Source organism: Ambystoma mexicanum, chromosome 1p, assembly GCF_040938575.1.
Source record: "Ambystoma mexicanum isolate Mex_15411 chromosome 1p, UKY_AmexF1_1, whole genome shotgun sequence".
NCBI classification, from domain to species: Eukaryota; Metazoa; Chordata; class Amphibia; order Caudata; family Ambystomatidae; genus Ambystoma; species Ambystoma mexicanum.
Window position 1 is genome coordinate 767554896 of NC_090921.1, and position 72089 is coordinate 767626984.

Here is a 72089-nt window from a genome sequence, read left to right on the forward strand (position 1 = left end):
TTGAATCACGAGAACGGTAACTATCTCTTCTCCCATCGAAGCCTGGGTATTGAGAATTTGGGTGACCCTCCACACTTGGCCTCACCTCTCCTGGATTGAGCTGTCTGGGCTACTGAAAGCAGGGAAAGAAAGGAGGGTTGTCCTGCAGGTTGGGGTTTTGTGGGTATCGGGGAAAGAAACTCAACCCGGCATTTGGGGGATTACTGCCCTCCTGGGGAAAGTTGGGGGGAAGTTTCCTGGGGCAGTACCTACCTGGTTGGATCCCCCCCTTGGGCAGAGGGAGTCCATACATACCCCAGGATGGGTCTTTTACCCCTTTATCGGGGACTGATGTAATCAGGGGAGTCAGGGGTCACATTTGTGGGATTACCTCCCTGACTACCACCTGTCTGGGATTGGCCTGAGGGCCTTCTGGGTCTTTGATTTGACACACGTATATTTTTAGGGCCCCCATCTCCAGATCTAGAATGGGGACAACCTTCACCTCTGCCACCTTAGCAGCAGCAGGGGTGTTGGCTGGTTTGTGGTTTTTGTTTGTGTTTTTGTGTTCTGCCCGTTTTTTGTACCTCATAAATGCGGGTCGCCTGCTCTATGACCCAGTCCAGTGATCTTTTCTCATGAAAGTCAGTCACCAGCTGGGTCATTATGTATTTTGGGATTACATGAAAGAAGGTGGTGATGAACTCCCGACTATCTGTGTGCACCCTCCTTGTTGTCTGTGCAAAGGCGCGTTTGAGCTCCTGCACAAATTCTTGTGGGGCCTGATCTTCCCCGCACTGCAGATTGTAGGCCGCCTTGCGGGCCTCTTGGGGATTTCTGTGTGCAGAAAAGTGTTTCAAGCTGGCCGCCCTGTAGGTGGACCATCTTGAGTGGTTCTGGTTCTCCAGTCCCGCAGAGAAACTGGAGTATTCAGGGGAGAATGTCCATTTACTGTATGCAATTCTGGCTGTCCTTCATATGAAAAGTATCCATCATTTGTTCATATAATTCTAGGTGTTCCCAGACAGAATACTTGGCATTTTTATGATATGGAGTTATCACACTTCTAATGGCCTTGATCTACCTAATGGGATCTTTTTGCATAGCTCTCTTAATTTTGTTTGCCTTCTTGGTCTAGTCACCCAAGTCCACTCGTCCTCAGACTCAGAGGCGCTGGTACTGGAGGTGGCTTCTTGGTCCTCTAGGCACTCCCTGATTCTGCGAGTTGAGAAGGGCTTGCGGAATGTGGGGGCCTAGTTTCCCTATTCCTGTGGTGCTCAGAAGAGTCTTCTGACTCTCCCCTGCTCCCAGGATTGGCGGAGTATCCCCCCTACTGCCATAACTGGGTATAGGTCTTTAGGATGCTCTTTTTGGGCTTTATTTCCTTGAGTTTCCCACCAAATTTCACAAACTGGTCCCTTGGAAGTTGGTATTTTAGTGGATCTAATTCCCTGACCCTCCCCTCATAGGAGTCTTCCTGGTCAGAGATATCCGCCCTAATATTTTGGTATCTGTGCAGGGACGCCCATCCATCAATTTCTGGGGCGCTGATCTGTCAGTCCCATCTTACCAAACCTATTGAATTCTGCCAGCCCCATGGCTGCCGGCTCATGTGAGCCAGTAGACATGAAGTTGGCAGTGTTCATGGTGTTGAATGGGTTTGAGTCCCTGAGTACAGAGGTCCTGATGCTATGATCAGGGTTTGCCCTGTCCCTCCAGTTAGAATTTAGTCTATCACCCTCTTTCTCTAATCTTTCTACCTTTTCTTTTTAAGCCCCTATTTCCTGGTGATAAGCAAAAATCTGGGCCTTTTGTTCATCTATCAAGGTCTTACTGGTCTCAATGATTCGCTCTTGCACTGCTACTTGTTGGTGGAGTCCATCAATCTTTTCACAGAGGGCCTCATTGTCCTTCTGCACTTCCTGCATGTTTTGGGAGCACTGAGACATTGGGCCTCATTCCGAGTTTGGAGGTAAGTACCGGTCATTACCGGCATGGTGCAAATAGCGTGTCAGAGCTGGCAATAGACCACTAAAAGCGGCCTATTACGACTTTGTGGGCACAAGCTTTGCGCCTTGCCGGTAATGCACCTAGCGCCATGCCGCAAAAGGGCCCCAAAAAGCCCTTACCGGCATCAAGCGCACCATACATAACACTACCGCCATAGAGTAAAGCGGCAATAGCGGTGACCGTAAATAGCGGTGACCGTAATCAGCGGTCACCGCTATTTACAGTCACCTAAAATAATGGAACGTGAAACAGCATCATCGCACAGGAACGGTTAGGAGCACGGCGGCCATCTTTAAAAACACAATCCATTGCCATCCTCACCGCACAGGACCCGGAGCCATTTACTGATTACAGACATCGACCATCAACATCAGCATCATGCCGAAAGCACCAAAAAAGGGAGCTGCCCGCCTCAGGAAGGAGCGCTTCAGCCCGGATGAGTTCCAGATGATGGTGGATACTCTCCACGAGCATTCAGACACAGTTTTCAGCGGTGACATGCGGGGTGTGGCGGTAATGAAAAAGAAAGAGATCTAGGCCATGTAGCACAGAAGGTGAGCGCTATGGGCAACACCCCCTGCACCACCAAGGACTGCTGAAAACAGTGGGACGACCTGCGGCTGAGAGTGCGGAGCATCCTCTCGGCCAACAGAAGCCAGGCCCTGGAGACAGGAGGAGGGCCAGGTTCCCCCATGAAATTCATGCCATGGGAGGAGACATGTGCGGCCAAGATAGGCCCAGAAGCCATTGAAGGGGTTGGCGACATGGAGTGCGGGGCAACATAATCCGTCGATGGAGGTGAGTGTCCAAAGTCAATACTTCCAATGCATTTGTTATGAAAGTCACTGCCAAGGGCTGGGCAAGGTGTCACGTCATGGTTGGCCAAACCCCCCACCCCCTTTAAATCATGCCGAAACAAGTGAGACCCAGGCTAATGCCAAGTGCAAGGCTGTAACCTATATGGCACATACCACACGAAGAGGCCCATTCCGTGAGGCACACAGGGCAGTTGATGTAAACAGTGTGCATGTGAGCCAGCACAGTACCCGGCCAACATGAGTGACCCAGACATATGCATGCATTTACCATCCAAGCATAGATCAATGTGCCGCTCACCACCCAAATGGCGACAACCCACTAGAATCCCATTGTGATATTGTAGGCATGTCCAAATGCTGACTCTCAAATCATCGCTCATGCCGTCTCTCGCTTCCACCCCCACAGGCAGCGAGCATGACAGCGAGGACCAGGCAAGCAACCGGCGCAGTACCTCCAGGGGCCAAGTCAGGGCCCGCCGTCTACCTGCAAGCAGGAAGACACCACAAGCCACACCACCGGCTCCAGCAAGGCCCATGGAGGGTGAACAACCCCCACCCCCACCCCTGCCCCACCCTGCACTGATGCAGGACACATGCCCCACGCCGCACTCTGAGGAGTCCAGTGTGGCTGGGGAGAATGCAGCCACGGGCCCCCTCGATGTGTCCGACCGCCCCTCATCTATATGCGGAGCAACTGAAGAGGACACTGATGAGATTGTCCACACCCCTGACGCCCAAACCAACCCCCAGGTGTCATACAGTGACTCCAGTGAGAGTGATACACCAGGGTTTACAGGGCAAGGAGCTACACTGGAACATGCCAGTCCTGTATCCACTTCCCTTACCAAAGCACTGGAAAGACATGCAAGCCCAATTCCCAGCGGGCCAACCACATCTGCCACATCAGCCATTGATGCAGAGCGCTCTCAGCAGCTCACAGGCCTCCTAAATGACTTCATCCGAGACAATCGGGAGGCCAGGGAGGAGTGGTAGAATGAATTTAGGGCACTGGGCGAGGTCATCACAGTCAGCACAAACCGGCTCTGTGAGGTCCTTGGCCGGATTGCAGATGCCCTGGAGGCAGCACCTCCTACACGACACCCCCAGCAGGATGACACACCGTCTCAATGCTCCTCCACCCAGACCAGCCCGCTCCGTCGCCCACAATGTGCATTGCACCGCCAGGACATGGCTTCCCCCCGGCTCTGGGAGCGCACAGTGACAATGCTGGCATACACATGTGGCCTACGTGGTCCTTATGGCACTGGTGTGGGGTTGTTGTGGGGTGAGGGGGAAGGGGGTGAGGGTGTGTTTGGGAGTTGTGGGGGGAACGCAAGGGGGTGAGGGTGTGTTTGGGAGTTGTGGGGGGAGGTAGAGGAGGGAGGGTGGTGGAGGGTTTGGTTTTCACGTTTGAACCTACTAATTCAATACACCGGTTGTTCATCAAAAAAACAAGAGTGGACATTCATCATTGCGCATGTGTAATTTAATGTTTCACAGTGCATAGTGTACATGTATCTCCACACCCAGTGCCCGATGTCCTGACATCCTCACACCCTCTGCTGACTTGTGTGTCAGAAATATTGTCCAATCAATGATTGCTGCACGGCACGTCCCTCCTGTGCAACGGCACCGTGATGCTGTCCTGCCACTTCTTCCTCCTCCTCCCCTTCATCATCATCAGGTGGTAGCAGCTCCATGTCAGGGGGCAGGGGTACATTCCGACGGATGCACATATTGTGCAGCAGTACACATGTCATGGTGATCTTGACCACCTTTCATGGCTGTAGATAAGTGCCCAAACCGAATGGCTGAGGCAACGAAATCTTGCCTTCAACAGGCCAAAGGTCTGCTCAATCACCACACGTGTACGGGTATGAGAACGATTGTAGTCCTCCTTGTGCCTGTTCTGTGGGTTTCGGACAGGGGTCATGAGCCACGGCTTCAAGGGATAGCCACCATCACCTGCATGAGAGGGGAATGAAGGTAAGTGTTTGTACATTCATGGCAGACAACTGTACTAGTCTTACATGGCAGCAGGTAATTTCTGACCATACACACATGTCCCTGGATGCATTGCCCCCATTTCTGACCCCGCTATGTGTCCTGTGCAATTGGATGATGGAGTGGTAGCATCCTCAGGATGGGTTATGGTGTGCACTCACATCTTGTTGCATGTGCATCGTATATGCATGCAGCAGTGTTGGAGTGAAATCATTGATGTGTTGTGTTCTGTGAGATTTGGTAGTAGGGAGTGTTGGCTGTTGTCAGTAGCATATTCGTACCATGCTGTGGTATCCCTGTTAGGCTCAGTTCAATGCACTCCCAGGGATGACTCTCCAGTGTTTTGATATGCTAGAGGCAGCGACATAGTGCACATGCAGTGCATAGTGCTAGATGCCCTTATGGTGTGTGAGGGCCGCTGATGAGTGGTGCATGTGTTGTGGGATGTGGCCTGGTCACCTGATAGTCATGTAGTGTTAGGTGTCGGCCTTACTTCATCACTGTGGGATTTGGTAGTCATGTGCCGTTTCACTGGCTCTGGGGCACAGTGTTCGGTGAGGTGCACATCGTGCACTGGCATCAACATTTCCACCCAGGTGGAGTATGCAGGCACCCACCTCACAACCCTGATGCACTGCCATGGCCCAGTGAAGCAACTCACCAAGCAGCCAGGCACGTCGTCCAGCATGTCGCTCCATAATGCGTGGTAGCGTGGAGTTCCGCAGGACCAAAGAGTCATGAGTTGATCCTGGATATCGGGCACAGCAATGTGTGATGATCTTGCTCACATTGCATACCATCTGCACGTTGATGGAGTGGTATTGCTTGCGGTTGCGATACGCCACCTCCATGGCATGCGGGACCACCAACTCTACGTGGGTGCAGTCAAGGGCACCTTTACAATTTGGCATGCCTGCCAGTGCATGGAAGGCAACTTTTGTATCGAATATCTCTTGGGGAGTCCGTGGTAGGGATAGATAGTCCCTTGTGTGCTTGAGGAGGGCATCCAGCACTTGGTTTAGTGTCCAGGAAAATAAGGGTTGTGATATGCCATGCATGTGCCCCACTGTGTGCTGGTAGGTGCCTGTGGCAAGGAAGTGGAGCACAGACACTACCTTCAGTAGAGGGGGGATGGCAGTGCGTATTTCTATGAGGCTCACTATGTCGTCGTGTATCAGGTCCACTATGGTGGTGATGGTGTCACAGTCAAGCCGGTACAGGGTGTGGATCTGCTCTGGTGTTAGGTTGAAGGGGGTGGCTCTGATGCGAGGGATTGGGGGCTGCCGGCGTGGTAACGGTGGCTGCACTGGTGGGGCATGCTGGACCTGTCTCACCCTCCTTCTCCTCCTGTGTAACCTCTGTGGTGGGGGCTGTGGTTCTTGTTGTTGCTGTTGTTGTTTCTGCTTTGCAGGCAGGGCCTCCAGCTCCAGTAATGCTACTACTATTGGTTTCATCTTGGTTTGGGAGGGAGTGTGGTGTGTGGGTGTGCTCCTTTTGTGCTGTGCCAGACTCCATTGCCTCCTCCTGTGCTGATTGTGTGCACCTGTGGCTCTTGGAAACACTGCTCGGGGTTCTTAACACCTTCTCGGAGATTCCGGTAATTACTCCATGCAGGTATGGTACTTTTCGGGCTTCAGGAGGCCGTTATTGCATGTCCGCATTACTTGGGATCAGCTCCGGTTTACGGCATGCCGCTAATATCGGCATGGTGTGTCGTGCGCGCGACCCTAGACCGCTATTTACGGCATCGTACTTTACGGTGCCGTAAATAGCGGTCTGGTTGGTTAGAATAGCCCATAGGGGTAAGCGATGCCGGTAATCCTTTACCGGCATTGTTTTTCCCTTACCTCCAACCTCAGAATGACCCCCACTCTCTGTTGTAAGTGATTCATATCCTGGGTTTGTGTGTCTTAGGCTTGGGTGTTCTCTTTCAGCGCACCTTCTACCCGTCTGGTGTGCTCTAGTAGCTTTCCATGCTCGGTTCTTAACTTGCTTATTTCCTGGCCCAGGGGGTCTTTCTCTTGATTTAGGGTACCCCTCTGCTCCGCCAGGTCATCTTTTTTTTTTTGATAGTGTGGGATTTCTGGCGCTCCAAATCAAGTTCCTCTTGAGCGTAGAGGTCTTTCACAATTAATTTATTATTTTCATCTTTCAATTTGTCTATCTGGTCTTGCAGGTTAACCATCTGCTCTGCGCAGGCTCTATTAAACTGTAATTGTTGAGCCAGCATGTGTTGGCTCTCTTGGAGAGAGCCAACCTTTTCCTAACACTCCTCTTTTAGTGCCTGTAATTGGGTGTCTTGCTCTATATTCTCTTGCTGTAGGAGAGCCAGATCCTCTTTTAATTTTGTGACATAATGTCTAGATTCTGCCTCCAATTCTTGGCTCTTCTGTAGCCTTTGTTCTGCTGAGTCTAGATCATTCTGGATTTTCTCTAGTGATTCAGTTTGATTCTGTGCCAGAACTATGTTTTCAGCATGCTTTTCCCGTATCACTCCTATGTGGAGGTATAGGTAGGCCGCAATTCTGGCAATTTTGCTTTGCTCCTCTTTAACTTTTGGGGCCATGTACGATTCGCTGAGAGCTTGGTGTAATGGGCCATTGTCCTGCCATGTATCCAGGTTCATGGCAGTGACCTGTTGTGTGATTTCCTCTAGCCAGACATGTTCAGCAGGTAATCAGGAATGAGGAATAAGAAACAGAATTCGAATCCAACCTTCCCTCCCCAAACAAGAGAGGAAAACGGATTTGAACCGTGCAATGTTAAATTGACACTCGGAAATGGCTGAATAAAACAATGAATGTGTGCAAAAATCCTTAAATAAGTACAATTCTCTATGGGAGCAACACTGGAAAGTTTCAAGCAATCATGAGCAATAGATTAAGCAAATGCATACAATTGCAAAATGAATGGAAGGTTTAAAACAATTGATAGTAAAAATAACACTTGTAAAACTTTGCAAAAGTGCTCATTCCCTCCTGAAATTAACCAAACATGTTTTTAATACAAAGGGGTGGAATATGGTAAATCTGGATGCTAGGTACAATAGGAATGTGAAATGAGGTCTCTAGCTGTTAAATTGAGTGTGTTATGCAAGATCTAGTGAGGTGCGTTATTGGAAAATAAAGGTGCGAAAAAGGAACAGAAATCAATTTTTACAAGGACAGTTGTACTCTACGCTAGGGCATTCAGGCTAGGCTACCAGCTTGAGACACAGTAAGCTCCAGAGTTGATCTGTGGAATCAACCCTAGCAACTCTGCGCCCGCCCGGGCGGACCCAGTCTGATTACCCGAGGGAGGATTAAGGGCTTAGGATTTCACAAGACAAAATTATTAAAGATATTGGCGCTAGCACAAGGAATCAAACTGGGTTTCAAGAATGATTGTGACAATATTACAGTTATCAGGATGAGTATTGGAAGACTTAGAGATTGGGATGGAACAAAGCATGCAAGGTTTACAATTTTTCTATGGTTTCTATTGATACTCACAGTCCAATTTTAGTTTGGATGTTGGACAGTCAGCACTCCGGATCACCACACAGATCTGGTCTAACACAGGGCAGCCGGACAAACTCAGCGGGGCAGAGTCAGCTGGGCAGGGACTGGATACCAAAAGATAGTTCTTCTGGACTGGCTGTTCTGGTCACTGGATACTATAGGGCATCAGGATAGCAGGATAGTGAGTGGCAGCAAGCCAGGTGATGCTTCCCCAAAACACCACAGCTTCCCTTTGGTTATTCGGATAATTTTAGAATTGAGGCCTAGCTGAAGCAGGATCAGAACTTGCTTGGCCTTGTGGTTGGGATCTGGAGTTTAGATGGATAGATGGAAGATGAAGACAGTAACAGACAGGAACAGGACGCCGGCGTAGGAATCAGGAATCGGTGTGTGTCCTAACATTCTACCAAGTTTTCAAACCCAGCCCACAATTCCACTTTTACGCTGGGAAAATTTCACATTTTTACCAATTTTGACAGCTGAGATATAAGTCTTTTTAAAGTTCTTTCTGCAATAGTCTTAAGACAAATGGGAGTCATTGTCTGTCATTTTTTCTTCCCAGCTAACACCAACTGGCAGTTTCTTTCAAGCAGGATGGTGGCTTCTCTCTTAATTGAAGGTTTTATTGCCCTTCACACTGGTCAGGGGAGAGTCCCAGGACTGCCATCGTCCTAGCCTGGAGCAAAGACGAATGTCTGATGAGAATTTGAAATCCCTTTGTCCTGGTCCATTCAAAGTCTTTCATGCTGGCAATTAGTGCTTTCCTGTGCCAGGAGTTTATGGTGTGCCTCTCTTCCTGAAGGAATTTACAGGGCTGTAACTTGAAGAGCAGGTTTTTTTTAAAGCTTGGCAACTTAGCCTATGAGTTTTAGCCTTCATTCTCTCATTTTAAATCTTGACTTAAACAAAATCTGTGGAATCAAAACAGCTCATAGGTGTACTTTTACCAGCAACAAATACTTTACATTGCTAAGTAAGCAGGCCTTCACCCAACAATTTAATTTTAAATAGGCCAATTTTTCTTCAATCAGCAAAAGCACATTTTACCACATGTGTTAACAACTAATAACATTTCTTTCTTTTTGAATTCGACTTGGCAGCCCCATCTGCCTTTGCAAACACTGCCTTTGCAACCAAAGTCATTTTCCTGGAAGCATGAGTTTTATCAGCACAATGATACATGAAACTAACCAGGCTGAGGACAGTTTTAAGTTCTTTGAAGACAGCTGATGTTTGATACATTGTAGAAAAATATGCGCGCTTTTCCGTGCGAGTGAAAGCAGAGTCTTTGGTTGATTTTTCAAAGTTGCTTTTGACTGGAGCTGTCATTCAAATTAGGCCCCGTTCCTCTGAGACATAATGAATGATCCTTGAAATGGCAGGGCTTTTTCAATCACAGTAGTTTCATGAGAAATCGATTAATTTGCACTTTTAAGGTTGAAAAGAGTGTCATTTTTAAATGGGAATTTTGAGATTTCCAGCAAGGCAATGCTGCCTCTTTCACTTAATTTGTAGAAATATATTGCACAACACACTGGCACACTCCTGCGGTGCGTACTCTATTCCTCCCTGCTTGAAATGTATATGGCAGGGTAGTGCAGCCATCATTTTGGTGGTTGTAAAAACGCAATTTTGAGATCCTGGCACGCACAGGAGTTAGCGCAGCCATTTTGCTGTTTCTTGCACCAATGCAGCAAGTGATGTGGTAAGGCACATCTGAGTGGGTCAATATATCCCACAACAGAGAAAGGCAATGGTAAAAAGTAAACCATCATTATTTCAGGAAGACTTGGAGAAAGCGCCAAATATTTTATGGAATTCCAGTCCATATGACGTGGCTCTATTGAAAGGAATAGGAGCAGTTCAAATCAAGCTTAAACTAGGAGCAATTTTGCCTCGAGCAAAGCAATATCCTATGTCTAGAGAATTGGATGAAGGTATATTTGAGGCTATTTACATTTTAATAAATCAGCAAATATTTCTGCCATCAGAGTCCCCATGTAACACGGCTGTGTATCAGTGAAGAAATCAACTCGGATGGGTCATGGAGATTTATTCAGGATCTTGGTCCCCTAAACAATATTGTTGAAGCAGAGTTTCCTTTAGTTCCACATCCTGCTGCCATATTATGCAACATCCAATCTAAGGCCAAGTATTTTACAGTTGTATATTTAAAAAACTTGTTATTCTCAATTCCCCTTCAATAGGACTCACAAGATTTGACTTCATTTTTGTATAGAAATATGAGCCTGAATCATACTTGCTTGCCTCAGGGGTACTGTGAGTCCCACTCAATCTTTGACAGGGTCCTCCAAATGGACGTAGGTAATGTACAGCTTGAGAGTGCAATCATTCAGTATGTAGATGACATATTAGTGTACAGGGAGACGGAAAGATGCAGAGAAGATTCAGTTTGACTCATGACCATACTAACAGAAAGAGGATACAAGGTAGATAAGGAAAAGCTACAATATTGTCAGGAAGAGCTCCTGTATATAGGACAAATAACCTCTCAAGAAGGGAGAAAAGTGACAATTGAAAGAGCAGAAGCAGATATGACTAACATTAAGAATTTTACGTAGTTTGCCATTTAAATGGAAAAGTTATGACAGCAGTCCTTACACAAAAAAACACATTAGGACATGGACACAAACCATTGGTTTACTATAGTGGGATTTTAAATCCAGTAATGAAAGGGCATTACCCTTGTGAACAAGCGTAAGCTGCTGCTGCATTTGCTATTGAAAAAGCCTCAAGTATTACAATGGGGTATTCAGTGACAGTATTTGTTGAGCACGCATTATTTGCTATTTTAAAGGAACCCAAAAGTACATTAACTACACAAAGAGCATCAGGATATGAGGTAATTATTTTGAACCCTGAGATCAAAATTATTAGATGCAGAATAGTGAACCCAGCAACATTCATAGCAGATACAGTAGGAAAGGATGACTACACAACGTATACTGAGTTTTATGATGACTTTGCAGTGTTAGAGAACATGCTCTCGGAAGGGGAAATTCTCTTTCTTGACAGTTCTTCAAAAATTGGCCAAACAACTGGCAAACCGCATACTGGATCAGCAATAGTGAAGCTGAACCATGAGGTTGATTTTGCAATAGTAACAAGTGCAAGATTTCCTTTGCATTTTTCAGCACAGGCTGCGGAATTAGTGGTGCTTATTGCAGCACTTCAGAGATATGAGGATGAGGAAGTGATGGTGTACTCTGACTCCACCTATGTGACATCAACTGTGCACGCAGGTTTGTTATGCTGGAAAAGGAGGGGCTTCCTTCGTGCTGATACCACACCAGTTTAACATGCGTCCCTACTTGGCATGCTTATTGAGGCACTAAGACTCCGATTGGCTATCGTAGTCGTGAAATGCGCAACCCACACTAAAACAACAGACATGATTTCTCACGGTAACGAAGTCGCTGATTTAGAAGCCAAAAAGGCAGCATATTTCCCAAATATTTCTGATTTTGAAGTAAAGAGTGTTAGACAGATGTTAGGACATTGTATGCTGATAAAGGAGGGTTTTAACCTGTTGTCTGTTGTTCAGTTAATTGAGTTACAAGGTCAAGCCCCACAAGAAGAGCAAGATGTATGGAGAAAGCAGGGGTGTTTTTTATCCCTCACTGAGGCATTATGGAGGCAGAATAGCACTAGAAAGCCAGTTATGACTCTACCTTTTCGAAGATGGGCGGAAAGCAGCAAGGGTTACTAAGCCCGTTTTGGCTTCATAATGAGTGACAGAGGGCAACCAGCATTATATCAACCTGTGGAAAATATGTGGGGCTAATCCGCACAGCTTGTCCTATGCTCACCGGACGACATACACATATACCTGCGTACTCTGGATGGACACAGCTTACAGGCGCAGTCCCCAGGTAATATTTAGTTGGGAAATGACAGTCAGGAGTACACCATGTCATCTCAGAAGGGGGTGGGCCAAACCTTCACCCTGCCATGGCCAGCCTAATTAAATAACAAATGCTCCATGGATCGGCCATATCCTTTTGTTTAGCTCTGTAGCTGGTGGACACATTCACATACTAATCAGAGTTTAATTCAAACAGTCTCACATGGGGCCTGCCTGCAGAGGCTAACAAAACAGACAGGAAACTCCAACATCCTTCCATATGCACTGTGTCAACCTGAAGCCAGTTCACACCCTTAGTATCGATTGACAATGAAATGCCATGGCTGGGACTTCGTGTATTGAAGTAGTCATCCCTGCAAAGAGACCGCATTCAGAAGGTAGGAGCATGTGGATTGATGGTGCCAGAAAGACTGGTCTCGCCGCAGCTTCAAGGGAGACATGCTGCTTTAATCAGGAACACAGAGCGCTCCATTGACCAAAGACCCTTTGATCCACAGCAGACAGGAGGAGGGGTCATGCTTAGCATTACCTGTTTTCACCCCTTTACTTTTTCTGTTGCAAATCACTCTGGTTATGACCTCATGCATACAGGAGATTGTTGGTGGGGACCCAGTATTGATACATTAAGGTAGGATTAGCCTAGACCAATCCCTGTGGTCCATTTGGCTTTAAAAGAGGACAGAGCCCCTCTTTTGGGCAGATCATCTGAAGACTTTGCAAGGAGTAACAAGAACTCAGCATTGGACCCTGGCTGAAGATACAGTCTGCCTTACATCTTCCGCCAGTGAAGGAAGGCCAGGACCTCCAAGAGGTAAGCACGATCCCTCCCCATAACGTTTCCCAGGGAACAGAGGGAGATACAGAATCCAGAAGACCCTCTAGCAGCTCCGGAACCGGTACCCAGCCAGCACACAGCGTGCCCTTCTAGGCTCTGCAGCAAGATTCCCAGGTGGGAAGTGCCATAGAGTCTCTGAACCAAGGACAAGGCAGATGCCTGCAACACTCTCCACAGCTTTGGGCCGTCCGCCTTAAAGGACGACACAAGCCCAGTAAAGTAGCTAGGAGGAGTGCATCTACTGAAGTCCACCTTAAAGGACCTTTTTGAGCCAGTCGAGACCCTCGAGCTTCATTACTGACTGTTGTTACACCGCAGTCGCTAAAGTCACCTGAGACGCCTCGACCAGTGCTCCAGAACCGCCGACCAGCACTGAGATGACTCCTGTCCCTGAGCCGCCATATAGGCCAGCTTGTAGCCGTCCATCCAACTTCACTCGCCGACCTGCCTGCCGCCTGATACCCACAGCTGTCTCCCATCTTGAACTCTGTCACAGAAGCTGCAAGCGCCCAGAAACCGACTTGACCCTGTTGAGCACCAAGAACTTCTACAGCACAAGGTTCTGTCCCCCTGGCCCTTTTCCGAAAGGCCCCTAGTGACATTCTATGACCCATTGCTCCCTTTTTGTTGAAACCAAGTATCCTTGAACTATTGCGATTAATTTACCATACCGAATACCCTCCTGTCAGTATCCAGAGTGCATCCCTTTTCCCTCTTTGAAACTGTCTGTCCTCTGCATTCCTTTAGGGTGGGATGTATTTTGTAGTGTGCTAGAACTGTTGTGATAATAATAACGTTGATATTTGTATACATCCTTGACTGGACAGTCCCTTTTATCATTGGGAATTAATTGTATTTTTGCTGTGTTGCAACTAACCAACGATCCACGACCTTGAGAAGATAAGCCTGTTGTTCCGTCCACGTTACCAGAATTGGACAAGGAGGTTTAAAATGTGCTTGTGTTTCCACTCTGTTCGGATCCCTTCTGGTGCACGAGAGGTGTGGAGCTGATTGATGGTTTAGAACCCGATATTCACCCCTGGACCACTGGTGTCCCGGAGGTTGATTCATCACGCAGATATAGACAACGCGTTGGAGGGCAGTTTGTAGAGAGCTGTGGTGGAAACAAAGGAGAGAAAAGAAGCAGGAAGGAGGAGGAGAAGCAGCAGCAGGCAGGAGTACAGCAGAACAGGAATGCAGAGAGAGGGCACCTGGGCTTCCTAGCCTCACAGCTGTGGGCTCCCCAGAGGAAAGGCCTCAGGCGCTGGGCCTCCTTGGACCCTGGACTTGCCTCCCAGTGTGAAGGGCATCATATCCATTGTCGTGGGAAGCACACTATTTGTTTTTTATTATATTTATTTACAGGGAAGAACAATGCTCATCATGAACACTATATCATCATGAACATTATAGCAAACCTCAGGGACAACAAGTGTATCATATCCGTTGGCCAACAAGGAAAGTAGCACAATAATCCTTTGAATGGGAAGGCCCATATCTCCCCTAGGGAGCGCGCATGAGGAAGTACGGGGTGGGAGATCCCTCAGTAAGTGGAAGGGGGCATCCGAATCCGCAGAATGATTTGGGGCCACCATAATTCCAGATCAGGAAGCATTGAACCAGACACTATCCTTCTGGCGTGGATTGGAAAGAGTGGTTATGGAGCTTTAGCCCCTTGAAGAGGACCTGTGGCAAAGAAGCAGCTGGGCACTATATCCTTTAAGACTGTGAGTTAAGGGACGGATTGTTTCAGTAGCACGGTGGTAAAACGTGTTGCAAATTGTGCATTTTAAAGAGCATTAAACTCATCAAGCTGGGTCACTTTGCCTAAAAGAAATCGGCCGCATTAGCATGTTGCACCTGCACTCCCGCCATTGTCCTATTGCCAGTCTGAGCTTGGCACCACATGCCTGAGCCAAAGAGAGGAGGAACTACTGGCACCCGAATGACGCAGCTAGTTCCGAAGTAAGCCCGCAGGTGCACTGAGTCCTTCACATTGCTCAGAAATCGTCACAATTCTGGCGGTTATTCCCAAATTACAGGCCATCTGACCTTCTCGAACGCCCTACTGGAACTTTTATAAAAGCGACTTGTTTACTATCCATCTTTTCCTTACTTATGGTTATTTTTTCTCAGAATGCTATGATTTTGTATTGTTTTTCCCTGTCTCAAATGTATTCGGGGAAGTGTCTGTGAGACAGGTTTAGCACAACTCTGGCCCGCCCCTCCACCCTTCCTTTGGAGGTTCCTCAATGAACCCTTGTTTCATGGGATCCAAAATGACAATTATTCTGGTGTACCCTTCAAAGGCATTTTGAATCAAGTTACGGAGCCCTCTGTACACTTCTGACTGAGAGCTGCAGAGGGATCTCACTGGCGTTTCCAAACAAGACTCGAATTTGGAGCCGAAAGTGGGAAGTGCTTGTGAACTTGCCAAACATAAACTGCCAATTTCTTAACTTCGAGGGGTAGCAATTTGTTTAGTGTTCTGTTTGCATGGGGTTTTATCATAAAGCAACACAACACAAAATGAAACAAAATACAATGCCAAAGAAATCTCTGTTCAAAGACCATGCATTCAAGGCAATCGTCCAGCAGTAGGGGGAATCCACTCTGACGTCGCTGGGGTGCAGGGACTCTTAACGGTCCTCCCTTGGTAGACCCCCACTGCTAGCTCTCTGCTGCAAGACAGTGCCCAGGCCTGCTACTTGTGTGGGGGGTCTGGACGCACGCCATCCCAACCAAAGCACAAATACCTCTGCATTCCAATCAACCATCTCCAAGCAAGCCACCAAAGGATCACATGTGTGGCCAGTGACCGCTGTGCTAACGTTTGCCTTTATAACTCAGACAGGTATATGCGCCTTGCCTTGCAACACTTTCCGGTACGCTTTTGCCTGGTGTGTTACCTATGATCCTGCTCTTTCACCTTACCTGCTTGGTGCCGCCCCAGCAGCACTTCTGGAATCAAAAGTCATTGCTCCTCCTTGAGTGCTTTGCCAAAATATGTGCCTGTATCTGCCCCGTGAATCTGGCTTCGTATCCATCCTCGGCTCCTGAAATATCCTGACTCCGATCCTATATGTGTTTGCAATAGTCTAAACACAACAATGCGTTCTGCATTAGAAAGCGTATTCAGTACAACCTGTTTTAACAAGAGCGCTGCAAGAAACATTGACCCCCTCGCCCACAAAAGCTTGGGTAAACTTCATGGAAGCCATTACACTTTCCTGAAAAAATAATCTGTAAGTGAAATGTTCCTCCTGTAATACAATGAAGAAGGGGGGCTCCGGGGGGAACGCGAAGCGTTTCCCCCGGGGAGGTTTTTGGCGCTGCACACGGCCAGCGAGTGTCCGTGAAGGGCAGAGCGCCTCCCCAGGGTATTTAAGGGGCCAGGGAAGGGTCGGGAGGCAGGCGACAGTTGGACTTGGTGATTGTGAAGTCCTGTCGCCTGCTCCCGAGCCTTCCCTGGTGGTTAGCGGGGCCTACAGGTGCGTGTTAGTGGGGTAGGAAGAGGAGGGTTGGTAGTGTGGTCGGGTAGGTAGTGTTAGTATATATAAGAAAAAAAAATAATAATAATAATATTTCATTGGTAATAAGCAGGGGAACGTTAGAAGGGGTGCCGTAGATAAGACACCCCCCTTTTTTGTCCTACCGGCGGGTCCCGCGTTGTCTAGGCTTCGGCGTTGGGTAGCTTTGGGGTTGGCGTCGCTAGGTCTCCGGGGGTTGCTGTGGGGGAGTTTCTGGTCAGGTGCTTCCGTCCCTCGTGGTGGCCGCGGAGTGATGGGAGGACCCGGTGTTGGTGCCGCTTCGTTTTCGGGTCTTCTTCCCGGGGCGCTGGTGCGGGGTGAGGAGGGGGTGGCAGTGGTCTGAGCCCGTGTGTTTCCGGGCTCTCTTGGCCGTGCGCGTGGTGACGGGCTGCTGCAGGTAGTGGGCAGTGCTGTCCCCTTAAAGGGACCGCTCCCTTTTTGCTGCCAGGGAGCCCAGGGCACTGCGGTGTGGCGGGTTGGCCACCAGGGGGCGGGCGGCAGAATAAAGAAGGGGGGCTGGGGTGCTTATAAAATAAATAAATAAATAAATAATAAATAAAAAAATAAAATAGAAAGAAATAGATAAAGGAAGAATAAAGGAGCAGTAGGGGTGGGTTTTGGGGTTCTCAGCTCTAGAGGTAATTGGGACGGGGCCCCTTTGGGGGGTCTGCGCGCAGGGTATTTAAGAGTGCTGGGGGAGGGGGTTTCGCTCCAGGCCCAGGGGTCGTTGGCGAGGGGGGGTATAAAAAAAAAAAATGTTGGGTTTCTTTTTGCTTTTCAGTTAGAGATATTAAGGTTGTAGGGTCCAGGGGTTATTTCCCCCCTGGGGTATTTAACGTTTAGCTCAACTTCGTTGGGGTTTCTCCTCTATTTGGGGCCTTGCTTTTCCACGGGTAGGTCCCGGCTCGGGGGCACAGGTAGCGGGGAGCGGCAAGGGGCGTAGTGTGGTGCACCAGTAAAGGTTGGGGCAAGATGGTAGGGCAAGCTGCAAGCAGGGAGGGGTTGGTGGATGCGAGGGCGCTGAGGGAGGCCCTGGCCATAATTAGCAGGGCAACTAAGGCCCAGCTTGAGGGGGCGGTGGGGGAGGTCACGGGTGAAGGGCAGACAAGCGGGGGTAGGCCGCAGCGGAGAGCGGCAGCTGATGGGGCTCTCGCGGCAGTGGTGGCTTGCGCCCCCGCAGCAGGGAGAGGGGAGGTTTGGGAATCCAGGGGCAGGGAGATGAGGAGGGAAATAAACAGGAGGGCGTCCGGGGAAGAAGGAATTTCGGGTGAGCAGCCACGTGGGGAGGGAATGGGGGATAGCACTAAGGGAGCAGCGAGTGTGCAAAGGGAGGTGGCTCAAAGGAACCACGGTGGGGCTATGGTGGAAGGGCAGAAGGGGATGCGGGGGCAGCGGGGAAGAGGGGGGAAATACCTAAGGAAGAGTGCGGGTGGCAGAGGGAGAGGGAGGTCCCCATCAATTGAGGTGGATAGGGCGGGGTGCGGAACGCCCCCCCCGGGTAGGGCGAGTGCGGGCGGAGGGCGCTGCGCAGCCCCCGCTGGTCAAATGGAAGTAGAGGGTTTGAGAGCGGCCCCTGCTCAGTCAGCGTACGGAGAGCCTAGAGGGTGCAGCACGGCCCCTAGCAATGAAGAAACCAGGGTGGAGGTCGGAGCGCCTCGCCCGAGAGAAGAGGACCAGGCAGGGGTTTCCACGGCCCCGCCGAGAAGACGTCAAAGGAGTGGCGGGGTGGACACCCCGGGCTCGCAGGAGGATGAGCAACTCGACTGGGGCACGAGCTCGCAGCCACAATGGTATTTGATGGGTGATGAAATGGGAATGGAGGATTATGTGGGGCAGTGGGAGGTGAATGGTTATAGGTCGGCAGGGGTAAGGGGGGAGGAGAGAGGAAGTTGGGCTTGGGATATGGAAAGACAGGTGCAGGGGAGTCGGGGGGCAACCGCGAGGGGGAAAGATTAGCTGGGTGAGTCTGCTGACATGTTTTGTCCCCGCAGTAGGAGCCCGATAAGGAAGGAAATGAGGAGCATTGGTGTGGACGCAAGGCAGCAGACGGCGGGTGCAGAAAGAGGTGAGCGGGAAAGGGAATGGTCATCTGCATGGCAGAGAGGGGTCCCAGGAGGGGGGACAGGAAACGAAGGGTCGGGTTTGCAAGGGCTGAGGAAAGAAGTTGGTGTATAGGCCATTGGAGCCTTGGGGGTTGAGAAAGCATTTGCTCGGTGGAGAGTCAGACGGACAAGGTGGTGGAGCCATTGGGGCTCGAGGTGCAAGGGGGAAAAGAAAAGGAGGTGGAAATGAAAGGAAAGGAGAGAAAATTGCCATACATGGGGATAACAAAACCATTGGGGGCGCACTTGATGGCGGCGACCAGGGAAAAGATTCAGGCGGGGGAATTTGTAGAGGTTTTTAAATTGCTCCATAGGGAAGTGAGAGCTATGGAGGGGTCTAAAGAAGAGGAGAGGGAACTGACTGCGCGACCAAGGGTACCGGTGACTATTGAGAATTGGACGTCAGCATTTATCATTTATGCCTGTGTATATTGTGAAAAATTCCCAGAGCGTTGCGTGGCCCTGCTTAAATATATGGACGTAATTAGGAGGGCGTTCACAAGTTTTGGGGGTTTTGCCTGGGTACGCTATGATGAGGAATTCAGAGCGAGAATGGCGGAGGACAGTCAAGCAGTCTGGGGGGAGATAGACATGGATCTTTGGCTGCAATGGATGGCTCCAACGAGGCCTGCCCCGACTTTGCACACAGCAAGTGGGCTGCCTGTGCCTTACCGGCCCTTTCTTGGTCGCCCCGCCCATGAGGGGGCGGGGAGAGAGGCGGAGGTCAGCCCTCGACAGCATGTTGGGCGTTCAATAAAGAAGGCTGCACGAGGTGGATGTGCAAATTTAAACACAAGTGCAGCAGGTGTGCGGGTCGGCATCCGGTTACGGATTGTTTTCAGGCACGGGACAGTGGGTCAGGGCGAGGAGCGGGGCAAGGGGGTGGGGGGAAGGACCGCATGCCAGGTAAATTGGGGTGTGCTGGTAGGTCTGGCTCAGTTTAGCGTAAAAGGTGGGGAGGAACAAGGTTTGATGAAAGGTTTTGGGGGCGATTTAAAAGGGGTAGGAGAGAGGTGAGGAGGAAGAATAGTAGGTAGGGGAGGGCAGCAGGGGGTGTAGTTGTGGAAATTGTTAAGGGGTGGTGGCCGTCATTTGGAGGGCATGGTTGACGGTGGTGAAGCCCTCACGCTTGCCGCACGACAGGGTGAGTAAGCTTCAGGCTGCATGGACGGAGGTGCGGGAGCGCCTCTGGTGCAGCAGGGGGAAGTAGGAGAAGGGTCTGCATGGACGGGGGTGCAATAGGGCCCCTGGTGCAACTGGGGGAAAAAAGGGGAGCAACGAAGCAAGGTGCCGGAAGAGGAATTTATGAGGAATGGTCTGCATGGACGGGGGCGCAGGTTTGGCCCCTGGTGCAGCGGTGGAGAGGAGTAAGGAAGAAAAGGGGCCTGCATGGACGGGGGTGCACTAGGGCCCCTGGTGCAGGTGGGAAACAGGTGGTAAGGGACGCAAGGAGCTTGAAGATGGTTATATGGAAGGGACTGCATGGACGGGGGTGCAGGTTTGGCCCCTGGTGCAGTGGCGAGAGGAGTAATAAAGTAAAGGGCCTGCATGGACGGGGGTGCACGTGGGCCCCCGGTGCAGGGGGGGGCAACACAGGGCCAAATTAATAAGGTGATGGAAGGTGGGGGGCAAGGGTGAGCAGGAGGGTAATAGTTTAAGGGAAAAGTGGGGGGGTCAAGTGGGTTTAGGTGTATTGTCTAAAGGTTAGGTGAAAGTGGCAGAATATAGGGGACAGGTAGGAGAGGACCTTGGGTGTTTCCGGAGAGGGTTAAGGAGATGGCCAAAAATGATAGGGTACGGAGGAAGGTGTGACTAGTGGTGTGGGAAGGGTTAGGAAGTTGGAACTCATTCATTTAGGAGGGGTGCAGCATCTGAAGATAGCAGGCTGGACTATTCAGAGGAGCAGGGGAATAGGTTGGGACGCGGGGAGTAAGGGAGGTACTAGCAGGAGTGTTGCATTTATTAGGATGTTGTTGATTTGCAAGTGATTTTGTAATTTCTTTTTCAGATGCTGCCAGGTCAGATGTCAAAAATGTGGTTTTTGGGTCATTCTCGGGTTAAGTGGGCGGGGAAAGAAGTTGAGGAACGGGTTGGTGACAGGCATCTGGGTTGCAACTATAATTATGTGGTGGTAAGATGGTCCGGGTTTGGGGGGCTGGGCTGGGATCAGTTGCTTCCTATGTGGGCTGGGTTGAGGGAAAACTAGGGGCCTCCAGTTGGGGGGGGGATTAGTCTTGGTAGAAAAAATGAGTTGGTACGGGATATGGGTGTGGCTCTTTTCAGGAAAATAGAAAGGGTTTTTGTTATGGATCCGACAAGTGTGGCCTCAAGCATCTGTAGGGGGGACTAAGTGTTTGCCACAGAGAGTTGGGAGGGGAGCGAGAAATGAGGGTCCGATAGAGCGGACTAGGAAGGGGATAAACAGAGAGATGGTAGAATTTTGTACATCGGTGTCAGTACAGGTTTTGGAATGTAAGGAGATGGTTTAGAAAGGATTGATGAGAGTTAGAGAGGATGGGTAAGCTTTCCGGTTTGGGGAACAATCATTATCTGGCAGACTGGAGCTCTTGGCTGGGAGATTGGTTGAGGAGTTGGAGGTAAGAGAATTGGTGGGGGGGTGGGGCAGAAAGAACACCTCGGGGGAGGGTTTTTCTGGTGCCGGGGGCATGGCCCCTTTTGACGTGGGGGGAGGGAGCACAATGTGGGAATGACACGGGAAAGGATGGGGTGGCGCTGTTTGCACAAGCGGGCCACCACGGGGGAACAGGTATTGAGCCTGGAGGGGCATGGCCCCGGGGAGAAAGCGGGACGCCTGGAAAAGGGGTAAGGAGACGGTAGGGCCCAAGGGATAGTTAGGGAGGAAATGGTTTTATTTAATTATTTAATTGTTGGGTAAAATATGAGAATGTTTAATTATTTAATTGGTTGGTTAAAATATGTCTTTAGTTTGTAAGGCCATGGAGCCAGGTAAGCGTTTAATTGTAAGTTTTGGCCTGTCACATTAAAGCGACCTTTTCCACTTTTAAATGAGTCTGGGTTTTTGTGCAGTAAGCCAAAAGGTGGGCCCGGGGGGAACGCAAAGCGTTTCCCCCCGGGGAAGTTTTTGGCGCTGCACACGGCCAGCGAGTGGCCGTGAAGGGCAGAGCGCCTCCCCAGGGTATTTAAGGGGCCAGGGAAGGTTCGGGAGGCAGGCGACAGTTGGACTTGGTGATTGTCCCGCCCTCCCACCCCCGTCATTTTGGGTTAGGTCTGGTGTCTGGTTTTAGGAAAGGGGGATGGGGGACTATTGTACTTGGTTTCGGCGGGGGCTTTGTACATCCCATGTCAAGGTCTTACTGGGTTTTTTGGTCTGTTAAGGAGCTATTATAGGGTAGTTTTGTGTGACAGGTCGGGGCATCAGTGAAGTTTGCTGATGTGGCAGGTCAGACTGGCTGCAGGTCATAGGATGGGGGAGATTGGCGTAGAGGGGAGTCTGAGGGGTATTGAAGTGGTCCTGGGCTCCGGGGGCATGGCCCCTTTTGATGTGGGGGGAGGGAAGCACAATGGGGGAATGACACGGGAAAGGATGGGGTGGCGCTGTTTGCACAAGCGGGCCACCACGGGGGAACAGGTATTGAGCCTGGAGGGGCATGGCCCCGGGGAGAAAGCGGGATGCCTGGAAAAGGGGTAAGGAGACGGTAGGGCCCAAGGGATAGTTAGGGAGGAAATGGCTTTATTTAATTATTTAATTGTTGGGTAAAATATGAGAATGGTTAATTATTTAATTGGTTGGTTAAAATATGTCTTTAGTTTGTAAGGCCATGGAGCCAGGTAAGCGTTTAATTGTAAGCTTTGGCCTGTCACATTAAAGCGACCTTTTCCACTTTTAAATGAGTCTGGGTTTTTGTGCAGTAAGCCAAAAAATGATTGACTGTAATGTGTTGTGAAATGCAGCTACATACAGAGAGATCACACACATTATCGCAGAGCAGAAACACACAATGAAAGAATAAAATTGTCCATCTGGTCCTAAAATTCTAAGTCGATGCAGCAGGTCACAGGTGATGGGTATGAATTGGGAGATTCGTCACTGTACTAGCCACACTGTGGTGCAGCACAAACGTGGACAATCATGCAATGTACCAAGAAGCATGGAAACAAAAGATGATCTTGGAAGCAACATTTGACAACTCTGTACTCAACTACAATCAATCTGTGACTTTCACCATGATGCATTCTTTCGCATCGCAGACAAGATGGCTGCCCGCTGGACCCCTCTACATACTGCCGAGAGAGCTCTGGCACAGATCGAAAGGGCTGTCTGCCACAAGGTTGCACGAAAGGGGGCAGCACAGAACGTATAACACATCTTGTTTGCTGACCCCAGCCCAGAAAAGAACGCGACACACTTACATTTTATCAAACAACTTTATTTATGGTCAAGATATTCAGCGGAAACAGGCTGGACATTTTAGGATTTTCTTTGCTCGTTTTCAAAATCAGGTTGGTGCCTTTAAAGGCCTGGTGAGGTTGTACGGTGGCGGCAGTGGAGTAACTTTGCTGAAAATGTTGAGGGGGACATGACATCTGAAGAAAAGGTGCACCAGCCAAATGAATGGGGATAAAATAGTGTGCCATGAAAGTTGGGGGGGACAAACACCCCTGTCCCCCCCCTAAAATTACGCCCATGGGTTGCAGGGTGTGCAAGCTGCGTGTGGGACTGACCCTGCTGCAGTCTAACTGGCCCCTCAGAGGCACGGCCCCGTTGGGAAATCTCGCGATTCCTCAGCAGTCCAGCCCCACCGCCATCATTGCTTGTCTGACGCCTTCCCTCTCTTGAGATGCCCACCCGCCTCTTCCAGCATCCGCCGCCGTCCACAGCCTCCTCCCCAGTGTGGTGGGCCATCAATGCTTCTTCTTCTCTTCCCTCTTGACATTCTTAGCTAAGAATGCTATCAGTTGTAGGTACTCGGAGAACTTCATTTTGCCGTCCTTGTTAAAGTCAAGGCGCTTCAACTCGCCATCCAGATCTTTGCAGTCCTGTGTAGAGGTGGGGGGGGGGGAGAAAGACGAGTGAGCAATGGAAACTAAGGCATGGAAGAGAATAGCAGCAGGGCAGATAATGGAAGGGGTGTATGGAGAGACAGCGGAGGAAAGCGAGTGGGAGGGAAGATGGGGGAGAGCAAGCAAGGACCACAGATTAAAAAAGCATCATTCGCTGTTCAAACCACCCTCCCTCTTTCTACTGCTCCGAGATGTTTATTCAAAAGAACAGTTTACATTAAATGAGCGTTTTGGTTCACTCTCTACTATCAAAACAAAAAATTATCAGCATCCCTGAAACTTCTAGAATGGTGTCTCAAGAAACCATGAAAAGGGGGTGCGTGGAGCGTTATCAGGCACACTTTCTTGGTGCTCTCCACCTATTACACCTATTGGTTGATTTGTGGGGTGCATTTATACAAGGCCAGGGGCGTTGCTAGGGGGGGGCTAAAGGGGCTATAGCTCCTGATCTTTTGGTTGTAGCCCCGGATAGAATCTCAGGAGCTACAGCCAAAAGACTAGCTAGCCCCCAGTCCCAACAGTTCCAACATCAGCTTAGCCCCAGGTCTTTTCCAGACCTAGCAACTCCCCTGTACAAGCCTCACACTGGTCTAGGTAAACAAAAAAAAGGACACAGCAGGCGAAACGAGCCTGTGTGTACTCTGTGTGAAATGAATCTCAGCGTGTTATATGCACTATAAAATGTACCCCCACTCTTAGGTATGCATGTATTAAACAAGGTTGCTGCTCTTCTACAGTTAAAGCGATTGAAAGAGCATCGGTGCACTCCAATGGCTTCACTCGAACCCCTACTCTTCCCTCTGTGCAGCTCCGCCCTCCCCTGCTCCACCCACTCACGCCAGCTCCCCTGCTGCGCCTGCGTTATATTTCACAGCTAGGCTCCTGCTTCATAAATCCCACACATACAAACAGATGCTATGTGCTCATCAGTGGGCAGGTGATTTTGATTAAAGGCTTCAGCAGTCTTTGGCACCGAACTAGTCTTCCCAATATTTTTTTTAAAAAAGCATCAGTGCAAACTTCAAGGTTTACAACAGTCACATGTTTTCTCACATGCCAAACCCTTAAGATCTGGCGCGAAGCATCTGGTTTTGGCTGAAAGACCCAATTTATAATGGAAATGATTGTGATGGCAGACCTGCATTGCGCGATTCTTGAGTAATTGTTCCCGCTCCAACAGGCCTTACCACTGACTGAGTGACAGCTTCCCTCTTTCTATTCCGGGCTTTTTTGAGTCAGTGGCAGCTAATAGGTCCTCAGCCTTTTAAAACAGGGTTTGTGTTTAATGTATCTGCATTAAGAAGAAGTTTGTCTATTTGAAGCTATATTTCCTGGCGGGCAGGTGAAACACATTGAGGTATGGGTAATCACTTCCTCCTGGTTGTTGGTGTGTTAGGTCAAAGAGTCAACAGGCGATGTCATTCCCTGTGATGTCGCCATTAATGCTAATTCATATATTTGGATCTTGACAAATCATCTCTTTTTGGTCGAAGGAAGTTGGCAAGTATGTACACTGGGGTGCTTCCGCGTACGCATCCGGAGTGCGCGGGGGCTGGAGGACGGGTAGACAACTGTGTGATGGGGAGGAATCAATGATTACCTTCATTAAGCACGGGAACTTCTCGGCCACCATTTGCTTGAACTCTTCCTGGGTGAGGGTCTCCTTATCCCCGTCCTTTTTCGAACAGTTGTAGAAACACTGGACAAGCAGACAAATGGACTTCTCTTCAGGGGTCATTTCACAAGCCATGGTCTTTGCAGGTTTAATCTGGGCAGCAAGAGCAGGACAGAGAGAGAAAGTAACAAAGTTCAATCACCCTGAAGATCCACTGTACATTGCAAACACAACTGGGGTCATTGTGTATTATTTGAGGGAAAAGCCTCAAGCTCCTGAAGAAGTAGAAGTCTGGCCTTTACTAGCAGAACGTCATGAGGCAAGTGCGTTTGAATGAGTCCTCTCAAACCGTACAGAGATTTTGAGGTTGGAGTACTTTGATCGCTATTAGTGGAAATTAAGAGTAAAGGGATATTTTTAGGCAAGCAAAACACATTTTTCATCTAATAAACAAAGGCATTTTTTGTAAGACATGTTATCTTTGTCCCCGGTAATTACGATCGATGAAAAAAATATTCGTATCGGCCCTCCGCGGTGTGGCGTGCACTGTTGATGCCTTTGGTCTGAAAACATCAACGCAGCAGTGCAGGAAGCAACATGGGACAGACACCAGCCTGTCTGTTACTCCCTGATTTTTTTTTTGTTGGGAGTATTTGCCAATTTTTGGGGAAGAAAGGAGATAGGAATACTGCTAACCTGAAGTGCGGCAGCAGCATCCTGTCTCCATTGCCCTTTAGGCCGGTCAGACATTCTTCCCCCAACACGGAAACAGACAGATCTAGCCAAACTCGTACCCCACTCCACCGTGATCTAAAGCAATAACCGTGGGCTATAGATCTGTGGTTGTTCTTCCTAAGAATCTACTTTCCTGCCGATATTGCACCAGTGACACCAGAATCCATCAACCATTTTAACACCAAATATTTCAGTGTTGGGTTGTTTGCTCCTTGTCCCACGCTGTAGCGGGCAATTATCTTCATATGTGCTATACATAAATTCTCTAATTTCCAACCCAACTATGTCACCTTTCATGCTTCAGCCCTGCAGGACCAGATCAAAATTGTGAGCCTTTTTTATTGTGGCCCGGGTCTATTTTCTGTCCTTGCCCGACACTGCCTGCGGTTCCCCCCGATGCTGGGAAAAGGACATATACCTAACACGGAAGCGGGGTGACATGCCATTATATCAGTGTTCATTCAAAGTATAGAAGTTCCTTTTTGTCTGCTTTTTTGCGAAAATAATTTTTCGAAAAAAGAGGGGCAAACAGAAAATTTCTCTCTGTAAAGCATAAAAAGGCACTTATAATAGGTTTTTTTGTGCAGATAAAAAACTTGCCATTTTCACAACTGAAATAATGACATGGGAACCACAAGCATATGTAGTGCAACGTTTCCAGAAATAAGCATGGCATTAATGAAATACACATTTCCACTGTTCGCAGGGGTTACTTCTGTTTGGAGAATGGGGAGCCAGCACAGATTTGAGCTGGTAGACCCACCATACTTGCTGTCTTACAACCAGAGTAGCCCACCAAACTAATCTGGAGAAGGGTGAACAAGTGCCCAAAGGGGATAAGTGGCCCTGTATTTAAGGGACACCAGAATATTTGGAACTGGTGGGATTATTGACCTACACTAGTCCCTAGAAGCAGACTATAAGCTTCCCAAAGAAGATTCAACATCAATAAGGTTGGATACATTCTTAGCATCTGACGCGCTCCAAGTAATTTGATGAAAATATGGTCACCCCTTGGGCTGTTGAGACAAAATACGAATGGCCATAGTTGCAACAGAAGCAGTTGACGGCTCATTTTTAAGCATCTACTTGAATATAGCGCACCCTTTACCATACAAAAAAGATTGAACACCCTGAAGAAGAGTGGGTTCTGAAAGGAATTGACGAGCCAGTGGTTGAAACTCATTGGGAGAGAGGAATTATGAAGAATTGAGGAAACCAAGACTAAATCAGGGAAGACTAAAAGTGGAATGTGAATAGAAACATTCCAGAAGAATTTACTAAGAAAGCTGTGTTTACCTTTAAAATAATTTGTTTTCTCTTTTTTTAGCTCTAGAGTGAATTACTGAAATTAAGTGGAATGTGAACAGAAACATTCCAAAAGAATTTACTAAGAAAGCAGTGTTTACCTTTAAAATAATTTGTTTTCTCTTTTTTTAGCTCTAGAGTGAATTACTGAAATGAAATTGGAAAAATATATTTAGAGAAAAATGGCTGAAGTATTTGTCTGAACGGAGCGTGTGTGGAAGGAAGATGACGGTGTGTACGGGTGAATAGAGATTAAGGTTGAGAATCATACGTTTTAATGTGACACAGCATTTGCAATATGAAGAAAGAGCGATTGTGTACTGCTTATACCATATTGTCATATCAGGAGAGTAATACTGATCAATTATATTGTGATCAAATATAAGAATTAGGATGTGTATTCACTTCTACAGTGGTGTGAGTCAGTTTGCAAGAGTATTGAATAAATAGGGAAGTGATTCCCTAATGAAACATTCTTTTAGATATAATAATGAAATTTGAGGACATAATTAAGAAGCAGCACAGTAAATACTGTGATCAAGGAGAGAGGGAATCTAACAGAGGGGTGGGGAGGACTCGATGCAGATGTGTGATTTTCAGTGTCCGGCACCAGCCAGGCCCGTCGCAGAGAACACACAGTGAGTGGCCTGCAAATCCCACATTTCCACTCCCCTTTTACCGCCACCCACCCCCCAGATGGGGTGTGTTCTCCCAACCAGGAACGCAGAGTCATTTTGGTAAGAGCTAGTTGGGGGATCAACCATGGACCTGCAGATGGTTGTTCTGTAGATTGAAGCATGGTGCTTTTCATCACGTCTGCTGAAAAGCACCTCTTGGTGCAATGGTACAGCCAAGGAGCAAAAGAGGATTGAGTTAATGGAAACAAATGAGGGTCCCTAATGAAAGCTTGCACTCTGGTTAGGCCAGACAGGTTAGGGGCAAAGGAGAGGAAGACAGCTGAACCATTCAAGGATTTCCCAGACCAAGACCTGGTGATCTACTCATTGGGTGTGGTTTCTTGGCTCATCTGTCATGGGAAGAGGAAGGACTATGCCCATCAGAGAAAGTAATCTGTGACGTTTAAAAGATAAGCAAAGATGCATAATTAATGGGGAAACACGGAGGGGAACAAAGATGGCACTGTGTTACACGAAGGAAGAACTTCTACCTGCCAGCTATTCAGCCTGGAGGCAGATGTACGTAGACAAAGCAATGCCCCGGGGATGATCCAGCTTAAGTGTAGTTGTTGAAATGCTTGTCCGATTCCTCCCACGGGTGTTCACGAGATGGTCTGGGCCAGAGCTGGCGCTGTGCTGCCTGGATGATTTATTTGACTGAGGCACTAGGGTGAATGTGGGGGGCTGCTGAGGAACTCCTGAGGATATGATGGACTTTGCAGGGATCGGGGGTGGTGCTATCAATCTATTACAGCTGGGTATTTACCCGGCTCTGAGAAGACTGAGTACAGTGGAAGGTGGGAATAATTTCTGATGCACCATCAGTCCGGAATATTTCAGGATATCAGATGACGAGTCCGTGAATAAGGACAAGACACAGGACCTCCGCCTAGCTTACTGGTACCGCCACCTGGCAAAATCCACTAAAGTAAAAGGGGCAGGATGGTGATGTTAATCCCCATTTTTGCTGTTTATGGGACTCCAGGGGGATTTTGGAGTTATAATCATGGGGGAGGAGGTCGAGGGGGGGTAACACCACCACTGCATTTCCTCCAGTTTTTGGCAATATCTCCAGCCACGTTCTGGAGCTGTCTCCTTCACGTTACCACCACACTCATAGTATGGCAGTGTAGTAAAATTGGTGGTAATTCCTTTACTATCTGCCTTAATCATAACACGCTCCAGAGTATTCTCTTTTTAGATTGTTCCAGTAGTCGGGAAGGTAAAAATAACAAAGTGATCTTATGCACGGATAACGAAGAGAACATGCAGACAACGAACGACCCCTGGATATGGAGCCCAGTGAGAACAATGGCGCTATGAGGCCTGAAATGGAACACTGGATTTGGGGCGGAGCATACGCGGGCAATTTACAAAAGCATAGCAGATTCTCTGCTCAGATTGCATGGGTTGGCACCAGAGGCAGAGAACTGGGCACACCCCATCCCACTCCTGAATTATGGAAGCTGGGAAAGAGACAGCACTACCGCTGAAGGGGTTACTCCTAACCACGCCCACCCCTGGGGAGCGGAAGGTAGGCCTGGAGGGAATTTCATGGAAGTGGAACAGGGTGTAATTAGGAAAAGGGAGCAAGGCTGGAAAGAGAAGCCACACATCCATTGCAACCATGAAACATGGTTCCGGGGATTCAGGCCAAGTGGGGTAGAAATTGGTACAGAACAACCAATACTGAGCTGGCAAAAGATGGGCAGGGTGGAATGATAGGAAAACAACCCCAGTCCCACTATTGAGAGAGAAAGTCAGGCGTGTCTACATCCCAGTGGGATCTGCCAACCCATCCCCTATTGGGTGTGGAGTGCCACAAGGCTCATGCACCTCTCCGACACTACAACCTCTTCACTCTACCTCTATTCAAGGACTTAGAAGATTTTGGCATAACTTTCACCAATTATGCCGACGATACACAAATTCTTGTCCCTCTAACCGGTGACTAAGAGCAAGACTTGAAAACCCTACAGCATATCTACGCTATCATCCAGGCCTGGATGGCAGCTAACAGCCTTTGTCTCAATGTGGACAAAACTGAAATCTTACTTGTTGGCCCCAAGGAGACTTTAAAAAAAACTAGACACCAAATACTGCAACTTCCAAATTGAAAGTATTATAGTCCCTGCTTCAACTGCAGTAAAAACTCTAGGCGTCTTCCTGGACTCCACCCTTTCCATGGACAGACAAGTTAGCTATATCGCGTCCTCAGCAGCATTCACAACTAAAATCATTAATGCCATCAAACCTCACCTCTCATCCAAAAACCGCCTCGAAATTTCAAGAGCCACCATAGAGGCAAACTTGGACTACTGTAATGTCCTCCTCCTAGGTACGTCATCCAAAAACATTAATAAACTGCAAATATCCCAAAACAATGCCCTCAGAGCCGCGCTCAGCATCCCTAAGAGAGAGCATATCTCTCAGGTTAGACAAGACGCCCACTGGCTCCCTATCAAAGAGTGCATTCTTTTCAAGGCTCTCACAATCACCCACAAATGCCTATCACAAGCTGCACCCCCTTATCTAACAGAACAAATACACCAAGCACCTTCCACCAGACCCAAACATGACCTATACTCACACCAACTCATAATCCCCTCCTTTAACAGAGCCAAAGCAGGAGGCTTTAGTTTTGAAGTGCTCGCACCAAAATCATGGAATGCACTTCCGCTCAGACTTAGGAAAGAAACTTCTCTCATGGCCTTCAGTAAGGCCTTGAAGACCATTATTTTTAAGTAGACCATACTCTCTCTGCTGCTGTGCCTTATAACCCCACCTTACTGTATACTTACTTACCTTACTGTGTACCGTATAACTACCACCTTACTGTATAACATGTATGACCAACAATGTACCCAACACGTAAACTGCATGTATGTAACAACTACACTGTATATTCAACCTAACACCAAGACTTTATCCCATGTAACCAGGACCTAAGCAAATATTCTTGTAACAGCGCCACGGTGGCTGAGGACCGGTGTGCGCTTTATAAATGGAAATAAATAAATAAATAAATAAATAAATAACATATGCAGGATTTCAGAAAATTGGTGTTTGGGACACTTAAGGTAAAGGAGGCGGGGTTCTGCAAGCAGAGGGTGGAGGTATTGCAAAAGTGAATATGGCCTTCAAGTTATAGAAGGGTGAGAAGGAGGAGAATGGTACAAGGGGACTTGGGGGGTGGGCTGGGGGTGTCAGGAGAAGAGAGCAAATTATGCTCAGGAAAGCCTGCAAAGGAATGCGTAAGGATTAGAGGCGTTTACGCCCTGCATTTCTTTCAGCACGAGCAAGAAGAGCGAGTGGCAAGTGGAGACGTGGTGGGGGTGGCGTGGTGCTTAGGGGCCAACCATAGGATGCGCCCCTCCTTCAGGACTGGGGCGTGTACAGCATGAGCCCGCTGTGGAATAAGCGGATGTCTGGGCAGCAGGAGCAGAAAAGCTGGCACATATAGCAGCGTCATTGAGGGAGAGGTTTTTCTATAGGAAGAAGTCCGTAATGTCGCTTGAGGCATCGACCCGACAAATCCGTTAGAGACGGAAAGAAAAGGAAAGGCGGGGCTGGTAGGTTGGTGGGATGTCAAAGAGGCCAGTAGTTCGCACAGGAAACAGAAGGCGAGGATAGGAAGGACGGGGATACAAAAGGAACACGAGGTTAAAGACGGAGACTACAAGGTCAATTAAAAAAAGGCTGGGGCAGGACTCCCAAATAACCGCCCTCTTCCCCACCCCGTCGCCCGTCAACAACTCTATCTTGAATTGGCCCTGGGCGGGTCTTCTATAGACCCCTCCCTACTGGGACTTGCCCAGCCCCTGTTACAATATATTTGACCAATCAGATGACTGGGTCATGCTTAGGTCAGGCAATGATTGGACATAGCGAGTGTCACTGCAGCCACGGGCAACGCCTTCCCTTACTCTGGGGCGCGCCATGGACACCAGGGCCTTTCTTCGGGAGCTGTCCCAGAATGAGGGGCAGACGCACATCGGGGTGCAACACATACCCACAGAGCTACGCTCAAGTAGTCTTGCCTCGTGCAGTCATGGAACACCAGTTGGAGTGGAGGCCTGGGTACACCTGAGCGGGCAAACATCACATGTCGTGTGTGCACTGCAGGCCAGGGTAGCTACAGTCCCACACCTGAAACTATGGACACCAGAGAACACATCACAAAGGATTGCAGCATTTGGTTACAAAGGAGCGAGTCGGTGCTGCCTGCTAACTTCATAATGAAAGCAGCAAGCAGGCGAAGGCCCATATTTTGTCTGGACCGGATTACACAGAGGTTTACAAAACATTAAGCAAACGGATCTGCAGTGTTGCACAATAGTTTTGCAGTTGACGCGCCATTCAGCAGAGAACACATGTGTGAGTGAGGCTGACACAGTAGGAACACACCAAAAGCAAATAACAACATGGGAAGTGGCACAATCGCTCGGTGCAGGGTGCTACACCCATGTGCAATGCTCCAAAGTGCAATTAAGGGCCACTGCACCAAATGGCAGACATAGGGCCAGATTTACAAAGCTTTTTGCAATGGGATTTTCCCATTGGAGAACGCGTTTGTGAGTCACACCCATTCTGTTTAATTCTTTGTTAGGCCGCCACAGATGGTTTCTGTAGGGGCCGTGAGCAACGCCTTTTTGCCCGATTCCTCAATATGGCGCGCCTTGAGACACTTGTGTAGAGGCGCGTTATAAATGCCATATCATATCATATGGAAGAGGTAAAGAGTCTGTGTAGGCTGGGTTTGCCCTAGGCCAAGTCTGGCCCTGGCGTCTCAGGTAAACATGTCTCCTGGTCTACGTGCGCTTGAGGTGTGTCCCTCCTCTTCTGCTCCGCGCTGCTCACAGCGCTCCACACCCCCAGGGACAAGCCAGAACAGAGCCTAAGATTAAGTCATGGCCTCACCCACTGGGCGCGCCGCACACGACCTTCTTGCAATGCCATGTTCTCAGGAGCACTGCGCTCTAGCCTACGCTCCCACCCTCGACCAAACTGCGTGATCCTGAGCAAATCATTTAGTGTCCATGTGTCTGAAGTTGCCCCCTCTTCCGAGAACGTGTATGTCTGCAGCGTGTGTGGGGGCAAGGGGAAGAGGGGGCATCTTCGTGGCGGGGGTACACTACTTTCTGAGATGGGACATAATAGGGCTTTTAATATGAACGATGTATGTCGCGAGATTGCCTTGGGCTCCGGAAAGAGTAAACAGTGCTCCATCCCCACCCAGTCCCTCAAATGTGTAGCAGGTGAAAATGCCTCACCCCGCTCCCTCCACCACCAGCCTGTAGTCTCCCTTCCCCAACGAGCCAATCCTGTGCCAATGCTCGTCCCGCACGATCGCTCCCTGGCATCTTTTTCCTCGCTCCCTAGCATCTATTCCCTCGCTCCCTGGCATCTATTCCCTCGCTCCCTGGCGCCTTTTCCCTTGCATCTATTCCCTCGCTCCCTGGCATCTATTCCCTCACCCCCTAGCATCTATTCCCTCGCTCCCTGGCATCTATTCCCTCGCTCCCTGGCACCTTTTCCCTCGCTCCCTTGCATCTATTCCCTCGCTCCCTGGTATCTATTCCCTCGCTCCCTGGCGCCTTTTCCCTTGCATCTATTCCCTCGCTCCCTGGCATCTATTCCCTCACCCCCTAGCATCTATTCCCTCGCTCCCTGGCATCTATTCCCTCGCTCCCTGGCACCTTTTCCCTCGCTCCCTTGCATCTTTTTCCTCGCTCCCTAGCATCTATTCCCTCGCTCCCTGGCGCCTTTTCCCTTGCATCTATTCCCTCGCTCCCTGGCATCTATTCCCTCACCCCCTAGCATCTATTCCCTCGCTCCCTGGCATCTATTCCCTCGCTCCCTGGCACCTTTTCCCTCGCTCCCTTGCATCTATTCCCTCGCTCCCTGGTATCTATTCCCTCGCCCCCTAGCATCTATTCCCTTGCTCCCTGGCATCTATTCCCTCGCTCCTTGGCACCTTTTCCCTCGCTCCCTGGCACCTTTTCCCTCGCTCCCTAGCATCTATTCCCTCGCCTCCTGGCATCTATTCCCTCGCTCCCTAACATCAATTCCCTCACCCCCTAGCATCTATTCCCTCGCTTCCTAGCACCTTTCCCTCGCCCCCTAGCATCTATTCCCTCACTCCCTAGCATCTATTCCCTCGCTCCCTGGCATCTTTCCCTCTCTCCCTGCCACCTTTTCCCTCGCTCCCTTGCATCTATTCCCTCGCCCCCTAGCATCTATTCCCTCGCTCCCTGGCATCTATTCCCTCGCTCCCTAGCATCTATTCCCTCGCTCCCTGGCACCTTTTCCCTCGCTCCCTTGCATCTATTCCCTCGCTCCCTGGCATCTATTCCCTCGCCCCCTAGCATCTATTCCCTTGCTCCCTGGCATCTATTCCCTCGCTCCTTGGCACCTTTACCCTCACTCCCCGGCACCTTTTCCCTCGCTCCCTAGCATCTATTCCCTCGCCTCCTGGCATATATTCCCTCGCTCCCTAACATTTATTCCCTCACCCCTAGCATCTATTCCCTCGCTTCCTAGCACCTTTCCCTCGCCCCCTAGCATCTATTCCCTCGCTCCCTAGCATCTATTCCCTCGCTCCCTGGCATCTTTCCCTCCCTCCCTACCACCTATTCCATCGCTCCCTAGCATCTATTCCCTCGCCTCCTGGCATCTATTCCCTCGCTCCCTAACATCTATTCCCTCACCCCCTAACATCTATTCCCTCGCTTCCTAGCACCTTAACCTCGCCCCCTAGCATCTATTCCCTCGCTCCCTAGCATCTATTCCCTCGCTCCCTGGCATCTTTCCCTCCCTCCCTACCACCTATTTCAACGCTCCCTAGCATCTATTCCCTCGCTTCCTGGCATCTTTCCCTCGCCCCCTAGCATCTATTCCCTCGCCCCCTAGCATCTATTCCCTCGCTCCCTACTCCTAGCATATATTCCTTTGGAACTCTCTTTCCCGCTCTTTCCCGCTCCTCCTGCCCCGCCCCTCTCATATCTTTTTCTCAAATTCCTATGCCCCCCTCCTCCCGCCGAACCCCCCTCTCATTTTCGCACGCCCCTCCCTGGCTATGTGGAAAATATAATGTTGGCGCCCACTCGTGCGGTGCCACTCTGCTGGCGGGTGCTAGGCAGCCGTCTGGAGTTGCCTTATTGTAGCACCGGCGGCTCTGTCAGTGTTCCCTCCTTCACTGGCCAAGCTGGCACCAAACATGATGCCTATAGGTCTTTCACGCCAAGGGCCCTTCTCCTTAGAGCGGCACACCACAGTGGGGTCCCCCACTGATTGTGCAGCACTCACGGCAGCGGAACACAAGCATCCAATTAAGCGAAGGCAGCGCAGGGAGAACACCCACTATAACCCCTTTTGCCGCTTGCATAGTATGGAATCGGGAGGATAGCTCAGGAGAAACGTGCTTACCTTGGAAGCCAGGTGACACTGAGCACCACAGGTTCGATCCCCGGGTCCGCGCTTAGAAACCTCAGGGTATTAAGCGCGTTATACATAACCTATCATGTTAATGCAGCAAGCGGGTGCGAGTGAAAGTCGTCATATCATTGAGGACGAGTTCAAAAGCCCTGAAATGCATGTGTTGGACTTAAGTGTGCTGGCCGCTGCCCAGGAAGAAAGAAACCTGGGTGGGTAGAAGCTTGGCAAGGCTGGGCATGACTGGGATACATCCTGTGACCATATATATATTAGCTACCATGCCACAGCGTCACCCAGTAGTTATCTCTGGGCATCCACTCAGATGCAGTGGCATTGTGGCGTGTGTGGTCTATTCTAATCTCGGATTTTGGGCGAAATCGTTATTTCATGCATGTGTCTGCCCACCATAACACAGATGATGTGCGTGTGTGGGGGAGAGACAGGGAGTGACAGAGAGAAAGGCGTGTGTGTGTGGATAGATAGATAATGGGGTCATTCGGGGCTGCAAATAAACGCACTCAATCACGGCTGTCGGTGAAAACTAGGAAGCGCGCACTCACCTGTCTGTACTGCTGCGAAGTGACTGTGGGAGAAGCAGGCTGGCAGAGTCAGGGTTGAGGTGTGATTTTTATACTGTGGGCACCCCTTGGACAACCCCGCCTCAGAATTTTTAAAAAAACGTGATAGACCGACTGCACTGTGATTACTTAACACGTTTTGGAAATTTCCAGCTCCACCCCGCACCCACACCCTCCCCAAAAATGTCCATGAGTCATGCTCATCACTTTGGTAGACGACGCAACGGGCTATGGATAGGTGGAGTTGGATAGTTATGGCGCCACGAAGACACAGCAAAGCACCGACATCCAGCTTTAAAGAGTCACCTGCAAAGAGCTTGAGAGTTGTACTATGTTGAGTTTCTGCCGTGCCAGCGTGGCACTGGGGTAAATATCCCACCCCACTCTGAATGCGCGTATGAGAGAACTCAGCTGGTGGGGGTGGGGACGGTGCAGAGTCGTCATGGTGGGCGAGGTCTGGATGTTTGTGGGCACAGCCTAGGAGACACACAAAGAAGGCCCTGTGTTCCTGTGGGTGTGGGATGGCAGAAGCACGGCCAGCTAAGGCAGGGGAGGGCTGTGGTCTGGACGTTTACAGCAGGCAGAATGTTGGCAGGGGCCTTGCAGGTAGGACTCGTTACATGTATTGTGCGGCTGACGCAGAGATACGCACGCTGAAATTGACGTCTTTGACGCACTTACCTCTACATTATTCTCCTACATGGCTGCGTGACGGTGCGGCCCTCTCCACACACAAGGGTGACTAACGGCGAACATCATCTCTCCAGATGGAAAACTCCGGATCCGCCCTTGAGCAGCCATCCCAACAAGAAGAAGAACACTCCACAAGCACGTCCTGTGATGGGAGACTCTCCACACATGATCTACATGTTGATGGTGGACCCCCCACAGCCCTGGGGAGACTCAGCAGACATTTCCCTCCCCTTCTATCACCTATGTGCTGGCAGCGCGTTCAGGGCCGGCCTTAGGGCAGGGCAAGCCGTGCGACCGCCCGGGGTGCCATTAGCCCCCTGCCACGCCAGCTCGGGGAAATCTTTCAAGGGCTCCCCCGAGCAGGCGTAGTGGGAGAAGGCACGGCAGGCACCTTTTTGTTATTAAATGCGGCAGCAGGGCGTATTTAATAACAATAGGGTGCTGTGATTACCTCCCGGCTCCGACGCAGGAGCTTGGAATGTTTCATTGGAATAGGGCGCTCATGCACTAGCATGAGCGCCCTATTCCAGTGATTAACTGCAAGGAGCCAGAGCTGAAAAGAAATTTAGCGCTCCGTCCCCCCCCCCCCACTGTTGACCAGGGACACGCGGGCAGATCCCATTCTGCCCTGGGCGCTGCTGCCGCTAGGGCCAGCCCTGAGCGCGCTACACATTCACGGTTTACACTCTCCAAGTGCACGCTGTCTGCTTTAGCCACAGATTCCGCTGAGGGACACTCAGACACAGGGCTGCCAGGTACCACATTTTCAGTTTGCTGCTTGGCATTAGGATGCTTCAAGTGCGAATGTGGGCAACCTTTAGCGACATCTTTTCGTGTTCTGGTGTATCACCCTCGCTGTCCTAGGGTACACAAAGCCCAATGAGCCTGAGTACACCCCCAACAGCTAAGTCCATACATGGCCCTCATCCCCTCCCACATATCTATTCGCCAAGGCCCCTATAGAGGTTTTGGCTCATAGCCATTTATTGCCTCCCACCCAGAATACCCAACAAAGAATACCTAACAAATCCCCCCACCCTCCCTAACAGTGGCCCAGCTCCAGCTTTCTCTCACAGTGCACCCTTGAGCCAGTGGGGGACCAAGCCGCCACCCAGGGGCCGTGGGGGAGCTTAGAGGCCAACTTAAAAGAGCATTCTGATTAATCTCCCAGTGTCCTTTAGCAGTGTCCACAAACATCAGCTTAACATTTTCATGAAATAGTCTCATGTACTAATGTCCCACTTTACGATGTACATGCAAGGGGCACAGTATGCACAGTCAACCTATGCCGGGAGCACCTTCACATGACCAGGTTCAGCCTTACCTTCCAAGGTATATCCATTATATGCCAGGAGCACATTCACATGCCCAGGTTCAGCCTTACCTTTCAATGTAGATCCATTATGTGCCAGGAGCACATTCACATGCCCAGGTTCAGCCTTACCTTTCAATGTAGATCCATTATGTGCCAGGAGCACCTTCACATGCCCAGGTTAAGCCTTACCTTTCAATGTAGATCCATTATATGCCAGGAGCACCCTCACATGCCCAGGTTCAGCCTTACCTTTCAATGTAGATCCAGAATATGCCAGGAGCACCTTCACATGCCCAGGTTCAGCCTTACCTTTCAATGTAGATCCATTATATGCCAGGAGCACCTTCACATGCAAAGGTTCGAGTTGCATGCCTTTGCACAGTAAATGCATGCCAGCGACCCCTAAATAGGCCCAGGTTCAGCGTCACATGTCTACGCCCACCACGTTATGCTTAGACTTAACCACCACGCAACAAGGTATTTTCTCATGCTCCCACATTCCACCATCAGTTGTGAAATATACTCGGGTTCCGTGTCACATACCTGCACACTACATCATATATCAGGAATAGCTTCAAATGCACAGCTTCAGGGCACAGGCAGATATGCCCATGTACAGACTTGTATTCCAGAAATCGTTTCAGGTGCCCAGGCGCAGCCTCACATGCTCATTCACTGCAATGCCTAGAGAAGCACACATTGATATGCCAGTTTTTACGATGGCCCCAGACATGTGCTATGCTGAAGCACAGTCAGCAGAAATACATGCTTTACCCATCCTCACCAAACATATCATCGCCTGACAGCAGCAAAAGCTGGCCTCAATCATAGATCAATACATGGGCTATTGCCATCAGCAGGGTAAGCTCCCCTCAGAGTAGAGGCTCAGCACAAGCTTCAAAAGCAGTGCACATTTCACGCCGACTAAACAGGCACATCATAGGACGTATCAGTGCACGCTTCCCTCCCATATTGCAGATATAGCATGGATGGTGCATCGAAAAGTTCCCTACCACAAAAGCTCCACTGCAGGCATTAGCAGTGCAAGGCAACGTCTCTCTAACCTCTGCCCCAACCAGCAGTAAGAGTACAGTTAGCAGCAAAGCAAGTGTCCCTCACGCAAGATGTACAGCACAGGCAGCAAGAGTGCAAGCTTCCCCGGCACAGAATCGGTATGCCACACGCAGCAGCAGGTCAAGCTGCCTGCCCCCTCACTGCCCCTGCCCTCCCCTGGGTGTAGCTATTAATTTATTGCTGATTTGTAAGGGGCCAACCTCGATGCAAAGCCATCAGACGACCCTCATTTGGAGGGTCCCAGACTAATTTATTCTAACCTTTAGTCAGAAAGTGATGAATTTATTGGTGTGACCCTCCAAATTATCAGTCCAGACCAATGTATTTGAATGAGAAGTTCAAGTTAGACTACAATTCTGGTCCTCATAGGACGCACATTACAACTGACAGATGGCTATTCTGCATCGCTCCCCAGCCGCCCTCGCTGATAGTGTCCCCTGCATCCCTCTACTTTGAACCTGCTGCCCTCCAATCCAATGATTTAAAGTGACCATTACTGGCATGGATAGGTTGTGGCGGCAGCATCATGCATGTGATTTAAAGTGACCATTGCTGCCATGTCTATGTCAGCAATGGTCACTTTAAACACAGTGGCAGCTGGTGAATATTTTAATTGGCATTGTGTTGGGGTGGTCAGGGAGGGTCCCCATCATTACGAGGGATTCATGGTGCACACACCATATTGATGACTGTGGGATGGCAGCAAACCGGGGCAGTGTTGCAAATCCATATGCATCGAAAGGAGTTAATTATGGATGGGATGTGTTATGTTTAGTGTTACAATCAGTTAGAATGTATATATATCAGATCTTCACACAAGTAGAAAGATACAATATTAAAGCTGCAAATGCAACACGAACACAATCCACACAATGGGGTGCTTTGCTTACGGTTAGCTGTTGCAAATGAACTCTAAGTAGCAGGGACATTCTTGACAGAAAGAAGAAAGAGTTACTTAGTAAGAAGGTCAGCATACTAACAGGACAAGGTTTACAGTCCTGCAAGGGAACAGATGTTATCTTGCTGTCTGTATTTAAATCCTTAGAGGGAGTTAGTCATTTGTTTGGTGGTAATAAACATGAGGCCCAAGGCCAGGGTATCCGGCAGTTAAGTGTTTTTCCAGGTCATCAGAGGCTGTATGTGGCCGCATAAATTAGAATGTCTTTTAGAGGTGCCAGGAGTCTGAGGAATTGAGATTGCAATCAGTAGTTCAAAAAGAATCCTGTTTATGCAGACCTTCCTCTATTTTCTAAAATAGGTAAGCCGGCCATGTGCATTCACACTTAAAGTCAAAGTCCTTAGGCATGTTATTACTAGCAACGAATTATGTGTTCAATACCAATGTTTAACCATGTACTGACATCATGACCTACCACAGACGAATTCCAAGAAGAAGTGTGTTTTGAATATGAACTGAAGATAATAACGATGATAAGACTGTCCAATGAAAATGGAAGAATGGGAAAATATGGGATTTCTTTGAAGACGTTTTGTCCAATCACACTTAGGGGTGGGATGTAATAAAGTAATAAAGGTATCTGGGAGTGTTTTAAATTGTTGCAAAAGGTATATAAAGTGCCAACTGATGTTGTTTTGTTGAGACTTGGGTTAGTTTGTTCCTGCAACACCATCTAACTGCTCACCGGAGCTTTGTACAATAAACTTGATGTATGTGAAACCATGTATTTGCTTCTTAGGTGGTGGGCCTGTTTTGGGTTAAGGTAATTAAAGGCCCATCCCCACATTGGCATACCTATTTACCCCAAATATGCCAGATTGACTGAGCGTAGAGAGGGAGCCCAAAGCAACCTTGGGCATTTGGAGTGTTTCCCTCTCCTAGGGATAAAAAATATATATATATTGGGTTAAAATGGAGCATTATACAACTCACTTTCTGTGTAAAACTGTAAAAACTGCGTGACAGTTTGCAAGTTACCAACAGTACACACAAGCATTTCTCAATGCATGTTGCCTCCCCAGAGATTTTATTTGTAAATGTTGGTTTAAAATGGTGCATTGTACAGCTCACTTTCTGTGTAAAACTGTGTAAAACCTGCAGACAGTTTGAATGTCACTTACAGTACACACAAGCATTTCCCAAAGCATTTTCATGATGCCTTCGCCCACAATATATACCAGTATAAAAACAATTTCAACATGTTCACACTGGCTGTATCCATACATTTCCATGCTGGCTGCACCACTATATGCCAGAATTCCTATATAAGAACACACTCCTGTTTGTTTTTTTGCTTTTCATATAATGCCAGTAATCATATTATAAGAAAACATGTCCATGCTGGCTGTGTCAATACATGGCAGTATCCCCACACAAGAACATACTGCTATTGGTTTTTCCTTAGAAAATACAATTCCACAGTAAGAAAAACAGGTCCAGACTGGCTGCACAATGTAGTCCGGTCTACACATGTAAAAACACTTTTCATGCTTACTTTATCAAAGATCCCCAGAATAAAATGCTATTGCACAGTAAGAAATTGCTAGACTGGCTGCACCAAAATGCCAATCTAGCAAAGTAATAACACATATCATACTTGGTTTATCATAGATGCCAGCAAAGAAACGTTATGCCACAGCAAGAAAGGGCTAGACTGGCTGCCTGCAAAATGCCAGTCTAGCTAAGAAGTACGACTTAACATGCTTGCTTTATTGTAGATTTCCAATTTAAAAAAGCACGCCACAGTAGGAAAGGGCTAGGCTGGCTACCCCAAAAACATCAGTGATGTCATCAATGACATTTGTGATGTCATCTTTGATGTCCTGGGTGTTAGTCTTAGCAGTGCACGGTGGTGGTGTAAGTTATGGTTGCTTAGCTTACCATAACTGGCGAATTTCAGGGTTTTTTCGGTTTTACTTGGAACCATAATGTCCCTTTAACAAAGTTTTTTTTAATGAATTTCATAGGTTTTTAGTAGCGCAACTTAACCATAACGTCCCTTTAACAAAGTTTTTTTACTGAATTTCATAGGTTTTTAGTAGCGCAATTTAACCATAACATCTGTTTAACAAAGTTATTTTTACTGAATATACATTTTCATAGTGTAAATTTCATATATGTTTACTAGGATTCCCTTACTTTATATACAATTAACTTAGAACATACCGAACACCCCGCTAATGATTTTGATGTCCGCGCACAGTCACGGACGACATCAACACTACCCAAACACGCAGGGGGTATCTGAAATTGTTCTATCATACCATATAAACACTGCACAAGTTGAAAAAGCAGGACATAAACACATTATATATAATAATAAATAAGCAGTGGAACCTACATATTTAACACATCAACCATCCATTTAAATGCGATGTGTAATAAAATGGATTATACCATAACAAAAAAAGATATACCTCCAACATAATTACCGTCAGAAACTGCAGAGCTAGAAGCAACAGTAGACCTACACAACACAACGAATACAACGTACAAGAAACTAGTAAGTAAACTTCATTTTTCTTATATATTGCTATACTTTTTATATGAGGTACAGTACAATTAATATATTTTAGTTTTTCACATAGAAATGTGCAGTACTTTGGAGTGGCTGGAAGAACATTTTCCACATGAGGAAATGTCTGAAAACAGTGATAATAATGGTAGACACTTCTCTATATAAGCAAATTAATAATCATTACCTTATGTGTACTTAACATATATATATTTATTATTTACAGACCATACAAACATTGAAAATGTTACTCCAAAGACACATTGAAAAAGACTTTGGAACGCAATGGACGGAAAGTAGACATGCTCAAGGAAAATTTCAATGGTTTGAAACAGTTAGTGGAGGACCACATAAAAGAAAAAAATAAATACCATTGCCCTACCTGTGCCCCCTCTCCATGTCCCAGTGAACTATCCCCAAACCCTCAACAACAAGATAAATGTTTTGATGAGACTTCCATCCCTTCATCCCCTCCCACCCATCCTCTCCAAACCCCTAATTCCCCTGTTGTTGTATCAGTTTCTGCTTCCTCCCTCTCTTTCATAATTTGTGTATGTGTATATAATAAAAAAATGTTATGTTTCTTGTAATGAAATTCTTTGTGTCTTATTTTTTTAAAAAAAAACAGTTAAAATGTCCATGGACAGCGCGTCTGTCCGGCCTGTAGGTAATTAACAAAATCTCGATGTCCTAAGGACACTACACCTATCCGTACCATTCGCAACCAAGATGGAACTGTTCTTAGAACACACCAGCTGTCCGTAAATCAACAAAATGGGGGAGTCCTAAGGACACTACACCTGTCCGTATCGTTCGCAACCAAGATGGAACTGTCCGTTTAACAGACGCGGTGTCCAGGATGTCCATAGTCAAACAAAATGGAGGTGTACTAAGGACACCATACCTAGCCGTACAGTCTGCAGAATGCCTACCACACCTGTACGTCCTGCGAACATCGCGCCTGTCCGTAACTGTCTGTCTCACTTGTGTCGCACTTTTAATTAGTTTCAGGACCCGAACACTGTCCGTAGAACAGCCGCACGCATGCGCACGACCGCTCCTGTGCATTTGGTGTCCTGCGGACACCCATTCCCTTTGCGGACGTGTTCCTGACATCATCATGTGACCGCACCCACGCTGAGCGTGTGTCCTAATTTGCAGGTTACCCAACATTTTAAAATAACTTATTCAGACAATCCAAATTATTTTACAGTAAAAAATCACCATTTCACATGTCCCAGACAATGGCCCAGGCTTTCCACATATTTTTTGTAACTTTTTGAACGCTTTTGAGTGTTCGATATGTTCTCGAGGCGCACCCCTCCAACCCTATAAAAGGCCACACCCCAGAGCTGATCTTCATTGTAACATACCAAAATCACGTGCGGACAAGGTCACCTGTAACCAGTGCAAATTAGTGCTGAGTCATGGGAGACATGGTGCGTACACCTTTGGTACGACATCCATGAAGCAACACTTAACTTCGTTTCACGGTGCGGACATTCGCAAGGTTGTACCTTGTGATGAACGTAGTAGGGTGAGTTCCTCTACATCATCCTCCGTTTCCGCTCCTCTCACCACAAGAGACAATCCTGTGGGAGAGCGCATCCCTCCTGCTGCTTCACAGGCCATTCGCGATGCTGTTGACCCTTACCTTTCGAGGGTCACAATATTGTGTATGTACTGCGATGCAGTACTCTGCATGGGGGAGAGTCTTTGAAGTGCTTTCGAGACTACGGTCACAGACCACCAGAAGACCTGCTACCTACCCAAATAAGGCCCACCCTACATCTTCCTCTCTCCACCTGCCCTTTCTTATCCCCGTGGTTGGTGTCCCTTCCTTACCCTCCTTTCCCCTCCTCTCCTAGTGTGTCATGTATAAAAAAGGAAAAAAAATATAAAACAACAAAAATCCAAAAAAAAGGCTCTTTTCAGAGCCGCCTTTCACAGTTTAAAAATAGAAGTATGAAATAAACAATGCAGGGCCCTGCACATTTTTTAAAAGTCTGCGGACAGTCCTAGGGGAGATACAATTTTGGGGTGCTGCCCTAGCAAAACCAATGCACTTTTCTCTGGGAGTAAGTGCTGGCTCTGATAAGAGCCTTTTGGTGGTGTGTTTGTGTATTTGAAAAACTTGGATTCGTCAACATCTAATGCAAAATAGATGACTGTAGTTCCAAAAAAGGTTGCAATGCATTTTGTAAATGTTTCAAAAAAATCTGATTGCCAGCATATGTAAGATGGACTCCATCTCTGCGAAAAATGTATGTGCTACGAAACATAATATTTTCATTGTGAAAAGAGGACATGCCAACAGCTCTTAGAAAGGCACAAACAGCCTTATTGACATTGCGCCTCGCTTTCTCCATTTGTGGACCAAATGAAGAAGAACGCAGCCACATTTGTCTTTGCGCAATACGAGAAAACATTACTTGGGAATTTGGAAACATGTCCATTACCTTCTCAAGTCCTTCTTTCATTGCAAATTGCAAAGAAATTCCAGACACATGTCCTAAACTGTTCCCTCCACAATGAATTATAATTATGTCTGGATGATGCTCTGTCTGTAAAGTAGCAAAGAGAGGTACCAAGTCCAGCCACTTCATTCCACGCACTCCATGCCAGTGGACTTCCACATGAGCGAATCCAAGATCTGCCGATACACCACAACGTTCTGCATGCACCTCCAACCAATGTATCCATGAGTCTCCCAAAATCCAGATAATCTGTTTTCGAAAACACACAGCCATAGCTATCTGTTCTTCTCCTGTTCTTCTCTCCGGAAAAAGACGTTCTAACAAAATCTCTCCTAACCCAACACACCCACGAAACTTTACTGATCAATCCCTAGCTCCGCTCATTCTCATTTGCATGCCTCTCCACCCCAGAATCCCTGTATGTAATACGCGCTGTCCGCAGACTACCGCCATGTCCGGGGACATATAGAAGATCTGAGCGTGGTGAATGTACATTTAAATAGTGTGCCCCATTTCCCCTTTGAGGTGGGCTCTGAAAAGAGCCGTTTTATTTTGTATTTTTTGCAGATGCCTGACAGACACCTGTTATTTTGTATTTTTTTTTTTTTCTTCTTATTTTACAACTAAAATCTTCACATAACCTGTTCCAAAGCAACCCTTACATTCCAAAACAGCATGGCATTTCCCAAAGAAGATAAAGAAACACCATATGCTTCAAAATAAGCAGCATTACTCGAAACACTATTCTCGTTGTTAAAGAAAAACCTACCAGCTCTAAGCATGAAAGCACACATGCCTCGATTGATTGCACACTTAGCAATGTTTTGCTGAGGACAAAACAGAACTATTGTCCCATATTACCCTAGGTAGTAATAGAGAAAAAAATACTTTCAAATTTGGAAGGATGTTGATTACTGCTTGAACCAACTGTTCCAAAACTGCCAACAAAGTAGGGGAACTCACGTAGCCCAAATGGAAAGCACCATAGTGCAAAACTACCAGATCATCCTATGCATATCTTCACAAACTTGGAGAATTGCCTCTACATTGCAATAGGGCACAGCGCTCCACACCACCTCCACTCCTCTAACATCGAAATTGTTTACAACATGCCTGCATTGAGAATACTGCTGTAAACCATGGACAAACATATTTCCAAGCACCAACAACCTGACTTTCTCCACCTCTGCCATCTTCACTACACACACTCTCTTTCTACACAAATCCACAATGCCAACATCTGATTGGCTGATTCCTACAGCCCCCTTTCCATGCTGGATTTACTGGAAAACCCTGTATGTGGCACGCCCTAACCGCTGACAGTCGTGGTGTCCGCGCGGCATGTAACTCTTAGCCAGCCCTTCTACACTTTCCACATCACTCTTGGTTCCATTCCCTCAATGGATACAGCTAAGCAGTCACACAACCATCCACCAATCACATCCAAGACCTCTACATCTAACTCCATCATCAGAGTTCCGCACTTTAATTGTAATGTTGATCACTCTGAATACAAGTCTCATATCATTGGAAAGCACCTACTACAAAAACTACTCTACAAGTCTCGAAGATTTCTACTTACAGCTCCATGCATATCCACATGCATGATTACAAAGTACAGGTATGAATATTGTTTTCAGAGTACATGTACAACTCTTATGAATCTATATAAACAGAGTAATGCCACTAAATCTGCATAGCCTATACATACATTCCAACGCTCCCGATTTAAGCGCAAGACTCCCGATTTCTCATTGAAAAATCGTACTATTTTTTACTGTCTCCCACATAACCTATACATACATGCCAACCCTCCCGATTTACGCGCAAGACTCTCGATTTTTCATTACAAATAATGGCACAATTTTGTGCTATCTCCCACCTAAATTAATGCTAATCCCAATGCAATCCTATAAGAAAAATAAATGTTCCCGATTGCTTTGCTGAAATCTTCCTCTCAGGTGCTCCCGATTGTTGGCATGTCTACCAATAAGATGAAAATATTCAAATTTTTCCCATCTACTATAATGAACAATCACTTTCAAACCTGTCTGCTATCTACAACACAGCTGTAAAAAAACAATTGAATTTCATGAACTTAAAATTCTACTCATTTGCAAAGCATGTTGAACTAACATACTGTAAATAAAATATAAAGGCTGCACATAGTCAAATGAAATGCATGCATACACTATGTTCAGATATCAAACAAGAATATTACCACAAAAACATAAAAATCAACGTGTACATTAACATCAGTGCTATAAACACACACAATTACTAACTTCTTTTACAATTGCAGTGAAAACCACTCTCCTGAAAATCAGCAGCATCTAAACTACAAACAATATATCTGAAGAAACCTGCTCATTCCACAAAAAAAGAGTAAGTACAATACTACCTTTATATTCTTGCTGTTCCTCAAAGACACTGGCCCTCATTACGACCTTGGCGGAGAACCATGGTGCTATTTGCACCATGGTCCATGGCGCTAAGCTGCCAACTCCGCCATGGTGGTTGGCGGACTTACCGCCCCATTCCGACCTTGGCGGGGCGGTAAGTCCCCAATCCCCATTTACCCTTCCCCATTCCCATTTTTGCCCCATAGGGTATAATGGGAGTGGGGAAGGCGTTAATTACGCCACCGTAAATTACGGTGGCGTAATTAACAACAAGGTCCCTTAGCGCCATGGATTTTAACGCCTGCTAAAAGCAGGCGTTAAAATCACCATGGCGCTAAGGGAACTCGTACTCAGGCGGAAAGGGGCGCCATGGTTTACGCTGGCGTAAACCCCTTTCCGCCAGGGTCGTAATGAGAGCCACTGTGTGGTTCATTCATGTAATTTGCGCACCAAAAAAAACTTTGATTTCTGAACCATTCTGCCCACAAATCCCCATTTATTAAACAGAGATTAGCAGGCAGAATGGCACACAAATCCCCGTTTTTTTGGAACACAAATAACATACTCGACCCTTAGAATGTTAGTACTACAAAACAAAGAACTGTTTTAATGTTATACTATTACGTTTACTATTGATGCTTCTCCTCACCACTAGCTCACTTCTACTCTCCTCTGAACCGCATTGTAGTAACACACAAACAGAAGAATAGCCTTCTCAACTCATTCTAACTGCCCAATGCACAATCACACACCACCACATACATCTTTCCCATCAAACTCATACACTCATGCACACAGCACACATACATTGCAAAACAGACCAACCCATACCTTCTTTTTTTTCAGCAGAACCCAAAGAATGCCTACCAAAAAGCAAGTCCGTAGAAAGCAACACAGAAATAGAGCAAATGAAAATAAAAGTGTCCAAAATAAGCATCCATCTCTACCAGAGTTTGTACAAAACACTCAAACAAAACAGCGAATGCAGTCATTTAGCGAAACAAAACAAGCTTCTAGTACAGAAACTTTGCCTCCTCTATCAAAATGTAAGGAAACAAAAAATGCTTAACAAGAATTCGGCTACCACTACTGCTAAAACTGCTCGTATAAATCTTCATATACTAGCAAGTAACCATAGCAAAAAAAGTATTTTAGCAAAAATGTTCCGCCACAGAGTCCTTCAGAATCTCATAAAAACAGGAGCGAAATCATGCACAACCCTTAAAATCTATTGTAGAAAATTAATCCTAGAAGCTCTTGTAGACAGAGCAATCCTTCTCAAAAGGAAGTTATGTATTTTAGTTTTTATTTTAGTTTTAAACAGGATGAAACCACTAACAAAATGAAGTACTAAACTACAAAAAAACTTCTCAATAAACAGAATGTCAACAAAAATAACTTCTTAAATATCTGTGGAGGTGAATGGAGTCACACCACAACCCCAGAACCATATTTTAATGAAGAAGCATACAAACAAAACCAAACAAACACAATTGCCATCCATAGCAGTGGACAAGGTTATGAAAAAATTAATAATACCATAATGGAACAAGAAACACTGCTTACAAAAATATCCCCAGAAACCTAAACTCAGAATTACCTCTCCATTCGATTGAACCAGAACGTTCAGTATACAAATGGCCATGCACGTCAATGTGTAACATTCTCAACAAATCTTTCAAATCTTTACGCCAGTTCCTCAATCAGTATGTGAAATGTAAAGACAAAATCAAAATGAAAGTGCTGCAAAATATGGATACCTGTCCAGTGCGCAAATACACAGGACTACAAGGACATTCATTAGCCTGCATTTAAGGGCCTATTTGCAAAAGCACCTTCCATCATATCAAAATTATATCAACACATCATTAAACTATAAGAAATCTAGTCTATAAACTGTACTATGCTAAAAGTCCTGCTTTAGAACTAGGCAATTTAAACATCACTCTTCTACATGGTGCACCCAAACACCTACAAGAAGAAATCAATCGTATCCAGAGAAAATATTTTGGAAGTGAAAGCCACTTACAAAATGCAATAGCTTTACAACAGAATAGCAACAATTCTGCACATGGCAACCTTCTACTACACACATACAAAAAAGAAATACTAAAATTTAAAAGTACATCCGATGAAGTACCAAACCATGTGTGTGTTTGTTACCGCAGAACTTTTTACAAAAGTAACACAAAAGCTATATACGTAACATACAAAATAAAAGACAATGAAGATGCCAAATGGTTTGAATTAGGTCTCTACCTTTCAGCAGAAAACAAATATGAAATAAGTGACCCCTTAATACTTTGCAATTATTGCACTACAAAACTTGACAAAAACCAAACTCCTTCACATGCTAACACAAATAACTTGGAATTATTCCCACTACCAAAACCCCTGCAACAACTCAATTTATATGAGAGCATCATAATTCAAACAGTACACTCATTCCAAGCAATATTACGCCTTCAACCAAAAACAGCAAAATTACCTCCCTCTTAATTGGTGAAAGGCATTCGTGGCAAAGTAGTTTATTTACCATTAGATCTGACAGAAAATGTGCACACTCTAAGAGTGCAACGTCCAATAGAGCAATCTTTAATTGTCTTAGTAAATGGTGTACCAACAAAAGACAAACAAATTTTGCAACAACTCGTGGACTTAAATAAAGTTAGACAAGCCTTGCAATATCTAAAAGACAATAATGAATAATGCAAAGAAATAAATATTGAAGAAAACTTAAGGGAAACAACAGAAAACATTCAAGAGTCACCAGAAACTGGTCAATTTGAACTTCTAGATCCTGCTGCAGCATCCAATATTTTATACCATTATACAATTCATCCATTACACTGTAATGACAGCAGAGATGATGCACTAGAAATGTAACAAATGTGACAAACCAAAGGATCACCAATGAACATATGGGGAAAAAGTATAGAAGCACATGCTTTTACTCTACTATTTCCTACTGGCAAAGGAGGAAGGTACAATGATAGACCCACTCAGATAGCAGTATCAGAATACCGCTCATTACGAATGTATTCTGAAGATCCCAGATTTAGACAAAATGTGGAATACATATTCCACCTACTCTTTTGAAAGTGAACTGGCAACTCTATGTTACGGAGTTGCACACATATTGAAATCAGGAACCCACTTTCAAAATATGTCAGCTGCGCAATTAATACAAAAAGTGCAAGAAATAGATGAGGTTTTACAATCAAGCATTTCAAATCTGTTTGCAAACATGCGTGGTACAAAAGATTACTAGTTCCGACGTCACGGAGATGTACGTTGTATGATCAGAAACCTTGGATCACCCACTTGGTTTGTTACTTTAAGTTGTGCAGACTATGTATGGGAAGATTTACATGATTTCCTACGCATATCAAACAAAAACAAAACAAAGATAGATACACTAACACCTGGAGAACTTTGCTCTCTAGATCCTGTTAATGTTTCAAGATATTTCCACCATCGTTTCATTGCTATGCTACACTTTATTTGTAATAAAACTGTTCCTCCCCTCGGAGAAGTGCAACACTTTTTTGGGAGAAAAGAATACCAAGCCAAAGGAGCACCACATATCCACATGCTACTATGGATTAAAGATGCTCCTAAATTTGGTCAGGAGATTGATGCCCCTGTTTTGCAGTTCATCCAAAATTATGTCACTTGTGAAATCCCTTCACAAACGAGACATAGTGACCCTCATGCACAAATTGTACAATTTCAAAGACACAAATGTGGCAAATATTGTCGTTGCAAATACAAAAACAAAGGGAAATACTACACCAAATGCCGCTTTGGTTTCCCTAGACCAGTTACAGAAACAGGTGAAGTGAACAACTTCATGTCGTCAGTTAGACATAGTGTTAAAGGTAAATCACCTAAGAACATGTATTACATAAAAAGAACAGAAGAATCAAAATATATCAATGATTATAATGCAATCATTGCCCTCTTATGGAATGCAAACATAGATGTGGAGTACATTGCAGACAATTCCACTGCAGTTCCACAATATGTTGCAGCCTACTTAACAAAAGCAGAAAAAAACAGAGCTTCAAGACATCTGGAATGACCTATCATCAGACAAAACACTATCTCAGAAATTGTACAGCTTAGGCATAAAAATGCTCTCTCATAGAGAATGTGGCTCCTATGAAGCTGCAGATTGTTTAACCGGTACTGCTTTGTATGGAAAATCTGAAAATATAGTATGGCTAAGTGTTGGTCCTGCTAAATCTAGAAAAAGAGTTCTCAACTCATATGAGGACATAGAAACAATAGCCCAAAATTATCCCAACAACCAAGACATTTTGAAAAACAATTTACTAGACACATACTACCCGAACAGGAGTACCACTTTGGAAACCATGTGTCTATATCACATAGCCCAAAACTTTGTATACAAAAAGAATATAAAACCCGGTGAAAAAAAAGGTAGATATAGAGTGACAGATTGTGAAGGCAGCTTAGTGAAACTTACCGAACAAAGCTTAATTAATCATATCAAATTGTCATTAAAAACTCCTCAACAGAAAGAACTATATTACATGTCCCTACTACAACTTTCTAAACCATGGAGAAAAGAAGAAGAGATACTAGATAACTATGACTCCTATGAAGACGCTTTCAAAGCAAATGAAAGCACCATCACCAATGTAAACTTTACGCAGTACAAAACAATGTTGCACAATGAACAGCAACACGAAGAAGAACTCCAGGCCCAACTAAATAAGGACACTCTCGACAGTAGTCAACCTTCTGTCGGGAGTGTCCGACAGAACCACTGGGACAGCCACTAAAAGCAAATGAGGCAGAATTAGCTATGACGGAAGTAGAAAACACCATGTGTCACTATGAAAAAGATACAGAAGACAACTGTACTTCAATCAAAACTTAACAAAGACCAGTGCACCATTTTTGAAGAAGTAACAAAAGAAATTGCACATGGTGTACAACACGAAAATAAAGAATGTACCTGCCAAAATTACAAAGCTATTCTGCTATACGTCAGTGGTGAAGCTGGTTCAGACAAAACATTCTTAATCAAAATCATCAGCAAGTTCCTTCAACAATTGACAAACAACAAACTGTCAGCTGTTGTAACTGCCCCACAGGTTTAGATGCCTACAACATAGGCGGTGTCACTTTACACCGATTACTACTCCTTCCAGTAGAACACCAAAACAAATTAGACTATTGCAAACTTTCTACAGAAGCTGCAATGGAACTACGCAGAGTGTTAAAACAAATGAAAATGCTACTAATAGATGAAGTGAGCATGGTCTCCAACCTAATGTTGGCTTTGATTCACCTCAGATTGCAAGAAGTACTTAAAACAAACTACGAAGAGCTCTTTGGAGGAAAACACATTATTGTTTTCGGAGATCTTCTCCAATTAACACCAGTGAAAGGTGAACCTCTTTTTAAAACCTTAGGACACAAACTCTGCCGTAAAACTGTTTGCAGCTTGGCAAATGTCAACCTTTGGCAACATTTCCAATACAGAGAATTAACAGAAAACATGCGCCAATCTGCAGACCTCAATTACGCCAACATTTTAAAAAGTATTAGAGTTGGTGTACTATCTCAAGAAGCACAAGCAATATTAAAAACCCGGCACATCCATGCACTTTATGGCGATAACTCATGTGCTACTGATGTTATGGAACAATTAGCGCACAAAAAATGTCAATTGTATGTCCTTAATGCCAACTCTTGCAAGCTGTTCCAAATTCAATGAAACAATGTTGAAAAAAGAAATGCAACCAATAATTGAAATTTGCTCCACAGACATACTGGACGTACATGGTATGACACTACTCATGTGTCAACAAGCCACAACAAGACTGAATACCTTAGAAAATTCTATCTCTAACACAGCTGGTTTGGAGAATATATTAAAATGATCCTTAAACTGTAGAGTAATGCTTAAACGTAACCTTGACGTGGAGCAAGGACTGGTTAATGGAGCACTGGGAACAGTTGTTTGCTTTCAAACATACCCACGTGACTCCAACATTCAGTTTGTCAATATTCTCTTTGACAAACTTTCAGAAGTAAAAAGGGTAGGGCGCTCAACAGCTCGATTCCTTCTCTTCAAAGACATGTATATACGCAGAGAACAATTTTCTTTAACTCTAGCATATGCAGTCAACATTCATAAATCCCAAGGTCTTACCATAGACAAAGCATTGATAGATATTGGTAACACAGTCTTTAAAGAAGGCATGAAATACGTAGCACTATCACATTTACGTACACTTGAGGGTCTATTTCTAATCAACTTTGATGCAAGTAAAGTAACGCTGATATTCCTTGCATTTTAGAATACAATAGACTACGTTCACTATACACCCCCATTAAAAAACATATCCTGTTCCACAAAAAGTAAAATGTTGTAAAAGAAAACTAATTCAAAAAGAAATGCAACAGGATCTGACTGCAAATCCTCCAAATAGAGTAAAAGAAGCTAATACTTCATCAATTACCACAGCCAAAGAAAAACCTATTACTCAATGTAATTCAGGTACTTCTTCAAAGAAGCAACATACACTCCGAAAAAAAGACTTGGACACAGAACTATCTGGTCCATTCAAATCTTCAAATATAACTGGTGTAAGTTTCTTACCAAATGTAGCAATGAATATTCTATTTCAATTGCCACCAATTGTTGACAACATTTACTTACACAGTACAGACCAATTGTGTTTGCAAATGTTAGTCCTTCATAGAAACACATCAAACAATCCTAACAACACGTTCATGGAATAAGACAAGAATTGGACTACTGTGATGGAATGATGAAATTCACTATAAACTCCCAAGAAGATCCACAAGCATTTCTAATGTACTTACTACAAGTACTGGAAAACAAAAACATACCTATAAATGAAATCTTCCATATTTCGTACATGTGGAAACATACATGCATTCTCTGTATCAATGTGACACAGGAACAAATCCCTAATGAGCGCTTCGTGTATGTATCCTTACCTAATTGTGAATCCGTTCCATTTCAGAAACTTATACAAAATGCAAACCATGGTAGATTATGTACTACCTGCAATTCAAATAATCGCTCCACTTCACTAATACAAACACATAGTAACTACATAATACTAATGCCTCTATGTTACAATGCAGATGGTACCAAAAACAACTGCAAGCTGACTGGATTCAAACACGGTCAAGTATCACTTGATAAGAAAACCTTCACAACAATAGGTATAATCTACCACGCAGGAGCCACAACCAATGCAGGTCACTACACTGCATATATAAAAAAGACATATGGATGGTTCGAATGTAATGATAGTACCATTACTCTAAAGCAGAGATTACCAGCAAATCTTACAAACACTTATTTAATCTTTTTAAAACCAAACTTTCATAGCTAATCTGTACTTCAACATTAACAAAAATTCAATTAAAAACTATCAACAGTTAGAATACGCCACCAGGTATCTAACTGGCCCAAGATTCTATAACAACCAAACAGATAAATGAGTACCACTAAATTATAACAAAAAATAGAAAGTTACAATACGCCAACAGGTATCTAACTGCTTCAAAAATCTGCAACAAGCCAACAGATAGAACATTAGCCAGAACCAACAAGTGAACACTGAAAACAAACAAATAAATAGATTGTAGCATAACAAAAAAGGGTTTTTTTAATCTGACATCGATTTTTTTTCCCACAGACCCAATGATTTGAAAAACAAACACAGAAACTGAACAAAATGCACAGTACACTGGTTTGTAAACTAAATATGAGGGTCGAAAAAAGCTGAAATGCCTATTATGCAATGTAATAAGTCTTTATAAAACACATACACTAACATGCTCTTTTCTTTTATCACAGAAATTGAAAAAGAATATTTCCTCCAGTTACCAAACTCATGTAAAAAATATATTGAATCTCAACAAATCAAACAGTAAGTATAATTTCAAACATTTGATAGATATTCGATTCTATGAGTGTGATCTATGGCTGTGATATGCTGCGGTGGTTGTGGCCAGAGCCTAGAGTCTTGGGTGTATGGTGTATGGCCTACGGCCTTTGGCCATGCACCCAAGACTCTAGGTCCTGGCCACAACCTCAGTGCTTATAACTTCGGTTTTATGCCCTGGCCACAACCACCACAGCATATCACACCCATAGATCACACCCATAGAATCAAACATTTAAACTGTCTATATGGGTACACCCATATCACACTTTCTGCAAAGTTTGGTGAGAATTCATCCAGGTAGAGGAAAGTTCTAAGCCACCCATGGTGACTTATAACTTCAGTGCATATAACTTCAGTCTTGAGTGCATGGCCTTTGCCCATGCACCCAAGACTCTACGCCCTGGCACAACCACCTGATAGATATTGGATTCTATGGGTGTGACCTATGGGTGTGATATGCTGCCGTGGTTGTGGCCAGGGCCTAGAGTCGTGGGTGTATGGCCTACGGCCTACGGCCTGCGGCCATGCACCCAAGACTCTAGGCCCTGGCCAAAACCACTGCAGCATATCACACCCATGGTGGCTTATAACTCATTATCACACCCATTGAATCAAACATTTTAACTGCGGCATATACTCAATTTGCACCCAAGACTCTAGGCCCTGCCCACAACCACCTGATAGATATTCAATTCTATGGGTGTGATCTATGGGTGTGATATGCTGTGGTGGTTGTGGCCAGGGCCTAGGGTCTTGGGTGTATGGTCTATGGCCTATGGCCTGCGTCCATGCACCCAAGACTCTAGGCCCTGGCCACAACCACCGCAGCATATCACACCCATGGTGGCTTATACCTCAGTATCACACCCATAGAATCAAAAATTTTAACTGCGGCATATACTCAATTTTAATGTCCACTGACACCACGTGTGTCCTTAGAACAGTTTCAACTTGCCTGCGCACAGCACAGACGAAAATACTATCCTTAGGACACGCCTCATTTTCAGTAATTACGAACATCCCGGACAGCGCGGGCATGGCAAATACATCAGTAGCACCTGCCACCTAAACAAATACAGTATTTCACCCATCTCTTACTCCCTAAACCTCCCCAAGCACAATTACACACCAAAACACTCCCCAAAACTACATTTTGCCTCTGTTCGCCGCCGCGCTGTTGGCGGATCCAAGATGGCGGGCGCATCCGAACAATCAAACGCACATCACGCCTCACTCCAGCCAATTGACTGGCACACCGCGTGTCCGCGGACATGACGCGAGCCCATTAGCCAATTGGTGTCCTGCCCACGGAGCGAACAGGGAAGTGTCTCCGCAGAGCAGACATAGATATCACAATTTTTTTTAGACCTACTTTTTGATCGTTTTAAAGAAAACTACAGGATGGATTTTCACCAAACTTACAAAAGCAAGCTTTTGGGAACAAGCCCCTGCTCCTGCCGCAAATATGGTGAACATCCGTCCAGCGGTTTGGGCTTTATGCACGCGCAAGGTTTTTCCCCCATTCAGTCTATGGGAAAAAAAGAAGTTTTGGGACCCCCTCTATAATTCCCCCCCCGGACCAAACCTCACCAAACATTGCACATATATTCAGAGTGGCCCATATACTCCTTTTGCAAAGTTTGGTAAGTATTCGTCAAGAGGGAGCAAAGTTATAAGCCGCCCAAAAAGTGCTCTTCCTATGGAAACAGCAACTTAACCATAACTACACGGCCACTTACGTGGCCGTGTAATACATACATTTTAAGTACATGCATTCAAATACATTCATTCAAATGAATACATAAACATATGTTTATAAATACATATACACATTACATCTACAAATTCTATGGCAAGACTGGAGGTGAGCATTATGCTTCAACTTCTTTTATTACCCTTCAGCAGTTTCAACTATAACATGGGAAAAAAACTGAAAAGGTGTCTTTCTATTCAGCACTTTTCTTTTTTTTCTTAAACAAAACTACAAGTTCCAAGATATCTGTAGTCCATTTAGCACTGTCCCCTGCTATGACCACATCCTCTCCTTTAGGCTCCTCCTCTTCTTTTCCTGCTCTTCAAGCAGATAAGTGCATCTCATAATTACTCCGGGCTATTCTGATATAGCTTAGATGGTTAAGTTGTCAGAACGGGGAGTAGAGATTTATATGAGAAGTAGAAATAGTCCTAGACAGGCATACTGTATTTTACGAGTGCGCGCTATAAATGACAAGCTTTTAAGTGAATTTCTTGCCATGTTACATTACCTCATCAGGGGCTCTTAGATAGAGGTTACAGCACAGGCGCGTGCGAGCAAGCGAATCAGAACAAGTAAACGGTACAGCAAGCCTCTGACATGCGGCAGCGGGGGGAGAGGAGCCCCGTTTTGCATTCACGACACGCCCAGGGGCTCGCTCTCCCTCCCAGGCCGAACGCGGCGGCCCCCACCTTTGGGGGGGTGGAGCGAGGGAAGGGAGTGACACGGCAGCCCCCTCCTTTGGGGAGGTGGGCCAGCAACCGTGACGCACTTCCCTCATGCAAATGTTTGAAGGCGCCCAGCACCGTTATTAATCAAATCTGCAGCCTTCTAAGCAAAGAACGAGTTTCGTTTGACTCCGATTCATAAGGATTCTTAACCGGAATAAAGCCTGAACACCAGGGCTACACGTGGAGTGTGAAAAGCTTATGAGCTCACGACAGCAGAGAAGGGTCTCTGCAAGTAAAGAAAGCAGCACACGCTGTGGGCAAAGAAAGCCACTAGCACCTACCAGAATGCATAGAAAGTCAGCAGAATACAGGTGCCAGCCACTAGAAAAAAAAATATATATATACATATAATTATTTATAATAAGAAATACTAATATTTTAGGATAGCTGACTATTGGGCTTAGAAGAACTAACTCGGTAGTAGGCTGAAGTGATAACCTCCTTCGCCCTTACAGAACCAACGAAGCAGTGGGCGTGCACTAGACACCGCAAAGGTAATAGGCACACAGCACTATCAAGATGTCTGAGTTTGAATAGAGCGAGGAGGAGCAATACCTGGATATCGCTGCCAGTTTCAAACAAGTGCTGAGGAGCTCATTGGCAGACACAGTGGCACAAGGGGTGAAACCCCTTCAAGAGAGGCTGGAGACCCTAGAATCTATGCTGACCCAGCCCAAGGACAGCACCTTGAAAAAGAACAGCAAGCCTACAGAAGCTAAGGGGAGTACACAGACCCATAAGAGGAAGGCCTCTTATGACTCCCCCCGGGTCGACCATATGGGGTACCTGATAAGGCGCCAGAGGCTGCCAACGCTTTCTCCAAGCTTAAGGAAGCTTTTATACATCGGTCGGCTTTGCCAAGCCTCGAGGCCCCAGCCCAGGGGAAGAGAATATGCGGACTGAGGACCTAGGCTCAGAAGAAGAGCCAGCGGAGGACGAGCGATCCTCTCTAGAAGGAGATGAGAAGGAAGAGGAGGAATAGGTGAAACGCAGCATTAAAAGAACCCGAAAAGAAAAGCACCTGGACGAGGAGCCAGAGGAGGATTCCGATATGTTTGATCCCGATAATATTAGGAATCCGAAAGCCTCCAATTGGCAATCATCTCCAAGAGTGACAAACTATATGACTGCCAGGCTAAGAAAAGCCTTAGACAAAGAAGTGAGGCAGCGCCTCTGGGCGGAATGCCCTCCCCGGACCTACCAGACAAAGTAGCGGAGACGCCGGACCTAGATCCGAAGATGCTGGCTTTTGTCGCTAAAGCAAGCAAAGACCCGAGGAAGGGTTTTGATAGGTCCTGGCAGAGTTGCCAGGAGAAGGTCCTGGATATTGCAGGACCCCTGGTGAAGATGATGGACCTGGCCAAGAGAGCCAGAGACAAGGGGGAGGAAATTGACCCTGAAGCCCTGGCGTACTGGTCCCAGAGGGCGGTATGGCACCATCTCGTCCAAGAGGAGACGAGGCCTTTTACTCAAGATTGACCCCAAATTAAGCGACCTAGCGAATTACGAAGCAGGAGAAGCAGCCCAAGGACTCCTTTTCGGAGACACCTTCAGCAAGGAAATGGGCAAATTCGTTACCACGTACACCTCTTTAGAAAAGGCTCAGGCATCCATCAGCAGGATATTTCCTGGCAGAATTTTTGCCGGGACAGGCCGTCATCGGGGCCGATCGGCCAGTCGCCACCAGTGAGGAAGAAGACCCCATAATTCAAGAGCGCAGTATTAGGAGTCAAAACAGCAAGACTCCTTCTTCCCATCAAGAGGTCGCTTCCCTAGAGGTCGCAGAGGAAGAGGAGCCAGCCGTGGCCAGAACTTTACACCAGGTGAGAGAAGGGTACTATCCTCCAGTGGGGGGAGAACTCAGCTCTGTTGGGAGAGCTGGCGCAAGCTATCCTCCGATGCATGGGTTCTGCAAACAGCAAGAGGGTTAACCATAGATTTCATTCAGGCGCCAGTGCAAGTGACTCGCCCAACAGAGATCCACCTGCAGCAAGCAGACCGGGTCAAGCTGCATCACAAACTTCAGCAGCTCCAGCTGAAAGGAGCCATAGAGATCTGCAAAGCGAACCCTCGCTTTGTCAGTCCTATGTTCCTAGTCCACAGGAAAGAGAAGGTGCGACCCATTATAAATCTAAAGGAACAGAACAGCTGGGTAGTATACCGGCATTTCAAAATGGAAAGCATACACCAACTTCGGGACCCCCAGAGAGAGGGAGATTGGATAACCAGGATAGACCTGAAAGAGACCTACCTCACAGTTGCAGTGCAGGCGGAGTTCAGGGACTACCTAGCATTCCGGTAAAAGGGGCAACTGTGGCGTTTCAGTACAATGCCCTTCGGGCTAACCTCAGCACTCTGGGTCTTCACCAAGTTGATGAAGCCAGTAGCGGCAGCGATCTGGGAGAAGGGTATTCGGATGATCATATACCTGAACAATCTCCTTCTTCTAGCTCAGGATCGGAGTACGCTGTTGTATCAAACCTCCTGGGTTCAGGAGCTTCTACAATCTCTGGGTTTTCTAGTAAACAGAGAGAAGTCTCAGACCAAGCCAGCACAAAGGTTAGACTTCCTGGGTTGCGTCCTAGACACCAGAAAAGCAACCTTGGAATTTCCGAACAGAAAGATCAAAGACATCAAAAAGGAGATCAGAGGCTGCCTGAAAGAGCAACAGATTTCTATCAGGAGACTAGCGAGGATAGTGGGGATGCTAGCCGCCTCGATCCAAGCTATATTCCCTGGGCCCTTACATTACCGGGTCCTGCAGAGACTGAAGATCAGTCACCTGCAGCAGGGTCTGAGATACCACCAGAGAGTGTCCCTAGACCAGAATTCTAATTCTATGATAGAACTGGAGTGGTGGTTGAAGAATATGGATGCCTGGAATGGGCGTGCCATCTTTGGAGACCAACCAGACCTAGTGATAGAATCGGACGCAAGTTGACAAGGTTGGGGAGCGAGATGTGGCTCCCTGGAGACTGCAGGGAAATGGAGAAAAGAAGAACTTCAGCTTCACATAAACTGCCTGTAGCTACTGGCAGGGTCATTTGCCATTAAGGCATTCACCAGGGAGAGAGTGAGCTCCTGCGTACTCCTCAAAATGGACAAAATATCAGCCGTGAGATATATAAATCACTTTGGTGGTACGAGGTCCAAACTGCTAGCAGAACTGACTTCTTGCACTCGTGCCTGCAGTCGAGAACGTCAGTCACAGCAGAATACTGACCGGGAGAACTCAAGCCGATTGGAACTCCCGCTATCTGACATGACTGGAAGCTGGATCCAGAGGAGTTCCTGCACCTGAACCAGAAATGGGGCCCGGTACACTAAAACCTATTTGCGTCGCGACTCAACACGCAGACGAACAGCTTCTTCAGTTGGAGGCTGGACTCAGCCGCGCAGGGCACAGACGCATTTCTTCATACATGGTCAGGGGAGATACATTATGCTTTTCCCCCCTTCGCAGTGCTGAACAGAGTGCTAGCAAAGTTTTGCCGGGAGAAGGCAGAGCTAATCCTAATAGCTCCGATGTGGAAGTCATAAGTGTGGTTTCCGACATTGATGGAGATGACAGCGGACATACTGTCAGGGTCCACCCATGGAAGCTATGGCAGAAGTGGAAGATCACGCCGCGGAGAACCTTCTGCTAGCGGGCCAGTCCTCATCCAACATGGCCGCCTTCATTATTTAAGCAAGCCACGCCCCCCTCTCAGCACGTTGTATCTGTGTTATTCCTTCGTGATACCAGCGCTCGACTAACTCTGTTTAAACCACCTCCTGTGCCTTCTGCAGTTCTCTTCCTCGCCCACGTACCCTTGCGCTTGCTGGCTTTGCTTTGATTCCCCTTTCCCTTTCACGGCTCTCGTCCGTTTCACTTTCTTTAACTTTTCTTCGCTCGGCGTCTTTTCATTCACACTAGCGGCTAGCCGCCATTCTTGCGTTTCTACGCGTTCCTCCCTGTGCATTTCGTGGATCTTGCCGTATCTGGTAAGTTGGGACTTTTCAGCTTTCTTCCTATCGGTACCATATCTTCTGGGTTCGGAACGTTTCCCCGTTCCGGGGTTACCCCTCTTCTCTTTTCTCACTAAGCTCCTCTCATTATCTACTTTCCTACGTCCTGCCAATTAACCCACGGATCGGTTCCTGCCTCCTTTCCTCAGCTGTATCCATATTGGAGGACGGTCAGTCTTACCTGATCCACGATTTCCTGGTTCACTCCGGATCACGAACAGCCACATCTACCATTGGAGTGCATAATATTCGTCACGATCTCCGGAAGACTACACAGGGTTTTTTACTGTCCATCAGTCTTTTCCCTGTTGCGGGACCTTGGCTCCTCGGGGCCCCCCGAGACAGGTCCCACTCCCTGTCGAGGTGGCCTCCGAGGGAGCCAGGCCCTACTTACACGACAGGAAGTCCAGAGACAAGCCCGCAAAGGAAGACACCAGGAGTCCCCGAAGGCCTTCCAAGCACTCCAAGGATAAACCAGAGGAAGCCACAGGTGAGGAGAAGGGTGGTGAGGTTCAACCTTCTGACAGAATACAACGCCCAGACAGACACATGGCTTCCCTTGAGCAGTATCAAGAGCTGGTTGCAGCATTACAGGGACTAACCCTAGAAGTCCAATCCTTGAAGGCCGAAAACGCAGCTTTGCGCCAGCAAGTTGTCCTACACAGGGACGACCAAGGAGACCTACCACCCATGCCTCTATCCTTTGGAAAATATGATGGCTACCCGGGCGGACTAAAGGAGTATTTAGACGCCTGCCACGTATATTTCGCCTTTCGCCCTCACGCCTTCAATACTGCCACAGCCAAGGTAGGGTTCCTAATAGCAAATCTCACAGGGAATGCCTTGGCCTGGGCCACCCCATTGGTGACAAGAAACGATCCAGCACTGGCTAATTATGATTTATTTGTGGACCTATTCAAGAGCAGATTCGAACGACCTGAAGTTCTGTACACCTCTTTTGAAGCGATACTAGACGTCAAACAAGGGAACACCGATGTAAAGACCTATATATCTCGCTTTCTAAGACTAGCGGCGAAGACCGACTGACCGGAATCTGCAAAACAGACGATATTCCGGAGGGGACTTCAGGATGAATTGAAGGACGAATTAGCCAGGATGGCTCGACCTTCGTCATTTCAGGATCTAATGTCTCTCACTTTACAGTTAGAATACCGTCTCAACGAGCGTCGCCAGGAAAGGAGAAGACCTCGTCCCAGTCAACCCTCATCCAGCCTGACTCCTCATCCTACCAGGGAACATTTCACCCAAGAGGAACCAATGCAGATTGGGGCAGCCCGAGGCCCTCTCACGCCTGCGGAACGTAAAAGACGCAGGGATTCAGGTCTCTGCATGTATTGCGGCTCTTCAAAACATCTCCTCAGAGACTGCCCTGAAGTTCCTCCAAGAAGGAAGGAAAACTTCCACCCTCTGTCCTTTGCAAGGGAGGTCTCGGGGGAACAAGACACAGTCCTTGCAACCTTACCAGACCAGCAGAACTAAAAGAAGATAACAGCTTGATGGTGTTTAGAGTCAAACTTTGGACGACTAGAACCTCATGTGTAGAGGTGTTTGCCATGCTGGATTGCGGTGCCGCAGGGAACTTTATGGATGAAGGATGGGCTCGAGAGCAGCAGATCCCTTTTAGGCGAAAGGAAAGGTCCATTCCGGTTGAAGGAGTCGATGGTACCCCCCTGTCCTCAGGCCCGATCCTATCTGAAACGTTGCCCGTACGTTTGGATCTGGGAGAACATCAGGAACTACTGATATTCGACCTCATAAGAGCAGCCCACTTTCCCTTGGTGATAGGGATACCCTGGCTTAGAAGACACAATCCGCAGATAAACTGGTCTACCAACTGCGTGCGTTTTGATTCTCCCTACTGTGAACAATATTGCAGATCGACCCATCAAGTCAAAGAAGACAAGGACAAAGGAACCCCCCTCCTCAAGGTGGTCTCATCGGTTCCCCGTCAGTACCAAGAATACGCCGAGGTCTTCGAAGACACTACACCCAAACTCCTGCCTCCTCATCGACCAGAGGATTGCGCCATAGAACTTATCCCCGGAGTCCACTGTTCCATTTGGCAGGATGTTTCCTCTGTCCCTTTCTGAAAGACAGGCCTTGAGAAGATATCTGGATGACAACCTGCAGAATGGTCTTATACAGGAATCAAGGTCTTCAGGGGGGGCTTCTCTGTTTTTTATTCCAAAGAAGGACACCACCGAGCTACGTCCTTGTATAGACTACAGAGGACTAAATCGGATTACTGTCCGCAATCGCTACCCCATGCCACTCATAAGGGACATCCTAGAAGCTGTCAGAGGGGCTTCTTATTTCACTAAACTGGACCTTAGAGGGGCCTACCATCTCCTCAGGGTGAGGAGGGGAGACGAGTGGAAGACCGCATTTCGAACCCCCTTCGGCTTGAACGAATACAGGGTTATGCCCTTTGGCCTGGTAAACGCTCCTGCTGTCTTTCAAAGGTTCATTGACAAGATCTTCTCAGACATGCTGTTTGTTTCAGTGGTCGTTTACCTAGACGACATTTTGATCTATTCTCAAGAGCTACGGGACCATTGTGAACAAGTCAAAAGAGTATTACATCGACTCCGAACAAATCATCTCCTGGTAAAACCAGAGAAATGCCAATTCGAAGTGACCTCAGTCTCTTATCTAGGTTATGTCCTCTCGAAGGAAGGGATCAAGATGGAACCAGGAAAGATAAAGGCTATTCTGGACTGGAAGGAGCCAAGAAGTGTTAAAGAGGTCCAGTCTTTTCTCGGGCTGGCTAACTTCTATCGCCAGTTCATTCCCAACTTCTCTAACTTGATGTTACCCATCACAGGACTCCTTAAGAAGGGGGTTCAGTACTCCTTTGGTCCGGAACAAAGACGAGCCTTCTTACAGCTCAAGGAACTGTTTACTTCCGCTCCCATATTCGTACAGCCGGATCAAGCTAAGCCATTCGTTATGGAAACGGATGCCTCAGGGGGAGCAGTGGGAGCCATTCTTTTGCAAGAAGCAGAAGACGGTCTCACACATCCCGTGGCGTATTATTCCAAAACCTTGACCAAAAGCGAGCGGAATTACTCCGTTCTTGAAAGAGAACTACTAGCCATCAAATTGGCATGTCAAGAGTGGAGACACTTGTTACAAGGAGCAGCACACCCATTTCAGGTACGAACGGATCACCGCAACCTTAGAGTGTTACAACAGATGGAGTGTACCAACGCCCGACATGCCAGATGGGCATACTTCTTTTCTCAATATGAATTTCACATCTCTTATATACCAGGATCAGAGAACAGAATGGCAGATGCTCTCTCCAGATGTCAAGGAGAAGAAGGCAACCATAATTCAGATCACGATCTCTTGCTTCCCAACCTTAAGATCATGGCAGGTGTCTCACTCTTTTTACAAGAACTTACCACCCAATACGGTTCGCTATCTACCGTACCACCCACAGTCAATCTGGCCAAAGATGGTTTGTACTACCATGGTACTGGGTTGTTTCTCCCGTCTAAAGGACTTCAGGAACAGATCCTCTCCTGGTGTCATGATGCCCCCCTCGCTGGACACCCCGGTATCAGGAAGACACAGGACCTCATAAGCCGAAAATTCTGGTGGCCAGAACTCCACAAGGATGTTAAGAGATATGTTTCGGCCTGTCCGATTTGTGCCACCAACAAATATCATACAGGCAAACCATTAGGTAAATTACAACAACCCTTCCTACCCACCCAGCCTTGGGAACACGTGTCCACGGATTTCATTGTTGACTTACCGAAGTCAGAGGGAATGACCGCAATCATGGTGACCATTGATTCACATAGTAAACTGGCCCATTTCTCTGCATTGGAGGGACTTCCATCAGCTCCAAAAACGGCTTCTGTCTTCCTCCGGGATATAGTACGCTTGCATGGACTGCCTCGAACTATTGTTTCTGACAGAGGTACCCAATTTACCTCCAGGTTCTGGACTTTGTTGTGTCAACAGTTGGGAATACATCGAGCACTGTCGTCCGGCTATCACCCCCAAAGCAACGGTCAGACAGAGAGACTCAATGCCGGTCTTGAGCAGTACTTAAGATGTTTTTGCAGCAACAGACAAGAGAGCTGGTCTTCCTATCTTGCACAGGCTGAATTCGCCTACAACAACAACTACCACACCTCCACGAGAATGAGTCCTTTCTATTGCACTTATGGGTACCATCCTCAGCAGATGCCTTGGTCCGGAATACAACCCACCAAATCCCCCGCCATAGATGACCGGTTATCGGAACTAAAGAAGGTACATAAGCTGGCGAGAGAAGCATTAGAGGACAGCCAACGTTCACAAAAGAAGTGGGCCGACAGGAATAGAAGACCCAATCCCGAATGGAAGCCCGGACAAAGGGTCTGGGTATCCACGAGATATTTACCCAAATGGATACACACCGGCAAGTTCGCACCACGATATCTGGGTCCTTACCCTATCCTAAGACAAATAAACCCAGTGGCCTACGAAATTCACCTGCCTAAGCACCTCCAGAGGGTTCACCCAGTTTTTCACACCTCACTACTAAAGGAGTATAAGGAGGATCCCTTCTCACAGAAGCTCCGGAAGACCAAGACTCCGACCACGGTAGAACCACAGGAGTATGAGGTGGAATACCTGGTGGATTCCCGATATCGCCAGGGCAGTCTACAGTATCTCGTCCATTGGAGGGGGTTCTCCCCGGAAGAAAGAACCTGGGAACCCAGGCACCATCTGCATGCCCCAAGATTATTGAGAGAATTCCACCTGAGATATCCGGGAAAACCAGGGGGTTTTCGGAGAGAGAAGGGTTATACTGTCAGGATCCACCCATGGAAGCTATGGCAGAAGTGGAAGATCACGCCGCGGAGAACCTTCTGCTAGCGGGCCAGTCCTCATCCAACATGGCCGCCTTCATTATTTAAGCAAGCCACGCCCCCCTCTCAGGGCGTTGTATCTGTGTTATTCCTTCGTGATACCAGCGCTCGACTAACTCTGTTTAAACCACCTCCTGTGCCTTCTGCAGTTCTCTTCCTCGCCCACGTACCCTTGCGCTTGCTGGCTTTGCTTTGATTCCCCTTTCCCTTTCACGGCTCTCGTCCGTTTCACTTTCTTTAACTTTTCTTCGCTCGGCGTCTTTTCATTCACACTAGCGGCTAGCCGCCATTCTCGCGTTTCTACGCGTTCCTCCCTGTGCATTTCGTGGATCTTGCCGTATCTGGTAAATTGGGACTTTTCAGCTTTCTTCCTATCGGTACCATATCTTCTGGGTTCGGAACGTTTCCCCGTTCCGGGGTTACCCCTCTTCTCTTTTCTCACTAAGCTCCTCTCATTATCTACTTTCCTACGTCCTGCCAATTAACCCACGGATCGGTTCCTGCCTCCTTTCCTCAGCTGTATCCATATTGGAGGACGGTCAGTCTTACCTGATCCACGATTTCCTGGTTCACTCCGGATCACGAACAGCCACATCTACCATTGGAGTGCATAATATTCGTCACGATCTCCGGAAGACTACACAGGGTTTTTTACTGTCCATCAGTCTTTTCCCTGTTGCGGGACCTTGGCTCCTCGGGGCCCCCCGAGACAGGTCCCACTCCCTGTCGAGGTGGCCTCCGAGGGAGCCAGGCCCTACTTACACGATAGGAAGTCCAGAGACAAGCCCGCAAAGGAAGACACCAGGAGTCCCCGAAGGCCTTCCAAGCACTCCAAGGATAAGCCAGAGGAAGCCACAGGTGAGGAGAAGGGTGGTGAGGTTCAACCTTCTGACACATACCGCTGTTGCTCCCGGAGGGCAGCACCTGCTCACGGACCCAGCTGGATCGTTTCACCCTCTGAGAGTGAGGGGGACTCTCCCAATGATAGCGTGCAGAGTATCAGGAGACGCTGGGAACTGCCAGGCATTTCGACACAGGCTGCAGAGCTTATTGCGGAATCCTGGGCTCCCTCCACCCGGCGGAGCTACGACGCGGCTTGGGCCAAGTGGACAAAATGGTGCAGAAATGTTCATCCCGTTTCAGCACCTATAGTGGCAATCTTGAATTTTTTGGCACACCTGTTACAGGATGGTAAGGCATTCAGGACGATTGGAGTCTACAGGTCAGCCATTTCAGCAGGCCACTTGCCAGTAGAGGGCATGCCGGCAGGAGAACACCCGGCAGTAGCCTGGCTTATAAAGGGAGTTCGATACAAGGCACCCCCCGAGCCAAGGTATAGACAACTGTGGGACGTTACAGTTGCTGAGGCTGATAGACAGCTGGCCATCAGACAGATTTTTATTGTTGAAACAGCTATCAGGCAAACTAGCGATGCTGTTGTGACTGATATCTTGTAAGAGAGTAGCTGACGTTAAGGCCTTAGAGATCCATAGGAAGGTTTTTGGACCCGAAGGCGTACAATTCTTGATAGTGAGGAGAACAAAGACGGGATCCACCTCAGTTCACTACCCTTATTTTCCGGATAACTCTAAATGGTGTGTCACTAGATGCATTAATCAATATGAAAACAGAACAGCAGAGTACAGGGCAGCCGGCACTACCCAATTATTAATAGCGCACAGGAAACCTTTTCAGGTGGTTTCTACAGCTACCATAGCTAGATGGGTGCACGAAGTGATGCAGTTGGCAGGCATAGACCTCAGGAAATATGGAGCCCACTCGGTGAGAGGGGCCATGGCGTCCAAAGCATTCACAGCTGGGGTAACCCTCCAGGAAATTATGCAAGCAGCAGACTGGGCTAGCGATTGTACATTTAAACAGTTTTATTTTAAACCTATTAGAGGGATAGCAACAACTGTGTTAGGGAAGCTTTAAACATGCATAATGCTTGCCTCCAGTCTTGCCATAGAATGTAGACTACCCCTGCTAAGTGCCCAGGGAGTATTAATTCTATTAAAGACTAGGAGGCGAGCATTACTTTCCCTCCCTCATACGTACTGCACGTTAAAAATGTTTGCATTGTTTGTGGTTATGTGAAACAGTACCGTAACACCACCCTGACATTGTTGTTTGTATGCTCCTCAGGAGAAGATCAAAAGAACAACTGAGATCGAGATATCCAAATGACCAGATATGGAAAAATATTTGCCTCGCAGCGAGAGACGCAACACGGACACGCACCAGTTCAAAGAGTTAATCACGTTGTTGGATCAGCCGTTTTTACAAGTTGGAAGGATGAAGTTCAGAGCATCAAAAGAAGAGGAGGACCCTAAAGGAGAGGATGTGGTCATAGCAGAGAACAGTGCTAAATGGACTACAGATATCTTGGAACTTGTAGTTTTGTTTAAGGAAAAAAGAAAAGTGCTGAATGGAAAGACACCTTTTCAGTTTTTTCCCATGCTGTAGTTGAAACTGCTGCAGAGTAATAAAAGAAGTTGAAGCATAATGCTCACCTCCTAGTCTTTAATAGAATTAATACTCCCTGCGCAGTTAGCAGGGGTAATCTACATTACACAACAAAGAAGGGTTGTTTTGCAAAACACACTGCGCACACAAACAATGTTAAAGATCAGTTGATTCGTAGTTTAATCAAAAGGTAATGAAGCCGGACACGTGTTTCGAGCGACTGGCTCTTCTACTAAGGCTGCATGTTAGATGTACAATAAAATAATAACGTACAAAATTATAAACGTGGCAAAAGCAGTTAGGCAGTCGAAACCGACCAATACAGAAACATTGAAACCATGGGTTGTCAACAAAGTTGTGCAAATAAATGCATTTTGACAAGTGAAACAAAATTTAAGTAAAAAGATATACGATCCATATGGTGAGAGTTTATCCAATTTGGGCATTGCCAGAAGTTGAGGGGACGAAAAGGGGAAAATAGAGAAGGGGCCTCATTACGACCCAGGCGGACTTCGCGGTGCTAAATGCACCGCGAAGCATGGCGGAAAGCCGCCGATAGCGCCATGGGGGTTGGCGGATTTACCGCCCCATTCCGACCTCGGCGGAGCGGTAAATCCCCAATCCCCATTCTGCCCTTCCCCATTCCCATTTTCGCCCCATAGGGTATAATGGGAGTGGGGAAGGAGTTAATTACGCCACCGTAAAATACGGTGGCGTAATTAACAACGAGGTCCCGTAGCGCCATGGTTTTCTCCGGCTGGTAAAACCAGGCGGAGAAAACCTCCATGGCGCTACGGGAACTCGTAGTATGGCGGAGAGGTACGCCATGCACTACGCTGGCGTAATACCCTCTCCGCCAGGGTCCTAATGAGGCCCCAGGACTCAATTAGCAATTTGAGACAGCGTTGGCCATGCAGTTAGTAAAAATAAGTCGATGGCATTGTAGATTACCTGAAGTCTGGACTTCCCTTTGCAATCACTAGAGGGAAAATAATGTAATTTGAAAACACTCATTAGGGAACCATGGCAAGAGCCGTGGCAATCGATCACAAGCAGGCAGTTGCCAGAGTTGACTATATTTTTCGTGAATATTCGGCTTCATTCTTCAAACACATTGAATTGGTTAAAGAATTGTTATTATGTGCACTCTCTAATAATGTGTTTTATTCAATAACACCTACTAAAGACAACTAATAGGTATAGCGATGGGAGCTAGCTATGCTCCAGCTCTTGCAAATATCTTCATGCACCACTATGAGCAGCAGATCGTCTTTTCCAATGTTACATTTCTGCCGCATATTTATATGTGGAAAAGATACATAGACAATGTAATTCTGATTTGAAAAGGTTATATTGATTGCCTTAATGAATTTGTGCTTTATCTCAATACCAACAAATGTGGCATACAATTTACACACACCTTCAGCAATACTAGCATCAATTTTTTGGACTTATCAATCAGCATCTCTTATCACAAATTTGTTACTAAGACTTACCGCAAGTCTACATCAATTAATGCTGTGCTGCATGCGACTAGTTGTCACAAGAAATGAGTCTCAACCAACATACCTAAAGGTGAATTTGTCTGTGCCAGACGGAATTGCTCTCTAAATCAGGACTTTATTATGGAATGTGCTTTAATCCGACACAGATTCCTGGCAAGAGAATATGATAAAAGCCTCCTTAACAAAGATTGGTTACTCAAAAAGTACGTGCATACAGTACACAGAGTCATAAACTCAAATGTATTACTAGATACAATGCGGATAGTTCTAGTCTGTACAACATAGTCAAAAGACATTGGCATATTCTCCAGTTAGATAGAGATATCAGTCCATGGTTAGATGCTGCACCTAACTTTATTTACACGAAAGCTAATAACCTTAAGAACATCCTCTCACCCTCCTTTATGTCTATTCAAAAACACAAACACAAATGGCTACATCAACCACTCAACAAAGGTTTTTACAAATGTGGGGGATGTTCGATGTGTACTTTTGCATATGAAACCTAAAATTGAATTTGGCCAATTGGGCACACATGAAATCAATGCTTTCATCAACTGCAACACAACATTTTGTGCATATTGTATTCTATGTATATGTGGCCAGCGCTATATTGGCAGTACCATTCGCCCTTTGAAAATCAGAATAAGACAACACTTGTCATCCATTTCTAAGATTGATTCACAATACCCCTTGTCTGTAAATTGGCAAAAAGTCCACCAAATGGACGACAAAGCACAGATCCAATTTGCAGGGATGGCTAAAGTTACCTTACCTCAACGTGGGGGAAACCTTGTCCTGAAACTAAGGCAATTGGAAGCCCGCCTTATCTGCCAATACCGTACTGTCACACAGGGCCTCAATACGGACCATGAACTATCTGTATTTCTGTGATGATGCATATCATGCTCCTCCAATAACAGGTTATTTTTATCTTTTCAAAATGTAATTTCATCCATTACTCAATGTTGGCCATCCATTTAGTTCAATTAACCACACTCTAAACTATTAAATTAGTGGATGCAGATTGGAAACTGATCAGACATGTATAATTAGCATTCAGATCATGTATAACACGCCCGTGCCAGTTGGACACATTACTACCCCAGCAATGGGTACTGGCTCATTTTTGAGTCAACCATATATTTGGCAATCATGTATATGCTGTTCAACTCAATTTGTCCAGATGTGTCTAACTTTATGACGTTTTTACTCTAACTCCTGGTCAGTAGATACTCTGTTTTTTTTTTTTCATCTACATACGAGTTAGAATTCA

At 46.7% G+C, this 72089-nt stretch overlaps 1 protein-coding gene across 1 annotated transcript; it reads right to left on the reverse strand.

The window, feature by feature from the left end:
• Nucleotides 1-23057: 23057 nt before the first annotated feature.
• On the reverse strand, nucleotides 23058-36175 carry S100A13 (S100 calcium binding protein A13). The gene is made up of 3 exons (XM_069651066.1): nucleotides 36040-36175; nucleotides 25308-25475; nucleotides 23058-23683 (listed from the first exon to the last, which is right to left on the reverse strand). Exons 2-3 carry the CDS (start codon nucleotides 25455-25457, stop codon nucleotides 23549-23551), a joined length of 285 nt encoding a protein of 94 aa, XP_069507167.1. The 5' UTR covers nucleotides 25458-25475; nucleotides 36040-36175; the 3' UTR covers nucleotides 23058-23548.
• Nucleotides 36176-72089: the final 35914 nt, after the last annotated feature.

Bases quoted from the DNA above. Each gene is read 5' to 3' on its own strand.
- S100A13 (XM_069651066.1), bottom strand. From the start codon at position 25,457: ATGGCTTGTGAAATGACCCCTGAAGAGAAGTCCATTTGTCTGCTTGTC. The intron at 23,684-25,307 runs GTAATCATTGAT...ACCTCTACACAG, and splicing joins AGTTCCCGTGCTTAATGAAG to GACTGCAAAGATCTGGATGG.